Source organism: Pan paniscus, chromosome 7, assembly GCF_029289425.2.
Source record: "Pan paniscus chromosome 7, NHGRI_mPanPan1-v2.0_pri, whole genome shotgun sequence".
Taxonomy (NCBI): Eukaryota; Metazoa; Chordata; class Mammalia; order Primates; family Hominidae; genus Pan; species Pan paniscus.
The window spans coordinates 45,735,526-45,807,614 of record NC_073256.2 but is presented as its reverse complement, the minus strand read 5'-3'; the positions used below and the strand labels follow the sequence as shown (position 1 = coordinate 45,807,614).

The window sequence follows — 72,089 nt, the reverse complement described above, 5'->3', positions numbered from 1 at the left end:
CAGCCTGGGTGACAGTGAGACTCTGTCTCTTAACATAAATAAAATAAAAACAACATGGGGGCATGACAAAATACCACAGAGCAAAGGGGAGGAATTATCCTGAAGATTCTGTGGAAGAAAATAATCTCTTTAAAAGGCCATCTGCAGTACCTGGAAGGAAGCTTTGGCATCCTTAATAAGGAGTCGTCTCTTTAAGCAGGAACAGAGGGAGGAAGAGGACAGGAGGCTGAGTATGAGAAGGGAGTGAGTGAGATAGAGCAAAACTGCAAGGAAACTGAGAAGAACACAGTGGACTTGAAACTCATAGAAGAGAGAGTCAAGAACAGAGCTGTAACCAAGATTGAGAAAAATGGAGTAAGCAACATGGAAGACAAATTTGAGAAACATTGCCAGAAGACAGGGAGAGGGGAAAAAGAAAGAGGAGGGGAGGGAAGGGGAGGAGAGAGAGGGGAGGGGGAGGATTAAAGTCTAACAAAAATTATAAGAAAAAAATAACAAATGAAAACTGAAATGACTGATAGAATTGAAGATTGGAAGTGCTTGTCACATTCCAAACAAATTCATGGCAAATACTTTGAATTATAGGATACAAAATAAATTGTAATAACATCAGGACTACAAAGCAAAACAACACAATAAAAACCTAGCAATTACCAAGGAATAAAAATCAGTCTGCTTTGCCAAAAGACAAATAATGGGAAAATATGTACAGGATTTTGAGCAAAGATTGTGAATCATCTGGAATTTTATATCCAGACAAGTTGTGCAAAGGTAAAATAAATGACATTTTCAAAATGCAAGGATTCAGAAAATATGCCATAAATGAACCCCACTTGGAATAAGTTGATTGAATATGTGTTATATTGCAAATGTCAAAAGTTGTTCTTGGAAGAGATGATATATAATGTTAAATAGAATTTAATAACAGTGATCATGTTGTATAACTCCAGATTATAGTAACCAAACCCAGAAAATTTGGAGGCAAGGGAAGTAAAGTTTCTTAAATCCCCATATGGAGGAAAAGAGGTGGGAAGGAACAGAATTCTTTTTTAAAATACTGTTTTATTATGTATTTCTGATATTGAAACAAGTATATGTTGAAAGCTTGCTTTCAGGGATCACTAAAACACTAGGAGACTTTTAAAACAGCGTACATACATTTCTTCCAAAATGTGAAAAAATAGAGAAGGAAAAAAGTCTATGCAGAAAGAATGACAACAAATGAAATAGTCACAAAAGAAAATGTCATCATTGCTATCCAGCAGATACACATTATCTAAATATTCTTATTAAAAACTAAGATTCTCAAATTTTAAAAACCCGATAATCAGCTTCTGATAAAAAATATCTCAAAATAATGACCAACGGAATCACAGTACCAAGGAGTCTGGTTTCTAACAAAACAGATCCAAACAGAAAACAGGATGGTGATAATTTCAGGCAGGAATTCAAAGGAAAAGGGCAAAATGAGATATAAAGAGATTTTTTTTCCTGGAAAAAAAAAAAGCCATCAAATACATAAGGCAGTTCTTTGACATACACTGAAAGTTTGGTGGTATAATGATTACCTAAAAACTCAAAAGAATCAACTGATAAATAATAAAAGACTTGGTGAAGTGAATTCAAATGACATTAATTTATAAATAGGAACACTCTTGATATCAGTAATATCCAGGAAGAAAATATACTGGAAATAAGACTCCATTCATAATAGCAACTGAAATATAAAACTACCTTGAGTTAAAATTTAAAACAGAACTATGAAACTTTACTGAAATCTAAAAAACTAATTAGAATAAGCAGACAGTTATAACTCAAAATACCTAGAGGTCTGGTTTTGAAATTAGACAAAGTGATTTTTATTTAATTTGGAATAACAAGAAAAATGTTAAGCAAGGTATTTTTAGGAAAACAAAATGATAATTTCACTAAGATTTATCTTAAGGAAATGTTCAGATATTAGGACAAGAAAATATGTACAAAAGATCCATCGTTCATCATGGAATTATTTAAAATAGAAAATAGTTGAACATAATCTAAATATACAACAATAGGGGAAGAGGTCAGTACATTATTCCATATGCTGGAATGCTACGAAGCCGCTTAAAAAACAGACACATGCACACATATGTTTATTGCAGCACTATTCACAATAGCAAAGACTTGGAACCAACCCAAATGTCCAACAATGATAGACTGGATTAAGAAAATGTGGCACATATACACCATGGAATACTATGCAGCCATAAAAAATGATGAGTTCATGTCCTTTGTAGGGACATGGATGAAATTGGAAATCATCATTCTCAGTAAACTATCACAAGGACAAAAAACCAAACACCGCATGTTCTCACTCATAGATGGGAGTTGAACAACGAGAACACATGGACACAGGAAGGGGAACATCACACTCTGGGGACTGTTGTGGGGTGGGGGGATGGGGGAGGGATGGCATTAGGAGATATACCTAATGCTAAATGACGAGTTAATGGGTGCAGCACACCAGCATGGCACATGTATACATATGTAACCAACCGGCACATTGTGCACATGTACCCTAAAACTTAAAGTATAATAATAATTTAAAAACAAAATAAAATTTAAAAAAATTAAAAAAAAAACGAGAATATTTAAAGAGAGGAGGAAATGCTTACTTGACTAAAGCCAAACCTAAAACTATAGTCAGTGCGATGCCAAATTTGTAAATCTATCATATTTTAGATATTGTAAGCCATGGATATCTTTGGATGCTGTTTGCACGGTTGTTGACCCCTACCCCCAGACTCCGACTCCTCTGTTTTCTAGAATGAGAAGCGTGACATTTATAGTGAGAAAGGGTCGCGGTATGAAAACGCCAGTCTGTTAGGTTTGGTTTAGTAGGTGCTTCTTGGTGCCCTGGACACAGGGTTTTCTTTTAAGAGTTGCGAGGCTATGAGGAAGCCTCACCACAAGCGAGAGCGGGCGTAACCCCTGAGCAGAGTCCCAAGAGAGAAGAAGAGAAAAATATGGGGACAAAGGAAAGTCGCTGCCTTGACTCATTAGCAGGACGCAGTCACCTCCTGAGAAACAAGTGGCGAAGTTCCCCGGAGAGAAACTGGTGACGCCCCGGAAGAGAGGGGCTGGGGGAGGAACTAGAGTGGGAAGGGGCCCTCGCTAGGCACAGCCCAGAAGGTCCGGGTATGCAGGACGGGCGCCCGAGGAGCTCAGCCGGCTGCGTACAGAACGGCAACTACTACGACCCAGCGGGTGCAGGAGGCTCATTAAGGCATCCGGGGCTTAAGAAACTTCAGCGGCAGGGGCGCTGCTATTGGCTCCCACGACTGGCATGATGTCACTGTCATCCAATCTGAACTCAGTTGCTCCTCCTAGTCTAATGCGTTAATTAGGAGTTAATTAACTCTTCCTAAACCATAGGGGCAACAAAAACAACCCTCCTCAACTCTTTCGCTATGCTTTGCCGGACAGAGGAGTAAGAAGGTGGAAATGGAAATAAACTGAGTAAGAGCAGACGGGCAGGTTTTATAGATATAGGTATATATATATATATATACACACACACACACACGTGTGTATATGTGCACATATATACATATATATACCTTAAATCTATATAAATGTATTTTTACATGGTGTACATAAATATATTTACATATATACATATATAAATTTATATATAATTTATATAAATATATATTTACGTATGCCATATATAAATTTACATATAATTTCTATAAATATATTTAACTATATGAGTATTGTTAAATATACATACTATATAAACCATATATAAAAAATATACCATATACCATACATACATCATAATATACCATATATAATATAGACCATATATTTATACATAATGTATGTTGATTCAGAAATATGTATAAGGAATCACCCAGAATTCCACCATCCAGAGTTGATACTAGTAAACATTTTTATGCAGTTTCTTTTTATATGTTTAAACTCAAAAGTGTGAGATTTGTACAGAAATTAGATCACACTACATTTTTGTAGCCCTTTTTATTCACTTACTGTTTTCTTTGCTATTAAATATCTTCAAATGTATAGGATTTAGCGGCTGTAAACCTTTTCAACTAAATAGACATTCCATAAGTGTACGATTTTCCTTTATGGAAATCTATGGCATCAGTTTTACTGGCTCCAATGATTTGTGCTGAGTATATCATAATTGACTTCTAAAATTTCCAGGACAAGTCTGGGTACAGTGGCTCACACCTGTAATCCCAGCACTTTGGGAGGCTGAGGCAGGTGGATCACTTGAGGGCAGGAGTTTGAGACCAGCCTGGCCAACATGGTGAAACCCCATCTCTACTAAAAATACAAAAATTAGCTGGGCATGGTGACATGTGCCTGTAATCCCAGCTCCTTGGGAAGCTGAGGCAGGAGAATCGCTTGAACCTGGGAGGTGGAGGTGGCAGGGAGCTGAGATTGCGCTACTGCACTCCAGCCTGGGTGACAAAGCAACATCCCATCTCAAAAAAAGAAAAAAAAAATCCCCAGGTCACTATTATAAGCAATACTGCAATGGACACACTTACACACTTGTATATACATTGTATTTTAGGAGTCCTGTTCAATTACGATAAATTCCTAGAAAGAAAACTCCTGTGTTAAAGATGAAAATAAATGTTAGGCCCTTCTGTCCAAGATGGTAGACTGCACCCAGGTTTCCCTCCTCTTTCTGAGACACCATAACAATGTTAGTAAAGTTATAAACCCACAACAACAAAGTCAGTGGACCATGATGGGAAAGAAATTTGACAATGCCTTTTTCTGATTCTGGTCAATTTTCATAATCTCCCTAAGAAACAGAGACCCAACATGAAATAGGTCCTCAGCACTGTAGGCTCCTCCTCTACAGAATCCTGTATAACCTCCCTCAGAGTCCATGAAGGTGGATCTTAAATTACAGTGGTCTGGGTTCTAACAGTTCATCTGGGGGATAAGTGTTCAAAACTTGAAATGCATTACCCAGGAAATAGTAAGTTTGATTCTATATTACTGCAGAATAACTCCACCTACAGCTTTTGTCCCCAAGAGTACTCTTCTTTGTTTCCTTCTTCCTGGGATGTTTCCTACATTCTGGGCTCAGAATCTGCTGGGTGAATCCCCGATACCTGCACTGCACATGGGTTTCTGTTGAAATGCTCCACCCAGTCCAAGGAAAAAACTGAAGCAGACAGAGACAATGCACTGTCTTCCTTCTTCTCTTTGGACTTTTGAAGAGCTATGGTGATCGTCCTTGAAAGGGGCCTTTGATATGATCAGCCCCGTCATCTTACAGTCTGGGAGCATGAAACCCACTTCCTTTCTCCATCCCAGACAACACCTAGGACATCAAGTTCTGCACCCAAATCCTCAGGCCCAGGTTGGGATAGCCAAGGGCAGTCTGTTTCCTGTTTATTTATCTGTTTGTTTGTGTTTTTTTCTTTTTTCATGACTTCTCACATTTCACTGTGTTTGAGCCTCTGCAAGGCACTGAGATACATGCAGAGGATAAGAGGATAACAGGACATGGTCCTCGAACTTGAGAAGCTCATCGTCTAATGGGAGTAAAATATATTGTGCAAGTGCAAGGACAACATTCAGTTCAAGAACTGAAAGGAGCAATGGGGTGGGGTGGGGAAGTCGGGGCTTCCTGTGAGGAGGAAGGCAGGATGAGTAGAAGAGAAGGAGCATGGGGTAACGTCTGCCCCATCTAGACTGTACACTCCTTGAAGGCTGAACAAAACCGTGGATTTTACTTTCATGATATCAACCGACGTAAAGTATTTGCTCCTGGGTCCAGCGCAACATAGAGTCTTGCAGTCAGAAAACTCCAGTTCATCATTCGCCCCCACCATATAGCCATGTGACCTTGGCCAAGTTAGTTAACCTCCCTGAGGCTCAGCTTCCTCATCTGTAAACTGGTAATAGTCATTCCCACCAGATAGGTTTATTGTGGAAAATCTTTGTCAAGAACTTACTAGAGGACCTGGCCTGTGCAAGAATCGGTGTCTAACAGCTATTGTTGTTATTGTTTCAGGCTAAGATTCTAAGAAAACAGGACCCACCTCTCCTACAGTCTAAAGTGAGGAGTGGGAACCCAAAGCAGGGTATCCAAGGAAGCTGACAGCCTGTTTTGCAAACCTCAGTGGACTTTCCTCCTTCAGCCTATAAGAAGTTGGAAAATCAAAGGCAGAGTTGAGGTTAGAGGGCAGATTTCTTTTCTTTTCTGTTTTTTTGAGATGGAGTCTCACTCTGTCTCCCAGGCTGGAGTGCAATGGTGTGATCTTGGCTCACTGCAACCTCTGCCTACAGTGTTCAAGCAATTCTCCTACTTCAGCCTCCTGAGTAGCTGGGATTATAGGCACATACCACCAAGCCCAGCTAATTTTTGTATTTTTAGTAGAGATGGGGTTTCATCATGTTGGCCAGGCTGGTCTTGAACTCCTGACCTCAGGTGATCTGCCTGCTTCGGTCTTCCAAAGTGCTGGGATTATAGGCGTGAGCCACTGTGCCCGGCAAGGGTGTTGTTGGTATGCTGTGATCCCACCCTTCTTCCCAATCTCACCATTCCAATTCCTTCCCACCCCAAGCCCAAGTTTCCACAGCCATGGAGAATGAAGGACATGTCTTTCTCTTCCTCCAACATGAATGAACTACCAGAATACTTGCTAAGTGACCCCTGGAGCTGGGAGGTCACAGTGGGCCACCATCTGACCATTGCTTGAGGAATTCAACAGAGAGCGTCCACACTTGGCTGACTGCTCTGATGGCAGAGGAAAGGGAGGCTGCTGCATCAGGGACAGTCTGCCAGTCTGCCACAAAGGGCATGTGACAATGCCCTGAGGACCAGATGTGGCTTGTGTGTAATCCCAGCACTTTGGGAGGTTGAGGTGGGAGGATCACTTGAGCCCAGGAGTTCGACGCTACAGTGAGTGGTGATCACACCACTGCACTCTAGCCTGCATGATAGTGCGAGACCCTGTCTCTAAAAAAATTTTTTTTAAGTAAATAAAAATAAGAAATGGGTGGCAGGTGGAGGGAGGCTCTTTGAAGAACTCTCCAAAGTGCTACAAGGGGAAAAGTAAGCTCTAAACACCTACAAGGCCCAGAGAACGCCAAGGGGTCATCATCATGACCATCACAGCCTTAGACGACCTTTCTTTCCCTCACTTTCCTCCCTTTCTCCTGTATCCCCATTCTGGCAGATTGGGCAGGAGGGGCAGAAAAAAGGAGCTGACCCCAGCCCCAAACATACCCAGGCTGGAGGGGGGCCAGAGTGGTAATATCAAAGTGGAAAATTTCCATGGGGACATATCAATCATTGAACTGAAGCTGTCTGGGGGACTGAAAAAAGGATATTCTATTATCTGAGTGAAACAAGAAGAGTCAGGCAGGCCAGGCATGGTGGCTCACCCCTATAGTCCCAACATTCTGGGAGGCCAAGGCAGGAGGATTGCTTTAACCCAGGAGTTGAAGACTAGCCTAGGCAACTAAGTGGGACCCTGTCTCTACAAAAAATACAAAAATTGGCCGGGCGCGGTGGCTCACGCCTGTAATCCCAGCGCTTTGCGAGGCCGAGGCGGGCGGATCAAGAGGTCAGGAGATCAAGATCATCCTGGCTAACAGGATGAAACCCCGTCTCTACTAAAAATACAAAAAATTAGCCGGGCGTGGTGGCGGGCACCTGTAGTACCAGCTACTCAGGAGGCTGAGGCAGGAGAATGGCGTGAACCTGGGAGGCCAAGCTTGCAGTGAGCCGAGATTGCGCCACTGCACTCTAGCCTGGGAGACAGAGCGAGACTCTGTCTAAAAAAAAAAATACAAAAATTAGCTGGGCATGGTGGTGTGCACTTGTAGTCCCAGCTACTTGAGAGACCGAGGCAGGAGGTTTGCCTGAGCCCAGGAGGTCGAGACTGCAATGAGTGTGATCCTGCCACTGCACTTCAGCCTGGGCAACAGAGCAAGAGACTCTGTCTCAAAAAAAAAAAAAAAAAAAAGTTGCTGTGCTTGAATTTGGTGTATGTATGTCTGAAATTGGTTTTGAACCCATCGAGTAGAATGAGGCCGACCCTAAACTACAAAGGAAGAGGCATGGGAGTCACAGCAGCGTTTTCTTAGCAGCCACAGAGGACTGTATGCATTTCTTCCTATTCCACCCCTTTTTAAAACCTACTTTATGATTTTCCAAGTCCCTACTGTCCTTAAATCGAAATTCTAGGGGGCTGGGGAAGGTGGGCCAGTCCGGCCCCTTCCTCATCAATCTCTGTGTGCTCCTGAGTGCAGCAGGGAGGGAATGTGCAGGGTGACTCCAGAGCTGATTCCAGCTCCCTGTTTCCAGCACCTTCGGCACACAAAAGCATGCAGCAGATAGAACTGGACAGCTGGGGAAGAGGTGGCCCCCTTTCCTTCCCTCCCAGTCTCTGGCCCTTTTGACAACCCATGTTAAAAGACTCATTTGTTCACACCCTGCTCTGACATCTCTAGGGATGTTCAGCCCCTGGGGATTCTGCAGTAGGGAGAGGCAGCTGTAGTGCTAGAGGTCAGGATACTCATAAGGCAAATCGTTTTCCCATCCCCAGCTTGCCTAACCCAATTAAAATGTTCCACCACTGGCAATGAACTTAGGTTCAGGCATTTTTGTAATGAACACAATATTATTTTTTGCTTGTTACTTGCTGACCCTGATGGAGCACACATGTGGGGTGTCTGCTGGGCTCTCCATTAACCTCCCCCCAGAAGAGGACCCCTACCCCATACAGATTTGCACAATGCAGTCCACCCTCTGGTCAAAATCCTTGGCACCAGACACACACACCTGACCTGAAGTGAGCCAGACGGATTCTCTTGCCTGGATATTCTGAAATCAGGATGGACAGAAGGCTAGTCTGTCTCTCTGTCACCCCAAGAATCGTGGGCTGGCCACTGCTTGGAAGCAGAGAGGGGGTCTGTCTTGGAGATGGGAGATGCAGATGCAGAATAAGGTGGGGGCGAGAGAAAGAGAGAGAGAGAGACAGACTTCCCAGGTGCTGCTGCTGCTGATTCCTGGTTCCAGCCAGCTGTCTTTTTGTGTTGGTTTCTTTGTGATATCTTTCTAAACTTGAATGAATTTCCTGTTTTTGCTTATGGTAATCTGGAGTAGATTCCTGTTAATTTGCAGCCAAATGAACTCTAAATAAGATGCAACCTGGTACTAGGAAATGAAGCCACACATAACCACACAACTCACCCGTTTCAGGGCATGGAGACAATGGGATCCCATCATTCTGGGATTGGGGAAGCTGGCTGCCTGTCAGTGATATACAAACAGAAACAGCTGGTGAAATCAGTGTTGCTGGTTTTTGGAACTTGGACAATTTTTCTACTGAGACTGAGGCTTTAGGGGATTGTAAGGCCATCTTGAAGGATGTCAGGCCATGCTGTTGACTCTCTGGGATTTCAGTAAAGTGCATGGGGTCAAGTCTGAGGCTGTTGGGCTTAAAGTGGATGGGAAAAACAGGAAAACTAGGTCAGTTATGCAAACCCTGCTCCTGAAGTCCTTTCTGCTCATAGTATAGGATCTGAGACCACTTAGAGTCAATTCTTGAAGTTAATCACAGGACTTACAGAGCTGCAGCAGTTACACTCTGCAGCAACCTACATCGAGAACTAAATTTGGTGCACCAATTATGAAACAGCGAGGTTCTGGCACTTGGAATAAGGACATTCAGGAAAGGCCAGGGGAGCTGGGAAACCCTGAATCTTCCAAACTTCTTCCGGTCCATTTTTCTGCACCCTCTTGCTGGACAAGATGGGGGGTGCCTCCCACTGTGAAGCACCCTTTGGAACCAGGTTTGGGATGATCTACAAATTAACAAGGTGAAGGTGGACTTTCTCAACTGCCCTGCGCACCCTAAGGCGAAATCCGTTAAGCAGAGAACTGGAGCCCTCGGGCTTCCTTCTAAGAAACTGCAGCCCCACAGGCAGGGCCCAGCTCAGCTGCTCAGCTTCACAAGCTGTCTAGAAACAGCTTTCAACAAATGCAGTCTCCCTAAATTAAATCGACAGGCTGCCAGTTAAGGTTTTATAGGTGCTGTGCTGCCAAAAAAAACCTCAAGCCTGGAGAACAGGGTCTTTAGATCAACACAAACCAACCACACAAAGGGCATCTTCATCCCTCAGGCAAGCTGTGGGCCAAGCCAGAAGACTGCCAGCTGCCTTCAGAAGACGTCACATGACCACAGTCAGTTTCTTCTCAGGCTCCTTCCGAGGTGGGCCGGGAGGACCCTGGACAAGGGCAATATCCCTGTGGGCAGAGCCTAAAGTGGTTTACTGGCTCACCAAGGAACTCTCTTGGGTGTCAGCTGGAGTCACCATGCAGGGGGCCACAAGCTTCGTCGTGTGTCCCATGGGAGGCAGTCCACACTTTACACTGTAACCGCCTGATGAGTTCTTCCTTCCCAATGCACAGACAAAACCAATTGATGGAGACCGTGGAGTTTAATTGACATGAGGCCTGTCATGCCATGGGGGAGACAGAGTTATTACTCAGATCAATCTTCCTGAGCATTTAGAGGCTAGGGTTTATCAAAGACAGTTTGAAGGAAGGGGTGGAGGTAGCGAGGCAATGGGTGGTTGCTGCTGATTGGTTGGGGGCGCAATCATGGGGCATGGGAAGTGTTCCTCCTGCACACTGAGTTGCTTCTGGGTGGGGCCACAGGAGCAGTTGGAGGGCCCAGATGGAGCCACTGGTCATCAAACATGCAAAAAACCTGAAGAGATACCTCAAATGGCCAATCTTAGGTTCTTCAATAGTGATGTTACTTGCAGGAGTGACTGGGGACATTGCATATCGTGTGACCTCCAAAATAATGGCTGGCAGTTGTTTATGTCTGCACCTTAGCCGAATTCAGCCTCCTCTCCTCCTCCTAGCCTGGCGAGCTCTCATTAACTTTACAAAGGCTAAAGCTTTGGGGAAGGGCTATTATTAAACTTTATTTATTATTTATTGATTATTATTTAAACTATAAATTAAATCTCTCCTAAAGTTAGCTTGTCCTAAACCCAGAAATAATTAAGGGCAGCTTGAAGGCCAAAGGCAAGATGGGGTTTGGCTAGATCAGATCTCTCCCACTGCCATCATTTTCTCAGTGTGTAATTTTTGGAAAGGTGGTTTCAACACCAGTAGCCTGCCCAGGGGCTGCTGTCTTGAGGGTCCTTCCTTCTTTGTGTTTAAGTGGGAAAGCTTTATGGCTACTGGCCAGCCTTTCTCCCAGTGTTCTATATCAGGTGGGCTATAGATGGTGGGTTTTTGTCATCTGCTTTATAGACCCATCCATCTGGGACTGACCTGGAGGAGAAAGGGGCATTTCCTGGGATCAGGACCTCACCTCTGTGTAGAAAGGAGGAAGTGTCCATATTCCCGGAGGCAGTTACATCTGTACTGTGCGACCCCACTGCCATGGGAAGAGGCATGGACTCCAGGTTCAGGCAGGGTTAGTGGATTTTGTTTTCCTGAGAGCTTTAAACTGAATCTAAGAGAGGGCTAATGGGTTTCTCTGTGTGGCCCAACTACAATGAACACTAGCACCACCAAAAAGCACTGGCATCCTTCATGGCTGTGAGGCAGCCACATGCATGAGCAGCACAGAAGGTGGTCTGCAAAGATGAATGACGCAGCTTTGCAGAGAGAGGAGAGAGACACAGAGAAATAAAGAGGGAGAGAGAGAGAAGGAGAAAGAGAAAGAAATGGAGAGAGAGAGAAAGAGGGAGAGAGAGAAAGAGGGAGAGAGAGAGGGAAAGAGAGAAAGAGGGAGAGAGAAAGAGGGAGAGAGAAAGAGGGAGAGAGAGAAATGGAGAGAGAGAAAAAAAGAGGGAGAGAGAGAAAGAGAGGGAGAGAGAAAGAGGGAGAGAGAGAAAGAGGGAGAGAGAAAGAGGGAGAGAGAGAAAGAGAGGGAGAGATAGGCAGAGAGAGAAAGAGGGAGAGAGAAAGAGAGGAAGAGAGAAAGAGGGAGAGAGAGAAAGAGAGGGAGAGAGAAAAAGGGAGAGAGAGAAAGGGAGAGAGAAAGGGAGAGAGAAAGAGAGAGAGAGAAAGGGAGAGAGAAAGAGGGAGAGAGAGAAAGAGGGAGAGAAAGAGAAAGAGAAAGAGGGAGAGAGAGAAAGAAAGAGAAAGAGGGAGAGAGAAAGAGGGAGAGAGAGAAAGAGGGAGAGAAAGAGAAAGAGGGAGAGAAAGAAAGAAAGAGGGAGAGAGAAAGAGGGAGAGAAAGAGAAAGAGCAAGAGAGAAAGTGGGAGAGAGAGAAAGAAAGGGAGAGAGAGAAAGAAAGAGGGAAAGAGAAAGGGAGAGGGAGAAAGAGGGTGAGAAAGAAAGGGAGGGAGAGAGAAAGAGTGAGAGAGAACAAAAGAGGGAGAGAGAAAGAAAGAACTGACTCGTGATTGCTTTCCTGACTCTTCTTTTTTGGGAGGAACCCTCCATTTTGGGTTAAATAAAGAATTCCCAACTCCTCTTTTCTCCCTTTTTCTTTTCTAGTAACTGTTTATTTTGAAATAATTACAGATTCAGAAGTTGCAAAGATAGTATAATAGAGAGGTCCCACCTACCCTCTACTCAGTTCCTCCCATGGTTACACTTTACATAACTGTGGTACTATATCAAACCAGGAAATGGGTGCAATGTGTGTCTATAGTTCTATGTCATTTTATCCCATGTGTAGACTGGTGTAACTACCACCACAATCAAGACACACAACTGTTCCATCCCACAAAGATTTTCTTTTTGCTACCCCTTTTAGAGTCATCCTTCCTTCTTTCCACCACTCTTAGCTCCTGGCAACTACCAGTCTGTTCTCATCTCTATAGTCTTGTCCTTTTGTGAATATTCTATCAATGGAATCATACACTTTGTGACCTTTTGAGACTGGCTTTTTTTTTTTTTTCTCAGCGTGATTCCCTTGAGATCCACTCAAGTTGCTGTGTGTATCAGCAGTTCATCCTTTTTTATTACCAAATAGCATTCCATGGTACGGATGAACCACAGTTTGTTTATCCATTCACCTATTGAGGGACATGTTGGTTATTTCCAGTTTGGGGTTATTATGAATAAAACTGTGATGAATATTTGTGTACAGATTTTTGTGTGAATACATTTTCATTTCTCTTGGAATCATGCCCAGGAATGCAATTGCTTGGTGATCTGGCAAGTATATGTTTAGTTAAGAAACCCCCAAATGACTTTCCAGAATGGTTGTACCATTTTCCATTGCCACCAGCAATGCAGGAGCTATCTAGTTTCTGTGCATTCTCACCAGCATTTGGTATTTTCACTATTGTTTTTTCTTTTAATGAATAGAGACAGGGGTCTCACTATGTTGCCCAGGCTGGTCTTGAACTCCTGAGATCAAATGATCCGCCTGCCTAGGCCTCCCAAAGTGCTGGGATGACAGGATGACAGGTGTGAACCACCGCACTTGGCCTACTGTTTTTTTGTTTGTTTGTTTGTTTGGTTTTTTTTTGTTTTCTTTGAGACTGAGTCTTGTCTGTCTCTCAGGCTGGAGTGCAGTGGCATGATGTTGGCTCACTGCAACCTCTGACTCCTAGTTTCAAGCGATTCTCCTGCCTCAGCCTCCCAATCAGCTGAGGTTATAGGCACGTGCCACCACACCTGGTTACTTTTTTATTTTTAGTAGAGATGGGGTTTTGCCATGTTGGCCAGGCTGGTCTCATACTCCTGACCTCAAGTCATCCAGCCCACCTTGACCTCCCAAAGTGCTGGGATTACAGGTGTGAGTTCACTGCGCCTGGCCTACTGTTTTTTAGTTTAGCTTTTTTCACAGGTGTGTGCTAAGGCCTCATCATGGTCTTAAATTGCACTTGCCTTATCATAGTAATGTTGAATATTTTGTCATGCATATGTTTGCTATCTGTATATCCTCATTGGTGAAACATCTCTTCATATCTTTTGTCCCTTTTCTAATTGGATTGAATAGGTTTTGTTTGTTTGTTTGTTTTTGTGAACCAAATTTAAAAAAATTTTTTTTTTGTCGAATATTTTTGTTGTTGTTGAGATGGGGTCCTTGCTATGTTGCCCAGGCTGGTCTTGAACTCCTGGGCTCAGCAGTCCTCCCGCTTTGGCCTCCCAAAGTGCTTGGATTATAGGTGAGAGCCTAGTGAGTATTTAAAATTTGTTTTACTCTTAGATTTTAATATAAATTGTCTTTTTTTTTTTAAATAAACAACCTTGGAATGTGCTTCTGTTACTTGCAAACCTAAGACTCATTCACAGTCTGCTCTTGTATTTAATGACATCATAATAATAGCTAACATTTACTGAGCCCATACTTTGTGCCAGGCAATGTTCTAAGTGATTTACAGGTTTTAGCTCACTTGATAAATATTGCTTTTATAAACATCATATGTTGTGGTTATAAATATTAACCACCATTACAATTTAGTTAACAAATCTAATCAGGGGCATAAACAAACAGCTCTAGCAATCCGGCTTTGCTTGGATTCAAATCGATTGAATTGATTTGTGTTTTAATTGGTTGAAGGAAAATCTAAGCCACTAGTGACTCCAGAGCATGTGAGTCAGGACAGCCACTCTTCAGGTGAAATAACAGAGTTCACATTTTTAAAATGACATAGTGCAAACATGTTTTTACTTGTTTCAAGTCAATAACTGATAATGTTCAATTCAACAAATTCTACAGAAGAAAATCCCACAAACTGCAATTTCCCATTGATAAATTCCCATTGATGTTCTATAGTTTTTACAAACCACATTGGTGTGAGTGGAAGAGACACACATGTATGGATTAGATATTCTGAATTCCCATGTGAGACTAGGTCCACTTTTTCCGAGGGTTGGGAAGAGATCCCAGGCTCCATGAGGGTCCCCAGGGTGACTTCCCAGCCGGTCCTATGATAGAACTACCTCTGAGAAGGGCAGGGGCCCCTTCCTTTGTGCCTGAGAGGCTGTGAGTGTGAGTTATTGTATGGTGAGTCAAGTCACCAAGCAGTGGCTGCCCTGGGATTCCTGGGCAGAGATATAGGAATCGGGTCCGCATGGTGCAGCCAGGCAATGCATGGGGATTCAGGGAATGGCCACACACACTCCATCCTAGTATTGTTGCTGTAGTGCAACTTGGGCTGTGAGAGGTGGTGTCTGCAGAGGGGCGTTGTGGGCCCCATGCCCCTTTGGCTAAAGTCCAGCATTTGGGTAGATTGATCACAAGCAACAGGTCTAACCCAAAGTTGACTTGGCAGGTCCAGGGCCAGCCCATATTTCTCAACAAGGCTCACAGGGACTTTCCATATTGCGGTGTGAGGAACAGAGCGCCCACCTTGCCTTCCCCTCCACCTGCTCCCTGATCGCCATCCTGTCCTTCTGAGCCTCCTAGTTTTGACCTTGCTGATTTCTTTTCTGATTTTGGTCTCTCCTCGCCCTTTGTTCTATGGACTTGGTGTTTGGTACATTTTCTTACCATCACTGTGTTTCTTGTTTTATCAACATATTGCTTTATGCCATCTCAGGGAAGTCCCAGGGACTCTCCCACCCAGTAGGTCTTTGGGGCCGTGGCTCTACCCTGCTTACCTTACTCACTCTCTCGCCAGTGTCTCCCGCATCCCGTTCCCCAGAGTTCAAATCCAGGCCTCGCTGCATAACAGGTAGGCTGTTTGAGGTTACCTTTCCTATTGGAGTCTGTTTCTTTTATAAATGGGGTGGGTAATCCCTTTCTCACAGGGCAATTGTGAGATGTACTGAATGTGTGTGTGTGTGTGTGTGTGTGTAACCATCACAACCTAGTACCAAATGGAAACTAGGTAATCCTAGAAATAGAGCCACCCTCCCCATGACCCTTCTCCCCGACCTTGGTCTCTGCTGTCAGGCAGTGATGTCCTGTCTCTTTCTCCCCCTGTTCCAGCTCCACCCTCCTTCACAGTCAGTGAGGGGGACTCAGACCGAACTTGCTCCTCCCCTAGCAGCAGAGGATCTCTGATTGGCTGCCATCACCATGGCAACCCCCTGCCTTCTCTCCCCATCCCTCACTTTCCAGAGCCAGCAGATTTGTGGAGTTCCAGACTTCTCAGGGCTGGGAGGGAAGATACTAGGGGAGGACAGAGAGGCCCCCTTCACAGCTAGGATAGCCATGCATTTGGGGTTTGCTTGGACTCCAAATTCCAGCCTGGTATGCAGTGTGGCCTCTCCTGTCTCCACATGTTGAGGGAATGACTTTCTGATATCCTTAGTTGTCCTGATTCCCTCTGAAAAGGCTCAGCTTGATGGCTGAGGGTCCTGGGTTGGTGGCATGTGGCATGAATGATAAGTATGTTGTTCAATGATACTCACTGAATGTCAAACAGCACAGTGTTCGTCCTGCCGTCCTTGCAGCCCTGCTGAAGGGATTACACCATAGATTCAGCCCTGGTGTGCTTTGAAAACCCCAAAGGCTGTCAGGGCTCATTCCTCATCCTGGCCACCCCTTGGCCAGGGGCTGGCAGCCTAACTGGAGCCCTCCCCTCCTGATGTGAAGTGGGGGCTTGGAGATGTGTGTCTACATGGGGCCTCCTGGAGAACGACACGGGGTGCTGTGGTGAGATGCCAGCTTGCAGGTCCTGGCAGTGGGGTGCAGGTCAGGGGTTCATGCCAGGGCTTGAGAATCTACTTAATCCCCAGCACAGTCTGCAGGGTGAGCACGTGACATCCATGCATTAACTATGATTTTCAAATGCTCATTGATGCTACTGTAGTTTAAAAATAATAACTTCAAAGCATGGGCTGAATTCAAGGCAACTTTTGTCATTATTCGTGTTCTCAGTCAATAGGGGCGTGGTGGTAGAGGGTGAACAAACCCTCCTAAAATAGGGTGAGGTGCCAGGCGTGGTGGTTCATGCCTATAATCCCAGCACTTTGGGAGGCCAAGGCAGGTGGGAGCCCAGGAGTTTGAGACCAGCCTGGGCAACATGGTGAAAACCTGATTCTACAAAAAAATTAGCTGGGTGTAGTCAGCCTGTAAAAAATTAGCACATGCCTGTAGTCCCAGCTACTGGGGAGGCTGAGGTGGGAGTATCACTTGAGTCTGGGAGGCAGAGGTTGCAGTAAGCCATGATCACATCACTGCACTCCAGCCTCAATGACAAAGCAAGACTTTGTAAAAAAAAAAAAAAAAAAAAGGAGGGGGGAGCAAGGTGATGGAATTATCACACATGCTACAACATGGATGCTCCTTGAAGACATGCCAAGAGAATGAAGCCAGATACAAAAGGACAATACTATTTGATTTCACTGATACGAGGTGCCTAGAATAGGCAAATTCATAGAGACAGAAAGTAGTTTGGGGTTAGCTGGAAAGGAGTGTTATTGCTTACTGGTTACATGTGAATATTGGGGAAGATGCCAAAGTTCTGGAGATGGAAAGCTGTGATGGTTACACAGCAATGTGTGTGCACATGAGGCCAGTGAGCTGTACACTTCAAAATAGTGAAAATGGTGAGCATTATGTTGGACATGTTCAGCCACAATAAAATTACCCCTCCCCTGCTGGGCGTGGTGGCTCATGCCTATAATCCCAGCACTTTGGGAGGCTGAGGCAGGCAGATCACGAGGTCAGGAGTTCAAGTCCAGACTGACCAATATGGTGAAACCCCATCTCTACTAAAAATACAAAAATTAGCCAGGTGTGGTCGTGCGTGCCTGTAGTTCCAGTGACTCAGGAGGCTGAGGCGGGAGAATCTCTTGAATTCGGGAGGTGGAGGTTGCAGTGAGCCGAGATCACGCCATTGCACTCCACCCTGGGTGACAGAGCAAGACTCTGTCTCAAAAAAAAAAAGAAAAAAAAATTACCCCTCCCCACCAAGAAGAACACATGAGGCAAGGCTGGACGGTGGAATGTGGGGATGATGGGCACATCTTGGGGGGATTTAATCTGGAGAGGTGTTCTGGAGGAGGGGGTCTCACTCCACAGCTGCCTGGCTCCTCTCCTGCCTCACCCTGCCCTCTCCAGCTCACTGGCTGAGGGCAGCAGCCTGTGAAGGTTATGTTAGTGGCTCCCTCATTCCCTGAGGGAACTACAGAAGCCACCATCGCTGACCCGTCACCCCCCCTCAAGATTCCACCATATGGAAATGTAAACTAGTACAGTCACTATGGAAAACAGTGTGAAAAATTTTTAAAGAACTAAAAGTAAATCTACCATTTGATCCACCAATCCTACTCCTGGGTATCTACCCAGAGAAAAAGAAGTTATTGTACAAAAAAGATACTTGCACATGCATGCTTATAGCGGCATGATTCGCAATTGCAAAAATATAGAACCAGCCCAAATGCCCACCAATTAACAAGTGGATAAAGAAAATGTAATACACACACACACACACACACACACACACACACACACACACACACACCATGGAATACTACTCAGCCATAAAAAGCAATGAAATAATGGCATTTGCAGCAACCTGGGTGGAATTGGAGACCATTATTCTAAGTGAAGTAACTCAGGAATGGAAAACCAAACATCACATGTTCTCACTCATAAGTGAGAGCTAAGCTATGAGGGCACGAAGGCATAAGAATGATACAAGGGACTTAGGAGACTTGGGGGAAAGAGTGGGAGGAGAGTGAGGGATAAAAGACTACTCACTGGGGACAGTGTACACTGCTCGGGTGATGGTGCACCAAAATCTCAGAAATCACCACTAAAGAACTTATTCATGTAACCAAACACCACCTGTTTCCCAAAAACTTATTGAAAATTTTAAAAAATCCACCATATTTGGGAATCACCAGTGTAATGACCAGTCCATCTTCCTACCTGTGGCTCCCTCTGGAAGGCCCAGGAGGGCTGGGTGGGAGGGGCAGTGAGGACCCACTAGTGTCAGCAGAGATGTGGCTGATACCTTTGCAAAGGTGGCCAGAGGGAAGCCTTATTCTCCAGAGACTCCAGTGCAGGGCCCTCATCAGCTCCCAATCCTGGGGTTTTTGCAGTCCCCGCAACCCCCCGCCTTCTGAGTCATCATTCAAACCCACCAGCCCTTCTGACAGAGCTGGAAACAGGCACCAAGCCCTCCAGGAAGCTATTTTTAGGGTTCATCTGTTCTTTTTTATTTCTTCTCTGGATTCCATATTCTCTCACCCCCAGATTTAAAGGACCTAAAGATCCTGGAAATCATTCATTATACCCCCAGCTCACAAACTGTGGCTTCTCCCCAACCTTCCCTGTACCACTCCCTCTTTCTTTCTTCCTCTCCGCCCTCACCCCTCTGGTTCTCCAGCTCCACAGGCAGCGGAGAAAGCAGGCTCTTTGTCTGACATCATCTTTCACTCCCTGGCCTGCTAAGAGTTACTCACTCAGGCAATCCCTGCTCCACCAGAGGAGACTGTCCAATTGCCAAGCAACCCACTGCTGGCCAATCACAGAGCTTGGAGGTGATGTCATGGCGAGAGCGAGCAGTGGTGCTGATGTTGAGAGAAGCCCAGGGTACCACTAATTGAGGGAGTGAGGAAGAGAGCAGCTCGCTTCTAACTGGACTGCACGTAAGTAGAAATAAAATGCAACTAATTTGAGGCTTTTCAGGCAAAAGAAAAAACAAGACAGCAGCTACAGTGGGGAGAAGCGAGGGGCCTAGCACCTATTGTGTCACCTTTGGTTTTACTCAATCATTTAAACTTTGTCAGATCTTGGGGGAAAGGGGGTGAGGCAGAAAGAATGGCGCTCGGCCAAGGGGTGAGGGTGGGCTCCGGGTGCCACTTTTATTCCAGAGCTCAGGAGAGGCAGGATGGGTGGGAATTGTCAGATGCTATGGTGAGCTATTTCTGCATAAAAATGTTTTGTTGCTTAAGGAGAAAGGTTTTGTGCCGAGTCTGGCTGCCCGTGCAGCTGGCTGTGACCTGAAGATCCCTTTCAAGTGGGAAGCTCTCCTGTGTTTTTACCTTTTCTTCCTCAGACACAGCTTTTCTTGTCTCCCATTCCCATTTTGATCACCCATCTTTTCCTTCGGCTCTATGCACGGGTTACTTTTTTCTTTTGGTTCTAAGGATGCAATGAGATCATCACCTCCTCTTGGCCCCACCCCACCCTGAGGTCAGCCTAATGCTACCTGGCCAGAGGTGGCTGGCTCCAAAGCTGAAAACTGCAGACACCCAGAACTGCCACGCCCTGGTCCTTGACTGGGGCCCTGGCCAGCCCCCCTCCTTATTCAGCCCACCACGCTCGCCAGGAGTTTAGGCATCATTCATTTCTCATCCTGGGACCCAGGGTTTTGATGTCCAGCAGTCAGCTGTCCCCACGTGGCGGTGCTGTCTTTGTTTTATTTCTCCCAGGAAGACACAATCAGGTGTGGTGGAGTCTTGTTGTCCTGAACATGAACAGGTCTCCAGAATGCTCTGTGTGTGTGTGTGTGTGTGTGTGTGTGTGTGTGTGTGTGTGTGTTTGTATGGGGGTGGGAGGGAGAGGTCAGGAATGTTCAGGCACCCTTATCTGAATACCCTGGGAAGGGATACCCCCTGTCTTAAGACCAAGAGAATACAAGGTGGGATGGCCAGAGGTGGCCTGCTGAGGCTCGAGGGATGGGTGGGAGGTTGAGAGGGAATATGAGGGAATCTGTCTCCACCTGAGGCTGAGCCCCCGCCTCCCAGGGGGAGGAAACCTCTCCCACAGGCGGGTGCTAGGGGAATGAGATCATCCTTCAGATGAGGAAATAATCATAGTGCTGGAGCAGTGAGAAGGCAGAGGGGAAAAGGTCTGATCTGCAGCTCCACAGAAGGAAGCCAGAGTCTCCCAGCAATGCTGCTCTAGTCTCTGGCTCACCCCAACGCTCCTCTTTGCTGCTAGGAGCTGTGCTTTCACCCCTCTTGGAAACCACCGAGCACCTGTCAGCTGGTCCCAGCCCTCCTGGCATTCTCAGCTCCACCCAGGCCACTCCTGGAACAGCTCTGGAGTAAGCAGGATCTGCAAGTGCTAGATGGGTCTACCATAGAGCACGCTGCCCTGTAGGGAGTGAGTTCCCTATCACTGAAGGCATTCAAGCAGAAGTTGGATGGCCACCCAGCAGGGAGGCTTTGGAGGAGATTTTTGCATTATGTTAGGGATTGGTCTAGGTTAGTGTTTTAACTGAAGGCTGAGACCCATTAGTACATTGTGAAATCAACTTATGGATTGTAAATGGTATTTTGTTTTAATAAAATGAAATAAGAGTAGAAAATAATTAGAGCACATCTCATGTAATGGGATAATTAATGCTTCCTATGCTGTCTTTAGTTACATATCAGTTATGTGTATATTTGTGTGTACAAATATACACATATGTCTGTATCCGTAATCATATATGTGTGTATATGTCCATATCATGACAAATACATACTGGATCATAATATAAAATGTAGCACCTTTTGTGAGCTTCAGTCAAAAAAGTTTGAGAAACATTAGGCTAAGTGACTTCTAATTACCTCTCCTAACCCTAAGACTACAAGCCTATGAAAAAGTCCCAATAGATAGTCAACCTTTTTTTTTAAATTTTTAACTGCGGTAAATACACATAACATAAAATTTGCCATTCTATTTTTACGTGTACAAATCAGTAGTATTAAGATTTACATTGCTGTGCATGCAATCTTCAGAACTCTTTTCATTTGGCAAAACTGAAACTCCATACCCATTAAACACTAACTTCCCATTCTCCTGTGCCCCAGCCCCTGGAAAATCCCATCCTACATTCTTTCTCTATAAATGTAACTCCTCTAGGTACCTCAGATAAGTGGAATCATACAGTACTTGTCTTTTTATGATTGGCTTATTTCGCTGAGTGTAATGTCCTCAAGGCTTATCCATGTTGTACACTGTGTGTCCCTATTCCCAAGTAAAAAATAAGTGCCTTTAAGTTGTAATTAAATCTAAATATTTTTTTTTATGGGAAGCTGTCCTTCTTTAGTGAGTTACTTCATTCTAAAGGACCTATCAAAGACGGAGAAGTTTGGTCTCATATTGTCCATAGTGACCAGGTTGTCGACTAGAGGTGGAGGGATGGTGAAAGTGTCCTGCATTTTTGCTTGGATGGCTGCTTAATAGCTAGATTTCACTTTGGTTCGATAAAAGAAACCCAAATTCCAAGTGGCTATCTTCTTTTACTGGACTAGGCCATTTTAACCACATTTTTCCTGTAGGGGGATGTGGGCTGATTGATAACTTTTAAAATAGAGCAACAAAGATTGACAAACTGAGGTTCAGAGAATAGGGTATTTGAGCAGGAAAAAGGAACATGGGGCAAATAAATTAGGAAGGTAAGAGAGAGATAAAGAAAGGAGGAGAATTGTGTCTATATTAAACCAACTGTATAGAAGGATTGGAAAAATTCAGATATTTTGTGTTCTTGCTTTTAAATAATAGGATATTTAAGTATCAAGATCATAATCAAAGAAAGGCTTAATTTTTCAAGAACGCTTCAGACTGTCTCCCCTGCCCCCTCTGATATCTTTATATTATTTCATACTTACCTGGAGATTCTCATTTGGAAACATAGAGTTCCCGGAGATTTTGAAGACACAGATGGGGAGAAATGAAACTGCTTTTGTGGGAGGAGAGATAGAAATTTTGGGGAATTATACAACATGTAAAGTGTAATTTTTGTAACGCCACTCAGGGAACAAATCCGTTTCTTTTAAGCTTGAGAAATAAACATACATCATGTATAATTCGATTTGCTTATTAAATTAGCATTTGCTATATTTAGAGATGTGACAGCCTGGGAAAGGTTGCTTTTTCTGTTTTTCTTTAGAGAGGGATGGATACCAAAAATTCTTCCCTGCCATTTAAAAATTGTTTTTTTTTTCAGAGTTTTACATCTCAAGTCCCTCTAGGAAGACAAATGAATACATGCACACCTGCGCCCTTCCCACCTACATATGCATGCACACACATGAACCCCCACATCTGAACACTCCCACTCCATCCCCTACACACACATGTGAGTGCTCCCACTCCATCCCCTACACACACATATATGAGTGCTCCCACTCCATCCCCTACACACACATGAACCCCCACATCTGAACACTCCCACCCCACCCCCTACACACGTGAGTGCTCCCACTCCATCCCCTACACACACATAGGCATACCTATCCCTCCCCACCGAAGCCCAAAGCTTGCTGGCCTTTCCATCAATTAAAACTGAGAGCTGCATGTCCACTCCCCTAGGGTCCTGCTGTCAGAGGCGGGTGGTGGGAGGCAGGAGAACAGAACAGATCAGAAAAGGCGGGAGCCTGGGGCTGGTTGGCCTGATTCATGATGGGCTTTAGGCAACTCGAGAGTTTGGATAACAAACTGGAGAATATGAATCCAGAGAAAGGAGCTGAGCGCAGATCTAGGATGAAAGACCCAGAGTGGGAGGATGAGCAGAGTGTCAGTGGACCATGTGGGAGTCTGTGCCTAGACAGCCAGACTAGAGGGAGAAAAGTTCACACTGAGCATGCGGAAAGAGTTGGTCAGGGAGTAGCACCTTTCAGGCAGACTCTGTGGGCCCACAACACAAACACAATTCAACTATTGATCCTGGAGAGGGTTGTCTAGCATCTGCACCTGCCATCAAACCAGATGTGTAAGGACTTAAGAAACATACCATGGGCCGGGCACGATGGCTTACACCTGTAATCCCAACACTTTGTGAGGCTGAGGTGGGCAAATCGTTTGAGGTCAGGAATTCAAGACCAGCCTGGCCAATATGGTGAAATTTCATCTCTACTGCAAATGCAAAAGTTAGCTGAGCATGGTGGTGCACGCATGCAATTCCAGCTCCTCGGGAGGCTGAGGCAGGAGAATCGCTTGAACCCGGGAGGCGGAGGTTGCAGTGAGCCAAGATTGCACCACTGAACTCCACCCTGGGTGACAGAGCAAGACTCCGTCTTAAAAAAAAAAACAATTCCTTTCTGAAAAACAATTACTCCAAGAAGTACTCTAGCTAATCAAAAAAAAAATCAAATTAAAGAAATCAAATACAAAAAAAAAACATGGTATCAATGATGGTCATAAGTAAAGAAAACACCAGAATTTAGAGCCATTGTCTAGTTATAATTGGCATATTTATAAAGCTAAATGCAAATGTCAAACATCTTGAGGCTAGGGGATGTGTTTGTAAGATCATCACTGGATCCCTAGTGCTTTGCATAATGCACATAGTAGATCCTCAATAAATATTTGTTGAATGAATAATGTAAGAAAGAACTCAATAACGATAATCCAGAACTGAAAATCCAGATCATTCTGACAAAACCAGGTTTGTACAGAGAGGTTTGTTGCTAAACCTCTCATCTCACACAAATAAAATCATTAGATACTCTTTTATTCTTAATGTTCTTAATGTAGTGAAATATAGACATAAAAGATTTTAACATAAAGCTAAAATTAAAAGTAATATGTAAAATTTACAAAGCATTGGAGAATGAAAGAATAAAGAAAACAAGAGCAATATTGCAAAAGATAAGGAATTTCTTTCAGCGTAGTTCAATGTGGGCCAGAAGCTTGGCTCTGTTCTCTCTGAGACCTCAGGCAAGGCACTTCTTGGGCTCCCTGTCTCCTCCTCTGAAAAGAGGTAGGAATGGAAACTCTAGAGAGCTCCATGGCTGCTACTAACTCTGGGACTGCAGAATGGGCAGAGAGCTTGACCTCTGGGAATTTCTACAAGGTTCATTGGTTGTCCTCTGCTGATATGAAAATGAGTTAATTTAGTACACTTGATAGGTCAGTTGTGTGCATTTTAACAGGGACTCTCTGAGGCAATGCCTGAGCTGAAGGATAGATATAATGGTGAGAATTTTAAGCATGGAATGCACCCATAGAAGGGAGGCTGATATGGGGTATTTGCCTGCCCTTCAATCACATGCCATCAGCAATCATCCATTGCACTTACATCTAGGGTAGTCTTGGATATAAGGACATAGCATGGAGCTTTATCAGAAATTGCATGGGCTTTGATATAAGAAGATTTCAATTCAAATCCCATGTTTACCACTTTCTACTTGTATGACTTTGGGCAAATCAAGTCACTTACCTAAATTGATGATCTATTAAGTGTGTATAAGATTTGGTGTGCGGAATAAAATGATAAAATATGTATGCCCTGGCCAGGCATGGTGGCTCATGCCTGTCATTCTAGCACTTTGGGAGACTGAGGCCAGAGGATCACTTAAGCACAGGAGCTTGAGGCTAACCTGGGCAACACAGTGAGACCCCATCTCTACCTTAAAAAATTTTTTTTGATGGGGTTGTTTGTTTTTTTCTTGTAAATTTGTTTGAGTTCATTGTAGATTCTGGATATTAGCCCTTTGTGGCGATTCCTCAGGGATCTATAACTGGAAATACCATTTGACCCAGCCATCCCATTACTGGGTATATACCCAAAGGACTATAAATCATGCTGCTATAAAGACACATGCACACGTATGTTTATTGCGGCACTATTCACGATAGCAAAGACTTGGAACCAACCCAAATGTCCAATAATGATAGACTGGATTAAGAAAATGTGGCACATATACACCATGGAATACTATGCAGCCATAAAAAATGATGAGTTCATGTCCTTTGTAGGGACATGGATGAAATTGGAAATTATCATTCTCAGTAAACTATCACAAGGACAAAAAACCAAACACTGCATATTCTCACTCATAGGTGGGAATTGACCAACGAGATCACATGGACGCAGGAAGGGGAATATCACACTCTGGGGACTGTTGTGGGGTGGGGGAAGTGGGGAGGGATAGCATTGGGAGATATACCTAATGCTAGATGACGAGTTAGTGGGTGCAGTGCACCAGCATGGCACATGTATACATATGTAACTAACCTGCACAATGTGCACATGTACCCTAAAACTTAAAGTATAATAATAAAAAAAAAAAAGAAAAAAAAAAGATGGCAAAAAAAAATTTTTTTTTAATGTGGATTCCCTTGCTTTTGTAAAAGCCCTGGTTCCTGGCTTATGTAAAAATAGTAGACAGAGGGGAAAAAACCTAGAAGAAAATGCCAATAGCATAAAGTAGCAAGACTACAAGGATTTATTTTCTTTTTTTCTGTTACATAGAATTTCCAAAATATAATGTGAATATGTTTGTAATTAAAGCATTATTTATAAGATGCACATATGCCTATAGATGTAATCATAAAGCAATATTCAATCACATTGTTGTTATTGGGAGTAAGATTAAAAGGGCTTGCCCTGTATATTGATGGCTTCATGTGCTTTTAACCAAGGCCCTCACAGAACTCCTGGGTCACATGCCTTGCACACTCTCCAGCAGCCCAGAATGGAAGTCCATGCCCCTGAACTTGACTTCTGTGATGCTGATTCTTCTGCATATGTATATATATTATATATATACGTATATACGTATATGTATTATATATATACGTATATATTATATATATACGTGTATATATATTATATATATATACGTATATACGTATATATATATTTATTTTTTGAGATGAAGTCTCACTCTTTCACCCAGGCTGAAGTGCAGTGGCATGATCTCAGCTCACTGCAACCTCCGCTTCCTGTGTTCAAGTGATTCTCCTGCCACAGCCTCCCGAGTAGCTGGGACTGGGACTACAGGCATGCACCACCACGCTGGGCTAATTTTTGTATTTTTAGTAGAGATGGGGTTTCACCATGTTGGCCAGGCTGGTCTCGAACTCCTGACCTCATGATTTGCCTGCCTCGGCCTCCCAAAGTGTTGGGATTACAGGCAGGAGCCATCGCACTCAGCCGCTTCTGCATATATTAAATTGGAAATAAAAATTGCCCAGAAAATCCCATCATTGTGGATTATTTGGGGCTGTCACTTTTCCAGTTTAATTTTCCTTCTCTGACTTGCCTCTCAACATAGCTGTTAGTGCTAAGAAGGACTCCTCAGATTCAGGCCTTCAGAGTTCTGCTTTTGTCATAGGTGCTTATTTCCTAGAAGCCTAAGCCTGTTGGGCACCCTCTGGGAGTTGCCCTTGTCCAGGTCCCCATCATCTCTTCCTCTAGATGCTGTTGGAAGCAAGAGCCTAAGAGGTGATTAAACAATGCCAGTTTCCCCAGACCCGGTGAATCACACACTGTTCTGTTTTGCCCAGTTTCCCTCTGTAGGTCTCGCTGGTTCCTTCTTGGTCTGCACTCTAATTCCCACTCCTTCTCCCTTTATGGCATGGTCCACATTATCGCGGAAGACCATGCTGAGGCCCGCAGAGCATCTGCAGAGCCTCCAAAGGCTCCAATGGCTCTAGATACCCATCCAGGGACCTGTTTTACTTTTCCACCAACAAAAACTCCCGTGGTTATTTTAGGATCTAGCAGAGGGCTTGGCACATAATTAAATACTCAGTAAATATTGTAGAAAGAATGAAAACCACATTTATGAAAAAATAATTTATCTCCTTTTGATTTTAAACCCAAAGAAGACACATGGCTGCCAATCAGAGCCTTTTGATCAGCATGAAATAACCAGGGCCACTGTTCTGAGCTGACATGATTCATCCCAAAGCAAAAAAAATAAATGTGGCATTTAGATAGCTTATGCAGCTAATTTTGGGTAAATATATGACCTCAACTGGATTTTGAAGAAGATTGGCAATAGGGCACAGACTTAAAGAACCACCTTCCTGTACTGCTTGTGGTTAAAGGACCTCAGTCAGAATTCATTGCCCCCACAACCATGAGGTATTCATCCTGATTCTTGGCCAGAGTTTCTAGATTTGTCTTCTGAAACCCTTGCCAGGTACAACTCTATTCAAGCCACTGGGACATGCATTATCTGCTCATCCCTCAAAAATAGTCCAGATGGAATTTGACACATCCTGCAAGCATTCTTGGGGCATTTCTTACAGTGACCAATAAAATGCTTGTTCACTCTGTCGTATGGGCAGTCAGAGGCACTAAGAGGTCAGGCATACACCCAGTAGGTGGCCACGTGTCATCTGAGAACTTGGTGCTTTTCTGTTTGCCCCCTGGACATCAGCTGAATTACGGAAAGCCTGGAAGTGTGGGTTGCATGAAAGTGTCCTGCTGGGGTCTCCCTTCTGTGTATCCATCTTCTCATTCAGAGCTGCTCTGGTGACCATGTGGGCTGCCCCCTCTCATCCAGGATGGTGTTTGGGGGCAGAGAAGGAGCAAGTATAAAGGAGAAGGGCATTGACACTGGAATCCATCCCATCTCTGCCAGGAGTTCTCTGCGTGACCTCAGAATCTTTGGTCCCCAAGTAGGAGGCTATTGGCATTTTGGAAGGGACAGTTGTTTATCGTGTGGAACTGATGTATACAATGCAAGACATTTAGACTCGCCAGCCTCTGCCCACTAAATGCCTGTAGCATCCTCAGTCTCATGACCATTGAAAAGTCCCATGTAGTTCCCGGGAGTGAGACTGCACTGAGTCGAGAACCATGGGCTTGTGATTGCCTGTTCTCTCCATCTCTGACATTCAAATGTTCTGGGTGAAATCGAGGGCTCTGATCTCTTCACTTTAACCACCTTTTTCTCCCCACTGTCCCACCATGAGATCCCTCCTCAGTCAACAGCCTACAACTTCACTCTCAGCCACGTCTGCCTCCAATCAAAACTTACTCATTCTGTGTTTCCTTACGGCTGGCTCTGTGCTTGGGGGGGTTATCACCCACTAATTTATTTCTTAACAATTATGCTAATGGTTCAAGCCATCAACAAAAAGCTCTGGTTCCTTGCTTTTCTGTACAGACTCTTAGATGCTGGTGCTGGGGGAAATGTATGGATGAGTTTGTAAATGGAAAAATAGTGCTGGGTGAGATGTGAAAACTTCAGAGTGGAACTCAATCCAGCAAGTCCAACCCACACTTTGTACCCAGATTGCTATTTGGCTTCCAGCCTATCCCTCCTAATTTTTCCCCAAACGAATGCTGCCAGATGAATCTTTTTACACTCGCAGCAGAACCTAAAGACAGAGAGGCTTTCCAATGAAACACATGAGGACTCAAATCCCAGCTCTGCCCCTACCTACCTGTGTGACGACGGTATAATTTACTTAACTGCTGAGATTCAATGTCCTCATTCTCAAAGAACCTAATAGAAAAATGAGATAACAGCTGTGCTTTTCCTGCCCAAGAATGGTAGTTGTTATTATTGCTATTATTATCAGCATTACTGTTCTCTTCTCCCCTCATTCAAAAGATGTCAGTGGCTTCCTACTGGGTGGGAGATAAAGCACAAAGTCCTTCACTGGTCCAGAGGTCTCTGCAATTTTCCAGTTCCTATTCTAGCATTCTGTCCCACTGCACCCTGCATGCAGCCCAGCGGGCCTCCTGTGTTCCTGAGTAAACCCAGTCCACATCCCCGGCACACAGTCAGGTTCAAAGTCATTGCAAGGTGATAGGCACTGCAGAACCTCAATTGCATAGTAACCTCATCACAGTCTGGGATGAGGCCACACTCGAACCTTTGCCATCTGAAGATCTAGCAGAGGGCTTGGCACAGAATTATATACTAAATAAATAAATAAATAAATAAATAAATAGAGTCCTCTCTGTACCTGCTCCACTGGATCAATCCCTGCCAGCACAGGGGCTCAGCTGCCCAGGGAGGCCTTGGCTCTTGACCAACCAGTTTGTGTCCATCAGAAGTGCTTGACAGTGACCACCAGGCAGGGGCTGGAGGGCCTGCCATCCTGAGCTCTAGCTCTGGTTCTGGATATTGGCTGAATGACTGCCACATTGACCTTCTGTCTGGGGCTCCTTTGATCTTTGTTGCTGCTGGGTGCAATGAATTTCCTGGTCTTCCTTAGGGGCAATCGAAGGGCTAGGATTGGCTCTCACCTAACAGAAAACACATAAGGAACCTCTGAGGGATGGGGATGGAGGTTTGCTTCTGCACTGGGTTTTGCCTTCCATTGCTCTGCTGGCTGACGTCTTGGATAGAATCTCCCATTGAGGATTTGCACTCCTTGCCTTATGCTTCCTGTGGCCTCTATTGTCTCTGCATCTTCATCATGCCACCTGAATCCCTGGCACTCTGTGTGCTCTGACCTTGGGCATAACACCTTTACTGTCCTTCTTTGACAGTTCCAGGAGAGGTTTGGTGGCCCTCGCTCTCTTGCAGGCTGTATATTGCTGTGGCATGATAACATGATCACGGCCATTTAACAAACCCCACAAGAAAACCTAGCATCACACAACCAGGCCACGTGCTGGGGAGGCACATGTGACCGGCCCCACCGGGCGCAGATGCCATAGGTTATTAGGGATGAAGTTGGGTTTCCTGACATGGCTGGCGCCACCCAGTGGCAAAGACTCCTTTCATCTCTGTGCCCTCTGCTTCCCACCTTTTTATCTTCTGTGTCCTTTCTCAGAATGTCCCCTGGGCATATCTTTTGGGTCTTGAGTGCAAAAGAAATGATGTGACTGTTGGCATGAGGATTTATAAGGGCCCTATGGACCCACAAGCACAAGTAAATAGATCATCTTTTTTTTTTTTTTTTTTGAGACAAAGTCTCGCTCTCTCACCCAGGCCGGAGTTCAGTGGCGCGATCTCGGCTCACTGCAACCTTCGCCTGCCAGGCTCAAGTGATTCTCCTACCTCAGCTTCCCTAGCAGCTGAGATTACAGGCATGTGCCACCATACCGGGCTAATTTTTGTATTTTTAGTAGAGATGGGGTTTCACCATGTTGGCCAGGCTGGTCTCAAACTCCTGACCTCAAAGTGATCTGCCCACCTCAGCCTCCCAAAGTGCTGGGATTACAGCATGAGGCACCACGCCTGGCCACATAGATCATCTTGAGGAATAAATCAGCCCATGTATGAATGCTGGTACCTGAGGTGGAAAAAACCATGGGTTTGAGCCCTGGCTTTGTCACTTCCTGAGGACATTAGTTTCCCCGGGGCTACTGCATCACTTTACCACTAACCGGGAGGCTGGAAGTTCAAAGCTGAGATGTCAATGGACTGAACTCTGCTGAAGACTCCAGGGGAGGATCTGTCCTTGTCTCTTGCAGGTTCTGGCGGCCCCAAAGGTTCCTTGGCTTGTGGCTGCCTTACCCCCATCTCTGCCTCCATCTGCACATGGGCTTTTCTCTCAGTCTCTCTTATAAGGACACTTGCCATTGGGTTTAAGGCTTTCTCAGGCAAGCAGGAATGATGTCTTCTTGAGATCCTTCATTAAGCCCTTCTTTCCAAATAAGCTCACATTTACAGGTTGTAGGGGTTAGGATGAGGATGTATGCATGTAGGGGACATTATTTAACCTACTGTACTGAATGGCCTTGAAAAGGCACTTAGCTTCCCTGAGCCTCGATTTCATTCTCTATAAAATGGGGATAGTAATTCCTACCTTACGAGGCTATTATGAAAATTAAAGCGAGTTTGTCACATAGCAGCTGCTCAGTAAGCACACATTTTTAACACTGAGAGGTCTCCATTGCAAATCCCTTGATCATGACCATGCATACCTCTGCCCACCTCTACAACATCTCGTTTCCTGCCCTGGTTTTCCTTTTCTGGCTTTCTGACCTTCTCTGTGTTCCTAAAACTCCTAGCCCATTTCCTTCCATGTAGAAAGCACTTACCACATATTTTAAAGTTAACTCATATCCCCAGGCCAGGCTGGCTTTCTGTGATTCCTCAGGACCATAGAGGAAGCATTAGTGAGTATCTAGTTCTTCCACTGGTTACAATGGAAGAGCTTACAAGTCGAGAGACCTGGAGACTAGACCCAGCTCTGCACCCTTAGAGCTGTGTGACCTCAAGCAAGCGTCTGAACTTCTCCAAACTCCAGGTTCTTCATCTGAAAGCAAAGCTGATGATGCCTGTCTTGTCAGCCTAAGCCAGCTTCATGCAAAGTTAGACTAGGATAATGTGGTGGGTGTTGAGTGCCCCCTGAGCACAGGGTCCTATCATCATTTCTAGCTCGGGCTGGAGGCACATTCCATAACTCCAACTGCCTGCTCCTACTCCATCTGCCTTCTTTCTCAGGCATCCCTCTCTGCCTCCTCTCCACCTATTTGGGCTTCCACTTCTGATCCTTTCCCCAGGTAGAAGTCCAAGGCCACTGCCACTCTGGCAAGGGCTTACTCACTCTGCCAGTGACTTGTCAGTCAGCCTGGCCATGAGCAGAGACTGTGGGATGGGGTGTCATGACCAGGGAAGTCGCATGCAGGCACCAGGCCTGCCTCTCTGTTCAGGGACTCACTGGTGCCGTCAGGACCAGCTTAGTTCTGCAGAGAGAAGACCCATTGTGCTGCAATGACAGGGGCCTCTGGCTCCAAAGCACAACAACAAGAACAAGGAGAACAAAGCAGTTTAAGTCCAGCTGGACCTTGGTTCAAATGGGCACTCTAACTTGCTAGCTGCATTGCCCTGAGCAGGCACATAAACCCTCTGAGCCTCAGTTTCCCCATCTGCACATGGCAACAACAGTCCTTACTTGTGGATACAGAGGTAATGGCTCTGAAGCAGGCATGTGGCACCTGATAGCTGTCCTGATGCAAAAGACAGGGCAAAGAGACTAACATTTATTCAGCGCTTCCTGTCTGCTGGATGCTATGCATGGGTTTTTCTCATTTAATTTGTACAGCTCTGTGCAGGATTAAGATGGAGAAAGAGACTAGCGAGAGCTGGTAAGAGAGGTGATGCTTATATTTGACCCCACACTGGTCTAGCCCTAAAGCCAGAGCTGAGTTCACTGCCCCATTGCCTCCTCCTGCCAGTCTCCAGCCAGCACAGAAAGGCAAGGGGTTTGAAGTGGGTCTCAGAGTCTCTTTGGCTGGCAAGGATGCAGGCAGTGAGCCTGCTGGCTCTCGCCACCCTCCCCTGGCACAGTGACCACAGAGGGTGACCGAGGATCAAATGGTCCTGAGGATGGCCACTCACTGCTGGCTGCTCCTCAATCTCTTTGTAGTAGCCTTCATGGGCTCCCATCACCTCCACCCCTCTGATCCTCCCAGATCTGCTCCTTCCCTGACTCTCCTGTTTTGTCTCCTGCCCCGCCCCCTCCTCTTCCCACTTTCTGATCTAGCGTCAACTAGCTTGACCTGATCCCACGGACACTGAGTGGCGTTCTCACCCCGACCCTTGGCCGTGATGTTCCCTTGCACAATGCCCTCCTGCCAGCTCCTGTCTGATTCTAACTCATCCTTCAAGGCACTGCTCAGGTGCTACCAACACCAGGGACACCTCCCAGGCTCCCTGGCAAATGCTGGGGGTGTGGAGCCCTATCTCTGTGTCCCACAGCAATTCCTCATGCTGATTTCTGGGGGTGTGCTGGCTGGCCCTGTGATGACGACATGATTCCTTAATGTTTTTCTTTCCTGTGTCCTGGATTGTCTTAAATAGGGTCAAACACAGCTTAGGTCAGTCGTCTTGGGAAAGGGAAGGTGAGAGGCATCTGAAGAGGCCTGTTAACATCCTATGTCCAATTCCCTCTCTTCCCATATCAGAATTGGCCCAGAGACTTCTGGGGCGTGTGCGGGGAGAAGTCCAGGACACACAGTTATTTTATGAATGCCTCCCAGCTGATTCTGCAGGAGGATTTGCTTCTCACCCTAACCCTTGAATTGGGCCAGGTTCTTGAGCTATGGAGGGAGAAAGATGAGCACCCCTTGATCCATACGTTTTTGGGAAACCCACGCTTGCATGTGCTAGGGGGCTTGAGACTGGAAAGCCAATTATGAAGTATCATTAGTTCATCGAATCTGAGCTTGTTTAGCATCATGTGGGAGGGAGGTCGGGGTAGGGGACCCCCAGGGAGAGTTGGTGGGGAGAGGGCCTGGAGGAAGAGCAAATGAGGTACCCCTGAGATTCCCTCCCCAGTGTGTAAAGACCTTTCTTATGAGAATAACCTGTCTAATCCATCGATGGTAAAATCCTGTCCTCCCCTTTTCTCAGGTTGGTGACAGTGTCCCAAGCTGGTGACAGACCCACTCTGTAACTTTCAGCTAGATTCAGCCACCAGATCCCAGAAACATGACCCTTGCTGGTAGGTACAAAAACTATGTGTGATGGGGCGTAGGTTATTCCCCCTGCCCTCACCCAACATGGACTCACAGAAGCAGGGAAGAACACAGCTGGCAGGAAGCACACGGGGTGTGTGGGGGGATGCAGGTAGTGATGGGAGGCTTGGGGGCATGCAGGCAGTGGCGGGAGGCACACCACTGCCTGTCACCACAGGCGACAAGTTGAACAAGTGGTGGGGGGTGTGTCAAAGCTGAGATTTTCTTCCTTTTGCTCATCTGTATATGTGTGTTTTTTTAAAGTTTTTATGATGCCTATATATTATTTTTGCAGTTACACGTATTTTCAAATCTGTAAAAGGAAGCCAGGTATAGTGGCATATGCCTATAGTCCCCAGTATCAGGAGTCTGAGGCACAAGGATCGCTTGAGCCCAGGAGTTTGAGTCCAGCCTGGGCAACATATTGAGACCCTCATCTCAACAAAAAATTGTACAAGCAAATGAGGATGGGGGCAACACCTGTGCTGTGCTAGGGGTCAGCTAAGGGCTGCAACCTGAGCAGCCAGACACACGGGCCCCAAGGCGGTGAGGAGAGGGACTTTCAGGAGCCAGGGCAGCTCTGGCCCCTGACATCCCAAACACAGATAGACTAGAGGGTGGCGGGGATATGCTCCAGCTTTTGGGGACACCAGCGACCCCCAGGCTCTGTGCACTGTGTTGGAAAGGTCAGAGAAGGCTTATAGCCTGACCTTGAGAGGGGCAGACCAGAGGGATGGTGGGGAGGACGGTCCCCTCCTATCCAGCTCCTTAACCCTGCAGGCCAGCGCTGCCAGGTATTTGGAGTAGAATGGAGTGTGGGTCTCCTGTGTCCTGGAGAAAAAGAATTGGAATGTCCTGGGGCAGATGTTGGGGGATGGAGAGCTGAGGCACTGGTGCTTGGGACCTTTCCATGAGGGCATTTTGCTTTCTGGTCTGGAAGGGGAGGAGACATACTGTGGAGAAGGATCTGATGCTCTGGAAGGCTTAGGTTTCCACAGGAGACAGGAGTGGGTTCGAATCCCACACAGGGATCCTGAACAGCACGGCTCAGGGCAAAAGGCCTGGATCCCCAGCCTTGGCGTGTGTCTGCGTGGTTTGAGTGCCTTTATGGAACCCTGGGCTGCTCAGAGCCCCAGACCCGTGAGGACGCTGACTTCTGAGGCTAGGAGAGGCGCCATCCTCACCTGACTGGGTGTTTCCGCAGCCTACAAAGAGAAGATGAAGGAGCTCCCGCTGGTGTCCTTGTTCTGCTCCTGCTTCCTGGCCGATCCCCTGAATAAGTCGTCCTACAAATATGAAGGTTAGTGAAGGCTCAGCCAGGAAAGTGAGGGGCGGGGGGGCCCTGTGTCCTGTCCTCATGGGTCCTGCACCCCGACCCCAGTTCAGTGAATCTCTCCTCCCGAGACAGTTTCCTTCCCAGTGCCGATGAAATCACAGCGGGTGAGCCCGAGGGTCTGAGCTGCAGTGGTCCAGCCTGGGCACTAGGGGGAGGCCATGAAGGTCTGCATCAGGCGCCCCCCAGAGTGCACTCGATCTTGTCACCTCTGTGCATGCATCCAGCAAATCGAGACTGGGGGGTATGCAAAGGTGAGCCAGACAGAGATTCTGCCTGTGGGGAACATCTAGACCAGAAGAGAAGATGAGACGATGTGAGTCAGTTTCCAGGTCAACAGGTCTCCTCTGGGAAGGGTAGAGAATGCTCTGGGAGAGTCCAGAGGTGGGAAGAGGAGGTTCTGTGGCAGCCATGCTGTGTGGGGCCTGTAGCGGGACAGCCCCAAGACACCAGCAGGGAGCACTGGGTGGCCACGTCCTCACCAGGGGTGCTCGGGGACCAGGTCACCTCCTAATGTCCTGGTTAGAAGCAGGGATGGGTTTGGTTTGGTCTGGCACCAAGGAACAGGCATGCTCGGATGACCTGAGGTTGTTTTTTCTGTCTAGGCTGGTGTGGGAGACAGTGTAGGAGGAAGGATGAAAGCCAGCGGAAAGACAGTGCTGACTGGAGAGAAAGAAGAGCGCAGGGTAGGAGGGAGGCAGCGGAGGGATTCCGCAGGCCGAGCGTCAGATGGGCTGTGGCCGGGGGTGGGCGGGGGCTGAAACGCACCCCTGCCTGTCACCACGGACGATAAATTGAGCAGCTCAGCAGTCAGAGGAGGCTGGTGGGGGAAGCAAAGGCAAAAGCAGCCAGTGTCGTAGGAAATCACATTGCCTGGGGACCCCTATTCTTGCAGGCTGAAGCCTCACTGTTGCTACAAACTCCTTCAGCCCCGTCAGAGGCCATTGCCCTTAGGTACTAGGGTGTAGGACTAAGCCAGACCCCAGTCTCCAGCTTGCTTGGGGCCCCAGTTCTCCCACTCCCGTGTGCATGCGCCGCATGCTTGCTGGGTGCCTGTGCATTCTTCAGGACGTGAGCAGCCCCTTCCCTGCCCTCTGTAGCAGACACGGTGGACCTGAATTGGTGCGTCATTTCCGACATGGAAGTCATCGAGCTGAACAAATGCACCTCGGGCCAGTCCTTTGAAGTCATCCTGAAGCCACCCTCCTTTGATGGGGTTCCCGAGTTCAACGCCTCCCTGCCCAGGCGGCGAGACCCATCCCTGGAAGAGATCCAGAAGAAACTAGAAGCGGCTGAGGAGCGAAGGAAGGTAAATGCTGCCCCTTCCTTCTTTCCTCCCTCTCAGCATAAAGGGGAGGGAGGTGGAGAAGACAGGTAGTGGACCTGAGCTGGGATAAGCTCATCACCAATCTGCAATATTTAGGGAGCATCTCCCGAGTGTGCGGTGGAGAATGAGACACCATTGAGGGAAACAAAGAACTAAACACCCTTGGCCTCTTGCAGCTCACAGTTTGGTTAGGGGGATAGGACATTGCTACGTTCCTCCAAGAGGTGGCCCTATATGCATGGTGGCAAAAATAAGACTGACAAATACTAAGGATTTAGGGAAAGGCTAGGGAATTAAGGAAAGAGCTTCTTCGTTGGAGGAGGGAGAGAAGATCATGGTGTAGTGCATCTCGAGGCCCGGGATGCCTTCTGTGGATTCTCATGGCTTGATTCTGATACCGTCTTCTACGTGTAACTTTTCTTTATCTTTCAAAAAGAAAATAATCCCCTATCATGAATTCCTTCAGTGCATCCTGTCTACACCTTAGGGCATATGTCTACACTAGTCTGGATTTTAGTGATTTATATATGTCTTATCTCTGTGAGACTTTTTTTTACCCCAAGCTGTTAGACCAGTGCCTGGCACATAGTATAAGATCATTTAGTGTTTGTGAATGAATGAATGAATGATGGCAATGAGCAAAAGGGCCATGAAGGTATTTAGGAAAAGGCTGGGAAAAAAATCAAAGAATGTGGAAGGCTCTGAAAGTGGTGGGGAGAATTTAGGAAGTGTCCTTGTTTCCTGCTAATGGGCTGGGGACCAGGCCCAGGGAGGTGAGTGTTCTGAGTGTGCAGCTTTTCAGCCACGATGGTGAAAATAAACCCTGGCACACTCACTGTGAAGGGCCTCCTTCTGCCTTTATGCTTCCCCAGTACCAGGAAGCGGAGCTCCTGAAACACCTAGCAGAGAAACGGGAACATGAGAGAGAGGTGATCCAAAAGGCCATTGAGGAAAACAACAACTTCATCAAGATGGCTAAGGAAAAACTGGCCCAGAAGATGGAATCCAACAAGGAGAACAGGGAGGCCCACCTCGCCGCCATGTTGGAACGGCTGCAAGAGAAGGTGAGGGGTCCCTGGCTAGAGAGGAGGTTCCTGGGACACGCTGTTTTCCTTCTGCAGCAAGTATGCGGGGACCTGCTGATCATCTCAGGGAGGAAGCAGCCTCGGGCAAAAATCAGGATCTTTTTCTTAGGCAGGATCCTTAGAGAGTTCCGAAGGATGATCAGGGAAGTCAGAGGCAAGAAATAGGAACCAGACTCAGGGTTTCCTTGGGGGATATTCTGCACAGTTACACAATTAAAATCCTTCATTGCCTTAGGGAGCATATATGTCTGATTTTCTAGAAGAAGCCTGTCTAATACAAAGGAGTAGAGATAGACAAGCAGGTATGCATTCCTAGCTTCATCCCTGAATGGACTGATTTGATGGAAGGAAAGATGCTTTCTTGAACTCTTGGCTCTAAGTCACGGGTATGATGAGCTGAGATTCCCACTGAGCAGGAAACATGATTCTCTCTAAACCTCTTGACACAGACCCAGGGAGTCACAGGTCTTTCCAATATGTTGCCTTTTGTCAATAAATGGAACGGTGTCACCTAAATATGAGAAACATGAGGCCGGGGTTGGTTCTGTGTGTCAGCAGAATACCGGCCCGTTCTGCTGAGAACACGCTGGCCTCATTTCCTGAGTCTCAAGGCCGCCCCAGTTTCTCCTGCAGCTCCTGGGAGAGCTCCAGCTCTGTGTTTTATTTCCAGGAACCGCCTGCTGCGCGGTGACTCCCGGGACCTGATCGGTGGCCTCGTCCCATGGTGAGCAGCGTGGTCCCCGCTCCTTCCTGCCCATCCACCTAGAGTCTCAGGCCCTTGGCAACAGGTCCTAGAAGGATCTGGTTTCTTCACGAGGTGTCTGAATGTTGCATAGGCCCTGGAGCTGGCCAGCACGAGGCAGCCCCTGTGCTCTGATGCACCAGCCTGCAAAGCTTGGCAGGGCCTCCACCAAGTGTCACATGGGAGGGAGGTGATCTGGGTCGGCCCTCAGGCTTCTCCAGTTATGGAGGGATGACTCGGAGCAAACTCTTAACAAAAACCTGGGGTTGGGCTAAGATGGGCATGGCCCTGAGGCCAGACCCAAAACAAATCACTGAGGCTCCACCCAGGATATAGCACTTGAGAGACTCTTTGCAAAATACTTTCATTTCCTCTCGCCACTATCCTCACAACAAGTCCCTGAGGCAAGCTGGACAGGTGTTATCCTTATTTTGCAGATAAGAAAAACATGTCAACAAAGGTCAAATGACTTGCCCAGGGTCACGAAACTAATAAGCAGTGGAGCTAGGACTAGCACCCAGATCTTTGGCTCCAAGTTCAAGTGGTTCAGGGAGACCAGCCTGTGATTGTCCTACCAGCCTTTTGTTATCAAGAGAGACTTTGGAGGCCAAGGAAAGGGAGTGCAGAACTTAGGGCTCTGCCCAGTGAGCTTACCCAAGAATGGAGGTAGATTCAGAGGCAGAGAGATTGGTAGATTCAGAGGCAGAGAGACTGGAAAGGTCCATATTGTAGAGTGATGGCTGTGGAGGTCGGGTAGACTTAAAGAGGTGTGAGGTCAGAGCAGACATTTGAGGGGGCAGCATCCCTTTGGGACCTCGGCCCCTGCTCCCCTTTACCCACTGGTGGAGGCGGGAGGTTGGGTGAGAGTTGGGTGTATGTTTTCTGCCCTGTCCACCTGTGCACCAGGCCAGGGACACCTTCAACAATGCCTGCTGTGCCAGTGTTTGTGTGGGTCACTGACCCTGTGTACCAGACTCACTTGGTATAAAATTCAAAAATACAGATACTTGGAACCTTCCCCAGAACACTAATCCTGGCTGTCTAGGGATGGTGCTTCCTAGGTCATGCTGATACATACCAAAGTTTGGGAACCCCTGCCTTGTGCACACCACTCCTCACTCCTAGGCCACAGAAAGTTCTAGGTTGTCTGCAGGGACAGATTCGTAGTGTATAGTTTATCATGAAAACCTGGGTGCCTCCGTGGGTCTACTTCAGGCCGATTCTGTCATCTGGATGTGACAATGCCAGGCTCTGGGAGGGACAACATTGGTTGAGTGCTTGCCATGTGTAAGGCACCATAGTAGAAGAGAAGATGTGGTCCCTGCCCACAGGAAAGTCACCGTCTAATAGAGAACCGTCTAATAGAGAATCTGCACAGTGAGCAGGTGAACACTAAACATCACAACTTGAGGGGTGAAAGACCACCTGTCTATGCCCTTCTCTTTAAAGATCAGAGAACTGAGGCCTGGTTGGGGAAGTGAGCCAGCCAAGATCCTCCTGCAGACGGGCCTTGGAAGGCAGATGCTATCTTTTGGCTGCACTACCCTGTGAAATAAAAGAAGGTTCCTTATGATAGGTGTAAGAAAGTCCACTTTTTGGAGTTGGGCAACATTTTCAAAATTCTTCTGTCGATTTGCACTTTAAGAGTCCACACCTGGGCACGGTGGCTCACATCTGTAATCCCAGCACGTTGGGAGACAGAGGTGGGAGGGTCATTTGAGGCCAGGAGTTAGAGGACAGCCTGGGCAACATAGCAAGATCCCATCTCTATTTTTGTTTAAATAATAACAAAGGAAAATCAAAGAATCCTCATCTTTCACCAAGAGGGTTAAGGCAATTCTCACAAAGGAGATGGATGAGAACTAGAAGCAGCAGGCAGGTGCATGTGATTTGTAGGGGATGCTTGCAGTGAGGCCTGTCTGTTCTGCCTGCTCCTCTGGCACAAATTACCCCCAGCAGCTCCTTATATTAAGTCAAGCCATATGATCTAATCCAAACCACAGAATGGCCAGGTGAGGGAGGGGGAGGCTGGGTGGCCCATGGTCACTGTAAGGTGGGCCCCTGCTGCAGTTTGACACCCACAGGGCCCTGAGCTCCCTGGGGCAGCACCAGTAGGCTTGCCCCCTGCCTCCTGCCAGCCTCACCTGCCACCTTCTGCCCCTCTCGGGATGCCTTCACAGACACAGCTCTTCGCTGCCTGTGGTGGCCACTCTTTGCCTTTGGTTCTCTTGCCCCTTGGCCTCCCTTTTTGTCCCCGGGCAGCCTTGTGTGACCTGCCCTTTTCCCTCCCTTCCTTTCCAGGACAAGCACGCCGAGGAGGTGCGGAAAAACAAGGAGCTGAAGGAAGAGGCCTCCAGGTAAAGCCTAGAGGCCAAAGAACTTTCCAGGTCAGCCGGACAGCTCCAGCAGCTCCACGTTCCAGGCAGCCTCGCCCGCCGGCTGCGCTCCCAGCACTGGGGTTTGGGGGGAGGGGGGTGGCCAAGGGGCGTTTCCTCTGCTTTTGGTGTTTGTACATGTTAAGAATTGACCAGTGAAGCCATCCTATTTGTTTCCGGGGAACAATGACGGGGTGGGAGAGGGGAGAGGAGAGAGTTTGGGAAAGGGAGATGGAGAAGAACTCAAGGACGTTGCAACCCTGCCCGGCGCAGATCTGATTTTCACATCTCTACCTGGACATTGAGCCTCCAGGCACCATGTTGAGGAGAGATGAAAACCAGGGCGGTAGAACTTCAGGGTGAAGGACAGAGTCCTGGGTGGGGCAGCGGCTGCAGGGCGCACCAGAGAACCCAGCCAGAGGGGGTGTGAGTACCAGTGGTGTTGCTTCCGCCCTGCAGCAGGTGGGATGAGGTCTGTGTGTGTGTGTGAACCATCATTTTTTGATCATCATGACCAATGAAACATTGACTCCAAGTGTCCAGTTCTTTATTTCCCAAATGTGTCCTTTGGGTAATTGTTAAAAAGTTCTCGAAACCTGGCTTTCATCCATCTGATGGCAGATGCCCCTTTGCTTCCTTAATTCTGCCATTCAAGCATCTGGAGCCTGGGTGAGGTGGGTTGAATCAGGCCAGCCTTTGGCATAATTGAAAGGTTTTCTCTTCTGTTTTTTAAAATCCCCTCTGTGGGCTAATCTTTATTGGATAGCATGCACTAAATTGATGAGAAAAGAAACTCAATCTTCCTTTCAATGAACTGACATCCTAATATGGTCCCCAAGATGCACTGTAAGAAGGAATTTGTCTTAGTCACAACCGTTCAGACTGCTGTAACAAAATACCTTAGACTAAGTAATTGATAACAGAAATTGATTGCTCACAGTTTTGGAGGCTGGGAAGTCCAATATCAAGGTGCCAGCAGATTCAGTGTCTGGTGAGGGCTTGCCATCTGCTTCAAAGATGATGCCTTTTTGCTGCATCCTCACATGGCAGGAGGGAAGGGCAAAAGGGCTTCCTTGAGCCTTTTCTTTAAGGCACTAATCCCATTCATGAAGGTGGAGTCCTCATGATCTCACCTCTTAAGGCCCTATCTCTTAATTCTGTAGTGTCGGGATTAGGATTCAACCTGTATATTGGGGGAGACAGCAACATTCACACCATAGCAGAAGTCCTCCATGCTTTGGGGGTTTGAGATTCTAAGTAGATTAGAAAATACGAGCAAGGAAATAAAGTGTTTGCTAGTAGAAGGCAAAGGAGGCATCCAGACCCAGCAGTCTTGGTCTCTAGGACACTGAACCATGGCTGGAAAAGAAGCTCTCCTCCTCCCTTCCCCTGCAAACATGAGTGCAGGGGCTGCCTGTGTTAACTGGGTCCCAGAACCTCTTCCCACTCTGCTCTGCACACTGTGTAGTTTTTTACAGCTTTGCAAATAAACCCTTTTGTATAGCCTTTTTTTCTTTCTTCTCACTAGTGGTACTGTAATTTGGCTTTATTTTAAAATAAGATAACAGGAGGATCAAAGATGATGTTGATGATGATGATGATGATGATGATGATGATGATGATGGCAGCAGCTAACTTAGGCAGCACTTACTAGATGTCCTACACTTTTCTGTACTTTTACATCTATATTATCTCACTTATCTTCACACCACCTGTAGGAGGTAGGTACTCTTATCATCCCATTTTGTAGACAAAAAAATTGAGGTCTAGAAAGGGTAAGTAACTTGGCAAGGTCACACAGGAAGTAAATGGGAGAACAGGGACTTGAATTGGGCGGTTTGCTCCCAGAGTCCATATTCTTAGCCACTGGAGTGTGCTGCTTCTTGACACCTCCAAACTAGCATCTGAGTCCCAGAATAGGGTTTCTCAAGCTGTGAGTGGTGACTCACTGGATCTTGAGATCAACGTAGTGGATCCCACCCAACCTTTCTTTTCTTTTTTAAGTGGATTAGAATAGAAAAACAAAACATCAAAATGGATGACAGGTGATAATGGAGGCATTATTTCATGGAAATTGTGTTTCAATTTTATATTTTGTGTATGTATGTGTTGATCGCAGCATAAAGTGCATTTCTTATGGGGGATGGCCGTCAAAACCCTTTGAAAGTTGCTGCCTTAGAATCAACATGGAGACAGAGCCAGGACATCCAGGCTGCAGCCCAGGAGGCTTTAGGAAGCTGCTGTGGTTGAGAAAGCAAGAGAGGCTGTGGCCTTTCCATCAAGAATCAACTTTTTCTGAGCAAACAGAGACAAGCATATGGATGGCCTCAAGAGTCTATTTTCACAAATTTACCCATAGCATCTGCATTTCCCCACTGGAATACCCAGAGCCAAGAGGAAGCCTTGTTCCCAGCACTCTCTCTCATCCATCTCCTGCCCATAAACCACATTGACTGACACTCCCATCCTTTGCCCATGCAGTTCCCTTGCTAGGCTTGCTCTTCACTGCCTGGTTGAATTAATTACTATTCATTCTTTTTAAACTCAGCCCAGATATTAAGTTTCCCGACTCTGCCAGTGTTTCTATATTTCTTATATGCTTAGATTATGGTGTAATTGTTTATGTACCTATCCCTCTCATCTCTTAGACTTGATGTCCCTTGAAAACAGAAATCAGGTTTATTAATCTCCATGTCCAGGCAGTGACTACTCCAGAATTACCATATAGGATGGGATTAGGAGCAGCATTTCTGTTGAAAGAGAGGTCGGGGGTCTTACCTGGAAGCTTCATTTGTGAGGACTTTACTGCAGCACTGAATGTAAGACTGAGAATGGAGATGGCTGATGAAGATTATACAGGAGACTAAAACCCACATCCAAGACAGCCCCAGAACTGGAATAATCCCCAGCTCCTGACACTAAAAACTGAAAACTCTAATTATGTGCTCAGCATGGGGCTAGCTTCCAAGCATTAAAAAGCGATTCTTGCACTGAAAGAGTTTACAAATCAGTTGAGACACACGTGAAAGTACCAAAGCCATGGCTCTTAAAATTTCAGTTTACATCAGAATCCCTCTGAGGGCTTGTTAAAGTGTAGATTTCTTTGCTTTGGGTGTTTGGGAATGGAAATAATCACCCAGAGTTACAGTATCCTTTGAGGGTGTTGCCCTGGACACTACATTTTAGCAAGTCATTCCCTGGGTTTTTTTTCTTTTTTTCTTTTTTTTTTTTTTAAAGATTTAATAAGCTTTAACCTCATTTTCAATTATTTTTGGTCATTGGCAGAATTTATGTCAAGTTGGTATGTGCCAGGGTCGGCAAACTAGTGGTTTACAGCTATTGTGGGTCTTGAGTCATCCAATGTCCCTTCTGCTTGGCTGGTGACCTTGCCATTCCAGCTGTGCAGCTCCTCCCCTGGGAGTCTCTGTGCCTCCCCACAATCCAGAAAGACTACAGGATTCAAGCTTGGTGCTACAGGGCCCCCCAAACCCTCACTTCATGGTTGCCATAGTACAGTGGGTTCTTCTTGCCTGCTGCACAGATAAAGCCAATACACTGAGACAGCAGGCGTGTTGCAGCAGAGAAAAGATTTAATTATCATAAGGCAGCCCAGAAGCAGGATGGGAGATAGTTCTCAAATTCACCTCCCCAGGAGCTTGGAGGCTAGGGTTTTTTGGTGGGCAGGTGGCTAGGGAAGGGATGCTGCAAACTGGATGGGGGATGAAATCATAGGAGTGTTGGAATTGTCTTCACGCATTGAGTCAGCTTCTGGGTGGGGGGTCACAGGCCCTGTTGAGTCAGCTGTTTGGTACGAGTCTCAGGTTCAGGTCGGGGTGGTGTCTGTTGGTCTGCCTGAATGCAAAAGTCTGGAAAATGTTTCAAAGACCAGTCTTAGGTTTTACAATAGTGATGTTATCTACAGGGGCAAGTGGGGAAGTCACAAATCCTGTGACCTCCAGCTACTTGACTTCTGAGCAGTCAGCAAGCCAGGGAACAATGGCTGGTTATAACTTAACTATGCAGAGTTCAGGCTCCTATCATGATTCTAACGTTGTGGCCCTTCATTAGTTTCACAAAGGCAGTTTTGGTCCTGAACAAGGAGGGGGTTAGTTTCAGGAAGGAACTATTATCATTCTTGCTTTAAAAGTTAAACTCTAAACTGAATCCCTCCCATAGTTTGGCCTACACCCAGGGCAGTTAGCTTATGAAGTTAAAAGCAAAATGGAGTTAGCGATGGTAGATTTCTCTCACTGCCGTAATCTTTGCGAAGGCAGTTTCACTATGGCTGTCATCCATTCCAATTGGTTGTTAAACATCTTATTTATATATGAACATTGGCAGATAAAATTATACATATGTATTGTGTATGACATGATGCTTTCACATAGATATACATTGTGGAATTACTAAATCTAATCACAGGTTTTTGGAGGCCCATCATGACCACAGTTTGATGAGTTCTGTACAATTAAGAACTAAGCCTTAGGCAGTGTCTCCAGGGGCAAGAGGAGGGACAGGTCAATGTCAGCTGAAATCCTTGGAGGAGGCTTAGCGGAGTAGGCAGAATCGGAACTGGGCCTTGGAGGATGAGCAGATTTTGAATAGGCACAAAGGGAGAGGCAGGGCTGGAGACGAAGGAGTGGACGTCGGAATGGGCATTAAGGCAGTGGCTGCAGCCACAGGAGTGAGTGAACTCATCATCCAGGAAGAATGTATACAGAAAAGGGCCCTTGGATTTCCCTGATGATGCAGCAGGATGAGGAATTAGGGACAATGAAGGGCAAAATAAGAGAGGCATATTTTAAATCCTTTGTTCCTACACCAGTGGCTTTCAGTGGGGGTGTAATGCTTCCCACAGGGGGCACTTTGGAAATGTGTGGCAATAATTTTGGTGGACACAAGGAGCAGGCAGGCACAGTGCTTCCAGTGAGTGGGTGGAGGCCAAGAATGCTAGATGTGCACCAAGAGAATGTCTCATGTTACTCTTCACTTCTGAATGTAAATGAGAAACCTGTTTATGATGAGCTAATCCCAGAACCTAGCTCAGTTTTACATATAAACACAAAGTTTTTCTGCAGTTTAAATATACACTGGCTTTTCCAGGAATGCAAGTCTTCAGCTCTGCTAGTCTCCGATCTTTGCTCTGATTTGGTTTATTGCTCTGTGCCCTCTCCATGGCTTGAGACCTTTTTCTCTTGGTTCACTTTCTGTCCTTGGATTTAACTCTATTCTCCTACTCAGTGCCTTCCCCCAGCAAAAAGCTACTTTGGAGTCACCCCAACAAAGCTTAAAAGTGAGCCTCGAAAGAATCAAAGTCTGTGATGGTTGATTTGGGGTGTCAAGTTGACTGGATTAAGGGATGCCCAGAGAGCTGGTAAAATATCATTTATTCTCAGTTTTTGCACTAATTATTCTCAAAGCTTCAGTAGGCACTGAACCCATCCTCTTTCTGTTGAAAGAAAAACCCAGGTGGTTTTGCTTCTGATTAGAATGATTGGGCTGCTCTGGGTGTGTCTGTGAAGCTGTTTCTGAAGGAGATTGTGTGTGAATTGGTGGACTGGGTGGGAAAGATCCACCCTGAGCATGGGTGGGCACTATTCAATTGGCTGGGTGCCTGGATAGAACAAGAGGGTGTAGGAAGGACAAATGCTTGTTCTGTCTCTTTTGGAGCCTGGATACCTTTCTTCTCTTGCCCTGGGACATCAAAATTCTAGGTTTTCTGTTCTTTAGACTTCAGGATACATACCAGCGGGCACCTCTGCTTGCCCCACTGGCTCTCAGGCCTTTGCCATCGCACTAAGAGATACACCATCAGCTTCCTTGGTCCTAAGGCCTTTGAATTTAGACCAAGCCATGCTACAGGGATCCCTGGGTCTCCAGCTTGCAGATGGATTATCTTGGGACTTAGCCTCCATAATGGAGTGAGTCAATTCTCCTAATAAATCCCTTCTTATCTTTCTGCCTATATATGTAGCTCTGATGAATTTTGTCTCTCTGGAGGTCTGACTAGAACAAAGTCCAAATCAATGTAAAATAATCTAACAAAACCCAACACCCAACAATGTAAAAATCAAAATATCGGGCATCCAGTAAACATCTATTACATATACAAAGAAGCAGAACAATGTTACATACAATTAGGAGAAAAACCCATGGAAACAGATATAGAAATTACAGATAAAATGGAGTTTGCAGACAAAGATTCTAAAACAGCCCTTAAAAAGATGATACAACTGTTCACGGAAGTACTGGAAAACATAAAAGAAATGGAATACATGAAAAAGAGCCAACTGGAACTTCTAGAATAAGAAATACAGTATTTGGAAGAAAGTGCACTGGATGAGATTTACAACAGGTTAGCTACCACAAAAGAAAACTTGAAGACAAAACAATAGCAATGATCCAAACAAAGCGGACAGGGAAAAAGACTAAAGAAATGAAGAAGGCATAGTAGCTGCCCAGTGGGTTTACCTTACCTGCTGCACAGACAGAGCCAATTTATTGAGACAGGGGAACTGCAATAGAGAAAAAGTAATTCATGCATAGTCAACTGTGTGGGAGATGGGAGTTTTATTATTACTCAAATCAGTTTCCCCAGGCATTCGGGGATCAGAGTTTTTATGGACAATTTGGTGGGTGGGGGAAAAGTCAGAGAGCCAAGACTGCTGACTGGTTAGGTAGGAGATGAAGTCATGGGAAGTTGAAGCTGTCCTCTTGTGGTGGTCTGGGTGGTTTCAGCTGATCCATCAAGTGCAGGGTCTGCAAAATATCTCAAGTACTGATCTTAGGAGCAGTTTAGGGAGGGTCAGAATCTTGTAGCCTCCCGCTGCATGACCCCTAAACCAAGGTTTTTAATTTTGTGGCTAATTTGTTAATCCTACAAAGGCAGTCTAGTCCCCAGGCAAGAAGGAGGTTTGTTTTGGGAAAGGGCTGTTACTGTCTTTGTTTTAAACTATAAATTATAAACTAAGTTCCTCCCAAAGTTAGTTCAGCCTACACTCAGGAAGGAACAAGGACAGCTTGGAGGTTAAAAGCAAGATGGAATTGGTTAGGTTAGATCTCTTTCACTGTCTCAGTCACAATTTTGCAAAGGTGGTTTCAGCATTGGTGACCTGAGGAATAAGACAGAATGTTTTAATAGATGTGAAATTTGAGTTCCAGAGGTGAGAACCCTGGGGTGGGGGTCAGAAAAATATTTGAAGTAATGGCTTATTCAAATATTCAAAATTTACAAAAAGTATAAAGCATCAGATTTTAAAATTCTAACAAAAAGAATAAACACAGAAAAGAAAAACACAAAAAAAACCATACTAAAGAACATCCCAACCAAACTGTTGAAAAACAGTGATAAAAAGAATCCCAAAAGCAGCAAGAGAAAAAAGACATTACACAGAGGATTAAAGCTAAGAGTCACAGCACATTATTATCAGAAATAAATTGTTATAGGTTGGATGTATATCTCCAAAATGCATATGTTTAAGCCTTAACTCTCAGTACCTCAGAATGTGACTATATTTGGATGTAGGGTGTGTTAGTCCATTCTCATGCTGCTAATAAAGACATACCCGAGACTGGGTAATTTATAAAGAAAGAGGTTTGCGTGACTAAGGAGGTCATCAGGAAGGGCTAAAAAGTATCAGAACAAAGTCATCATACAAAGGGCTAAAAAGTATCAGAAATCATAAATATTCGGGCAGATATAAAAACATTTCTTCTTATTTTTTAAATGTTTAAAGTAAAGTTAATGACAATGCACAGTGGGGTTTAAAATGTACTATTATAAGGCATAAAAGGAGAAGAGGAACATATAATGTATAACTTGTGTACATATATAAATATAGCATATAACTTCCATATACTGTTGTAAAGTCTCTCACTATAGGTGAAGTGGTGCAATGTTAAAAGATAGACTGAAATAAGTTGAAGATGTATATTGCAAACGTTGGAGCAATAATGAAAACAACAATAACATCAATAAGGAAGATGAAAACAAAAACAAAAAGTTATAGTTGATAAGCCAAGACTGGAGATAAAGTGGAATACTAAAAAAATTACCCAAACCAAAACAAGGCAAGAGAAACAGTGAAATAAAAGGAAACAAAGAACAACTGGAACAAACAGAAAATTGCAAGATGGTATATTTAAATCTAACCATATTGATAATTACACTAAGTTTAAGTTGTCTAAACACTCCAATGAAAAAGGCATAGACTGTCACACTGGATACAAAGCAAGACTCAGCTATCTGCTGGACAAGAGTTATCCATGTTACATATAAATACAAAGATTGGTTAAAAGTAAAATGATGAATAAAGATATATTATACAAGCACTAATCAAAAAAATCTGCAGTGGCAATACCCATATAAGACAAAGTAGAGTTCAGAACATGGATTATTACCGGAGATAACAAGGGACAATTTATAATGATAAAGGAATTGATTCATAAAGATACGACAATTCTAAGACTATGTGCGTCCAGTAACAGAGTTTCCAAATACTGTACATGAGGCAAAACCCAATAGAACTGAAAGGAGAAATAATTGACCGACTTGATCCACTAGAACAACACACCCAACAGCAGCAGAATATACGTTCTTTTTTAAGTGCGCATGGAATATTCATCAGGAAAGATCACATTCAGGCTTATAAAATAGTATCAAAAAATTTAAGAAGGTGGAAATCACACACATTGAGTTCTTAGATCATAATGGAATTAAACTAGAATTCGTAACAGAAAGATACTTGGAAAATCCCAGATATTTGGGAATTAAGCAACACACTCTAAATAACTCATGGGTGAAAGCATATATCACAAGGAAAATTAGAAATATTCCAAACTAAATGGAAACAAAAATAAAATACATCAAAATTTATAGGATGCAGTTAAAGAAATGCTTAGAGGGTAATTCAGATCTTTAAATGCCAAATTAGAAGAGAAGAAGATTTTAAAGCAGTAATCTGAGTTTCCGCCTTAAGAATTTAGAAAAGGAACAGCAAAGCCGGGCGCAGTGGCTCAGGCCTGTAATCCCAGCGCTTTGGGAGGCCGAGGCAGGTGGATCACTTTAGGTCAGGAGTTCGAGACCAGCCTGACCAATATGGTGAAACCCCACCTCTCCTAAAAATACAAAAATTAGCTGGGTATGGTGGCATGTGCCTATAGTCTCAGTTACTCAGGAGGCTGAGACAGGAGAACTGATTGAACCCGGGAGGCAGAGGTTGCAGTGAGCCAAGATCATGCCACTGAACTCCAGCCTGGGCGACAGAGTGAAACTCCACCTCAAAAACAAACAAATAAACAAACAGAAAACAGAAAAGAAACAGCAAGTTAACCCCAAAGTAGAAGGAAGGAAATAATAAAGAGCAGAAATCTATGAAATTAAAAACAGAAAGACACAGAAAAAAAAATCAATGAAAACAAAAACTGTTTCATCGAGAAGATTAATAAAATTGAGAGAATTCTGGTAGCCTGATTATGTTAACAACAGTGAAGACACAAATACCGATATCAGAAATGAGAGAGGAAATATGACCACTGACATTATTAAAAAGACAATAAGGGAATATTACGATGAACTTGATGCCAATACATAATAGATGAAATAGACAAATTCCTTGGAAAGACACAAACTACAAAAACCCTTTCAAAAAAGCAAGTTCATATAGAAAAATGGAATCTACGTATTGAATTATTTTGGATTTTCAAAAAGGTCATCCTTAAATAGTATTATTATTTCTTCCTTTCCAAATTTTAATTCCTCACTTTTAATTTCTTTTAGTACAAAATAGCACTAATTTGGAGAAAAGAAGATGGGCAGATATGATATGCTTTAATTAAAAGCTGTAAAAGCCAACATGAAATCAGAATGTCAAGCTTTTTTCTTCTCATTGGAGAATCTGAAATCTGAAAAAATTTCCTTGGACTATAATTTTTAATAAGAATTCTGAGAACCTGAGAAACTTTTCAGTAGCATGTGTATTAATAAGGAAGAAATACAGCTTCAGCTTGACTGTGAGAATACTAGCCCCCAGGAATGATAGAGAATTAGGAATCTACCAAACTCGTGTACAAATGCATGCACGCACACACACTTGAGTGCACACACATACACTTGAGTGCACACACACATGCACAGTGTTCAGCAACAGGAAATCATCTCTCTTTAAATCAAAGTCTCACTCTAGTTTCAAACATAAAAGTAACTTGCTGATGGGAGGCTTGCTCCAAGCTGAAGTCATGCTGATGCCTGATCAAGTAGTTCCTGGGTATTCTTGTTTCTCATCTCGCTTTTAGCTGTAAGAGTCCATTAAAAATCTGAGGGACAATGTCCTTGACAGCCATAGCAAAGAATTATGGGTCAAGAGCTTATAGCTACACAATAAATTACCCTTAAAATCTACAAATCCAATATTAGGGTCACCAGGCAGTCTGCAGAAAGTAGGTAGAGGGCATTTGTCTTCTTACTTCCTATACAGATAGAATGTATTCTACTATCAATTATTTGATTTATCTTTGTTAGTTGCAAGCAAATGCCCACAAGCATTTTAACTATATAAACTTACATATCTGGAGACTCAAAACTATGCCATGCTAAGAATGCTAAATATCCAAAATGTAAGGAGAAATACAACATAAGTGGAAGTGCTAAAGCATAAACTATTTCATAGGGTGATTTCTCTCTTGGTCTCTTTTTAATACCATTAAGGCATAGGCCTTGAAAGATATTCATAGGACTCTGGGGTCTTCTGGAAAACCCCCCTGTCCTATTTTCTACTACTCTTTCCTTATGGAGTGTATACCCAGAAGTGGGGTTGCGGGATCCTATGGTAATTCTACTTTTAATATTTTGAGGAACTGTCACGTTGTTTTCCATAGCGACTGTAAAAATGCACATAGATTAAAAGCAAAATGAAGGCTTCTAGGAATTCCCTTGCTTATAGACAGCTAGCTTCATCTATACCTCACCTACCCTAAGGATCTGCTTTCACTATTTTTTACCGTTAAATTCACCTTGATGGGAAAGTTTCGGAAGTGCTGGTGTGGCGATTAAGACATGAGCTTTAGAGCCAGTGCAGCCTGGATTTACAAATAATACCAGATCTGCTACTAGTGACCTCTGTGACTAGGTAAAGTGACGAAAGCTTTTGAAGTCTTAGTTGTCTATCTGTGAAATGAAGATTCAAAAACTCGTAACACAATGCCTGGCACACAGCAAACACTCAGTACCTAGTAGTGACTTACTCTATCATTGTTCTCAAAATCTGCTTCCTCTTCCTAATGATGGTGTTTCAAATATTTGAAAAGATCTGTCAAGTTTCTCTCATTACTTCTCTTCTTTAGGTAAATTTTCCATGTACTTTTTTTGTTTTTTTTTTTTTTTGAGACAGAGTTCCGCTCTGTCACTCAGGCTGGAGTGCAGTGGCATGATCTTGGCTCACTGCAACCTCCGCCTTCTGGGTTCAAGCGATTCTCCTGCCTCAGCCTCCCAGGATACCAGCTGGATTACAGGCATCCAGCTCAACGCCTGGCTGATTTTTATGTTTTAAGTAGAGACGAGGTTTTACCACATTGGCCAGGATGGTCTTGAACTCCTGACCTCAAGTGATCCACACACCTCAGCCTCCCAAAGTGCCAGGATCGCAGGTGTGAACCACTGCACCCAGCCCCGTGTACCTTCAATGATTGTTTACATGTTACGCTTTACTGATTCCTCAAATTCTTTTCATTCTGTGATAGATGCTTTCTGGTTGGTCTACACCTCTTTTAAAATGAGATGCTTGCTCTTATATACTGCCTGTGTGAATCCAAATGGGTTTCGTCATTTTACTAGGTTGGTGCACAAATAATTAAGGTTTTTGCCATTACCACAATTACTTGTGCACCAACATAATAGTGAACCACTTGGCAATATATTAGGTTGGTGCAAAAGTAATTGCAGTTTTTGCTATTACTTTTGCACCAGCCTAATAAAACATAAGCCTCAAAAAGGTCCATATCCATTGACTTACTTTTTCTCTTTCTAGAAATTCTGCTTCCTAACAATCTATTCTAAATAAAATATTCTGAAACACAAATCTTTATGAACAATAAAGTTCATCAAAGTATTAAATACAATATCAAAAAATGCAACAAATGCAAATGTCCTTCAATAGCGAAAATATTCTAAAAGTATAGGACAGTGATATAATATATGTTGATAAAAAATTTTAAGACTATAAGGAGAGGTTAACTCACTTGGCTGTATAAAAATTTAAAAAGATTATTATATAATTTTAATTGGAAAAAACAGAATATCAAACTATACATTCAGTTATCCTCAGCCATATAAAATTATGCACACCAGAATGATAATTTGTTTGTTTTTTCATTCTGTTGAGATCTTATGTGTTAGGAATTGTGCAAGAGGCCTGGCACTGTGGCTCATACCTCCAATCCTAGCACTTTGGGAGGACATGGCAGGAAGATTGCTTGAGGCCAAGAGTTTGAGACCAGCCTGGGCAACATAGCAAGATAATCTCTCTACAAAAAAATTTTTAAAAACCAGCTGAGCATCGTGGTATGTGCCTGTATCCCCAGCTACTCTGGAGGCTGAGGTAGGAGGATCTCTTGAGCCCAGGAGTTTGAGGCTGCTGTGAGCCAGGATTGCGCCACTGCACTTCAGCCTGGGCAGCAGAGCAAGACCCTATCTTAAAAAAAAAAAAGGAATTGTGCAAGGATCTGAGGAGGCAAATATAAACAAGGAAAAATTCTTGTTTTCAAATATCTTGCAATCAATAAGATAATTAAATAGAGTTTTAAAATAATGTGATAAGTCATATAATAAAAGCATATGTTTTATGTGAGTGGAGTGGAGGAAAGGCCTTGTTTTACAGTGGGGTGGGAGGAGGGGAGGCAGAGGAAGTTTCACAGAGGAATGATGTCTGACTGAACTGACTTTTGAAGGATAACTAGGGGAGATCAGGCAGGCAAAGAAAGACAAGGAAGGAATTAGGGGAAGGGAGTGAAGAGTCTTCCAGATGGAGAGGGATCAGCACTTGCAAAGTGAAAGTGACAATGGCTGCTTAAAAGACAGTTTAGGGCACCAAGGGGATGTGCCGGGAACTGGAGCTGAAAGGATTGGCAGGATCCAGGATTTTCACTTGGCCAGGAGAGGTGGGAGTTAGGAGCATGAGCATGGAATTAGTCAGAGTTCTCTAGAGGAACAAAACTAATAGGATAGATGTATATATAAAGAGGAGTTTAGTAAGGATTCTTGACTCACACGATCAAAAGGTTAAGTCCCACAGTAGTCTGTCTGCAAGCTGAGGAGAAAGGAAGCCACTTCCAGTCCCAAAACCTCAAAAGTAGGGAAGCCAACAGTGCAGCCTTCAGTCTGTGGTCGAAGGTCCAAGAGTCCAAAAGCTGAAGAACTTGGAGTCCAATATTTGAGGGCAGGAACCATTGAGCATGGGAGAAAGATGAAGGCTGGAAGACTAAGCCAGTCTAGTCCTTCTGTGTTCTTTTGCCTGCTTTTATCCTAGCCATGCTGGCAGCTGATTAGATAGATGGTGCCCACCCAGATGGAGGGTGTGTCTGCCTTTCCCAGTCCACTGACTCAAATGTTAATCTCCTTTGTCAACACCCTCACGGTCACACCCAGGAACAATACTTTGCGTCCTTCAATCCAATATTAACCATCACAGGCATGATCCTGTGAGTGTTAGAGAGGATTGAAAGCAGGGGAGCAGAACACTTGTAACTGGTGGGCATTCTGACAGCAGTGAGGAGGGGCTGTGACCAGAAGCAGGAAGCCTAGTCAGGGAAGGTGTAGCAGACCAGGTAGGTGAGGACCTGAACAAACACTCTGATAATGATGGAGCAACCGAAAGGATTGGAACAGGAAGAATCAACAGAATTTGGTGATTGAATGGAGAGATTTCCAGGTTTCTGACTTGACCTGCTAGGCAGATGATGACGCTACCCTCAGGATGAGAATATGGGAGGAGGGGAAAGTTCTGGAGGAAAGTATTCAGTTGAGGGTATGATGAATTTAAGATGTGATTTCCTTAGGTAATATAACTAGGTCGAGTTCTCGATTACAATTAAGTTATATAACTCACTCATGAGTTGTTTTTCATTAACACCATCAGGGGAGTAATGGAGCTCTATGTTTAACAACCAAAGCTGGGGAGAACAATCTGCTAAAAGTAGACATATGCAATCTCAGAAGCCGTGACTGCAATAATATCCTAACACATGATCCAGTTAAATTTATGTCCTAGCTATAAATATGTATGAAAGTGTATGCTTGAAGATGAAGTAACTAATGAATGCTAAACGTATTGCACCTTAACTTGCCTTCAGCATAACGTCAAATGATTGCAAGTCATGGTGGCTGGAGGAAGTCTGGTTCAAGAGCCTGTGTTTAATTTGCATAATGAAACTGTAACGATTAAAGACTCTACATTTCCCAGCCTCCACTACTGTGAGGTATTGTCACTTTACCAATTGCTGAGCTGGAAGTGGAAACGGTATATACAACTTCCAGAAGTGTTTTTAATGTAACCTTCCCTCTTCCCTCTCATCTGCTGGATTGAATGTTGATGTGATGGAGTCATAGTCTTGGATCCAGAGGTGAAGATGGGAGGAGAGGCATGCATGGAGGTATGAGGTGGAGGAAGCTTGGATATCTAACCCCAAGGAATCCAAATTCACTTCAGACTTGCAACCTCAGCTTTTATAAAAGGGAAAGAAACTTTTTGGAGAATTTTTTTTCTGTCAGTTACAATTTGATTTAATAGTATTGGCTATAGTTTTTTTTTCTTCTCATTAGCAAAAATCACGTAAAATTCTTGCCCTTCTCACGTCCTGAGATTGTAACAATGCATCAAAAACTCTGGGATTCTGGGTATGGGAAAAAAAAGACCCTGCCATCATGAAGCGTATACGGGCATGCCTTGTTTTATTGTGCTTCCCAGACACTGCATTTTTTATAGATTGAAGGTTTGTGGCAACTCCGTGTTGAGCAAGTCTATTGGCACCATTTTTTTCCAACAGCATGTGCTCACTTTGTGCCTCTGTGTCACATTTCGGTAATTCTCTCAATATTGCAAACATTTTCATTATTATTATATCTGTTATGGTAATCTGTGATCAGTGATTTTTTAATGTCACTATTGTAATTGTTTAGGAGTGCCACAAACTTTGTCCATATGGGATGGTGAACTTATGGATGAACATTATGTGTTCTGACTGCTCCACCAATTGGCCTTTCCCCTGTCTGTTTCCCTCTCCTTGGAACTCCCTATTCCCTGAGACATAACAATTTGAAATTAGGCCAATTAATAACCCTACAATGGCCTCTAAGTGTTCAAGGGGAAGAAATAATTGCATGTCTCTCACTTTAAATCAAAAGCTAGAAATAATTAAGCTTAGTGAAGAAGGTATGTTGAAAGCTGAGACAGGCCAAAAGCTGGGTCTCTTTTGCCAGTTAGCCAAGTTGTAAATGCAAATAAAAGTTCTTGAATGAAATGAAAAGTGCTACTCCAGTGAACAGAAAAATGATAAGAATGTGAAACAGCCTTATTGTTAGTATTCACCATAGAAGGATCCACCATTCTAGATGCCATGAAGAACATTTGTGCTTCATACGAGGTCAAAATATGTATTTTTAAAATTTTAATATTTTTTTTTGCCAATTGGGCAGCCTCCTGAACCAGATAGGTTCAGAGAGACTCCCTAAGGAGGTCAAGATATTAACATTAACAGGAGTTTGGAAGAAGTTGATTCCAACCCTCAGGAATGACTTTGAGGGTTTCAAGACTTCAGGGAACGAAGGAACTGCAGATGTGGTAGAAATAGCAAGAGAATTAGAATTGGAAGTGAAGCCTGAAGATGTGACTGAATCGCTGCAACCTCATGATAAAACTTGAACGAATGAGTAGTTGCTTCTTATGAATGAGCGAAGAAAGTGGTTTCTTGAGATGGAATGTACTCCTGGTGAAGGTGCTGTGAGCATTGTTGAAATGACAGCAAAAGATTGAGGATATTCCATAAACTTAGTTGATAAAGCATCACCAGGGTTTGAGAGGATTGACTCCAATTTTGAAAGAAGTCAAACATTTTTCTGTGGGTAAAATGCCATAAAAAAGCGTCACATGCTACAAAGAAATCTTTCATGGAAGAGTCGATCAGTGTGTGAAACTTCATTTTTGTCCTATTTTAAGAAATTGGCCACAGCAATTTCCTAAATGCCCCAACCTTCAGCAACCAGCGTTCTGATCAGTCAGCAGCCATCCACATCAAGGCAAGACCCTTTACCATCAAAAAGATTCTCACTGAAGGCTCAGATATTCATTAGCATTTTTTAGCAATAAAGTATTTTTCAGTTAAGATATGTACATTGCTTTTTCAGACATAATGCTACTGCACACTTACTAGACTCAGTGTAGTGCAAACATAACTCTTATATGCACTGGGAAACCAAAACATTTGTGTGACTCATTTTATTGTGACATTTGTTTTATTGTGGTCGTCGAGAGCTAAACCTGCAATATCTCTGAGGTCTGCCTGTGTTCTACTGGGGAAGACTCATATTTCGCCAACCAAAACAATGGGTGATAGGATCCATTACTTGTTGTTTTCAAGGGGCACAAAAGAGGGAATGATTAGCCTTGCCTGTGTGAGGGTGACATTCAAAATGAATCCTTAGCATTTTTATGCTATCATCGAGTAGAGAAGTGGGGTGGGTGAAGGCATCTCAAGGAGCTTATGTATGGGTAAATGCAATGGTATGCACAATTTCCAGGCAGCATTCCCTGAAAGGCTGTTGTGTTCAGGGAACAGTACATTATCCAGAGTGGCCAGAAGACCACGTACAATGGGGTTGGTAGAAGATGGGCATGGAATGAGTGGACAATTGGGAAGGACACTGAACGTCAGACTGAGAAATCTGGACTTAATCTACAGGTAATTAAAATGATTTGCAAATGATTTGCAAAGACAAGAAATCTGTTCACAGCCTGTCATTGAAATGATCACACATTTTCATATTCAGAACTTCACAGTGTGTTGCCAGCAAAGTAGTGAAGGGCATCTTTATAGAAATACAGTATAATTACAGTTTTTTTTTTCAAAGGACTATAAGTATTTTATGGGCAGGATGCAGGGGGAAGGGAGAGAGAGACAAAAACAGAAAGAAACAGAGACAGAAGGACAGAGAGACAGAGAGAATGTGTGTGCATGTTTAATAGAAGTTCCAGATGGCAGATAAGGGAGAGAAGAAAGCCTGAAGACTAATATCAGATAAGATTTCAAAGGAATAGAAGGGAAAATCAAAACAAATTTTGAAAAGTTTAATTAAGGCTGTGGAACATTTTTGCCTTAGGGAAGGAGAAAACTGTCTCTAAATTTATTTGTAATGAGACCTTCACACTTTCTCCCTTGGTCTGTACATGGCTTCTCTGTGGGTTACATTAAATGTCTTTTTGGTTGAATTCCTAATAGTATTATTTGAGTGCAATCAATTTAATTTGAGATTCATTCTTTATAAATACCACAGGAAAATTTTATAACCTTAATATTGTATTTCATACTGGAAACTGGAGAAAAAAGCAAACATAAAGTTTCCACTATGTGCCTATTCTATGGCTGGCATGAAGCCTATATTACCTCATTCAGTTTAATCACCATGAAACCCTAGGAAGTTGGCATTATTGAACCCATTTTAAAGAGCAGCTGAAGATCTCAGAGACTGAGTATAGTCATCAGATTTTTCTAAGTGGCAGAACCAGGATTTAAATTCTAATCAGCTTGACTCTAGAACCCAAGATCTTTCCAAAACACCAAGAACTTTCTGGCTGTGCCTCCTATAGGCTGAGAGAACTTGGATATGTTGTGCATACTCAATGAGGTAAACTAAGATGTGCTTCGAATACCCAAAGGAGATGCTTCTAGGAACTTTAAGATTAAGTATATGAGTCATTGCAGGCTAAGTTTCTCATGGGAAGGAAGTATAGCCTTCATATGTCTCTTCTTCTTGGTAATTTTATTTGGATTCCTTGAATCTGTAAAGAAGGGAGTCTTCTGAAGCCACTTGAAAAGCTCTGCCCTCAATGATACAGAAAGAATAACTGAGCAATGCTAAGCCCCTTTAAAAGTCACTATATCTCTTCACATATAAACCACAAGCTTCAGTGAAAGGGCAGGAGTAAAAGACCCTTACCCATATGGAAAGCTTTAAGAACATAGGAACACCATGCTATCAGGCTACTTTTAGTTAGTTTCAGAAATCTTGAATATCTCAAATAAAACAGGATATTAATCTTTTTAAATTTCTAATATTCAAGAAAAGTATTTGAACACTCATGGTAATGTGCACTTAATTTTCTTACCTTCTTTCTTCCTTGGTTATTTCAGGGAATTGTTATGTACTTGGAGGTAGAAATATAGTACTATGAGCATAAACCCTTGTTGTCAGGTTATGGGACTCTAGAGAATAGAGATAGAGATGGATTGGAATAGAAAATGATTGGAAAATGGAATATCCTGCATTGCCCTACAGTCTGGATTCAAGAGTTCACACATTCCTGCATTTATCTCACCAATCCTAACTTTCAATATTCCCTTTTGCAAAGCTCTTTTTCCTACAGCATAATCTACTTACAATCTGTCTCTTGTGAAATACGTATTCCCAATTTTTTGTCTGTCCTCATGCTTGGGGTGTGCTCCTCTTTCATCTACCTGCCTATTCCCTGCTTTTCTTTCATAGAACAGCTCAGATCTCATCTCCACTGTGAAGCCTTTGTAGTTTTAAAGTCTGCCTTTCCCTTGGAATTTACAATTCTGCTACTTTGTGTTGTTTTTAATCTCTTAATTTATTTGCCTCTAATTAAATTATTTGAGAACAATATTTGTGGTTTCTTCTTTTTATTCTTAGCATCCAGTGTTTATTGGGTGCTGAATAAATGATTATTGATGAATGACAGGTCCTGGGACAGCTTAGATAATGCCCCTGGGAAAGATTCTTTTTTCAGCTGCATAGAAGGTAAAAGGAAGTGCAGTAGAACCACTCAAGAAGAGTAGAACCTCTTCTGTGTAATGATCTCCTTCTAACCCAGATCTCTTCTGAATTTTCTTATTTTTGATCTCTCCTATCTTAATTCCTGGCAGTCATCCATTCCATTTGCTCACACATTGCCAACCATCGTCTTTCTCCTGATGCTGATCTTTCAGATCCCAGTGACTCTTGACACTGTATCCTTGCCTTCCAACGTGGTATGTCATGGATTTAATCTTTGAAATACCTGCACATGCAGCTTCTCTGGTTCTCAAAAAGGTGAACAATTTTAATGCCTGCATCTTTTCTGTAAAATGGAGATACTAATACTTCAGAGGGGCATGAGAAGTTACTGATGCCCCCTGGAATGCTTTATTATAGTACAAGAAACATAGTAAACACTTAAGATGTTAGTGTTAGATATTATTATTAGCTTCCTTTATATTCCTATGTTTCCTCACACCTGGGATTACTTATGCTAAACCTCATAGTTTATTTCTGGCCTCTTTTTTCTTTACTCAGTCTGGATCTAAAGAAGGAAGTATTGTGGTACTTTAAAAATCTCTCTCCATTGTCTTCTCATCTGCATATTTTCTAATGAGAAGTCTGCTGTTAGTCTTACTCTGTTTCTTTGTATGCGATGTGTCTTTCTTCTCTGGCTGCCTTCGAAAGTTTTCCTTTATGTTTGGTTTTTGGCAGTTGTGTCAAAGTGTGTGACGACTTTTTGGAGAGAGGAATTATTTTTCAGTTTTGGGTTCTCTGAGCTTCCTGAATCTGCAATTTGAGGTTTTCCATTATATTTTAAAAAACTTCAGTTATTGTCTCTTCACTATGTATACTGCCTACAATAAACACTTTTTAAATATAAAGACACAAAAAGGTTTAAAGTAAAAGGGTGAAAAAGACATATCATGTTAGTGCAAATCTAAATAAAGCTGGACTGGCTTTCTTATAGGTAGCATGTAGCTGAGTCTGACATTTTTTACCCAATCTGATTATCTCTGTCTTTTAATTGGGAGTGTTTAGATGATTTTATATTTTAAATAACAGATTTTTTGAGTATAATTGGCCCACAATAAAACTGCACATATCTAAAGTGTATAATTTGATAAGTTTTGACACATATGTACATGTATAAATTTATATCCACAACTTTCCAAAGTTTCCTGTGGCCCTTTATACTCCTTTCTTCCCACCAATTTCCTCCTCCTCATGCCCAGGTAAGCACTGATCTTCTTTCTATAACTACAGATTAGCTTGAATTTTCTAAACTTAATAGGAATCATATAGTATGTACTCTTTATTTGGTCTGGCTTCTTTCATTAAGCATAATTATTTTGTTTCATATATGTTGTTCCATATGTCAATAGTTCATTGCTTTATTTTATTTCATTTGTTTGTCTATTTGTTACTAAGTAATATTTAATTGAATGGATTTACCAAAGTTTACCTGTTTACTGGTTAATGAATATGTGGGTTGTTTCCAGTTTTGGGAAATAAAAATAAGCTGTTATGAGCATTCATGGACAAGTCTTTGTGTGGACATATGCTTCCTTATCTCTTGGTTTTATACCCAGGAATAGCATAGCTAGGCCATATGGTTAGGCATATGTTTGACTTCTTAAGAAACTGTTCAACTGTTTTCCAAAGTTGTTATAACATTTTACATCACTATTAGCAATGTATGAGAATTCCAGTTCATCCACATCCTCACTGGCACTTGGTATGGTTAGTCCTTTTAATTGCAGCCACCCTAATAGGTATGCAATGGTATCTCATTGTTGCTTTTAATTTGCATTCTCCTCATCATTAATAATGTTGAGCATCTTTCCCCATGCTTACTTCTCAATTGTATGTCTTCTTTGGTGAAGTCTCTGTTTACATCTTTTGCCCTTTTTTAAACTGGATTTCTTGTTTTCTTATTGTTGAATTTTTAGCATTCTCACTATATTCTGGATACAAGTCAATTAGCACATTTTTTCACATATTTTCTCTCAGTCTGTGGCTTGTTTTTCTATTTTCTTAATGGTTTCTTTCAAAGTTTTTAATGTCAGTGAAGTCCGTTTGATCAGTTTATTTTTTCTCTCATAGATTGTGCTTTTAGTGTCACAGCTAAGAAATTTTCACCTAATTGGAGGTCACAAATATTTTTCTCCAATGTCTTCTAGACATTTTATAGCTTTAGGTTTAAATTAAGTCTACGGTCCATTTTGAGTTAAATTTTTTTATATATCCTCTGAGTATACATTGATGCTCATTTTTTGCATATATATATTCCATTGTTCCAACACCTTTTGGTGAAAAGACTATCATTTCTCCACTTATATTTATACTTTTTGTAATTGTCTCACAGTTCTTGGATATTCTAGTCTGTGTTTTTAATATATATTTTTAATCTTAGCATTCAGTTTTAGAAGTTTCTATTGAACTTTCTTCAAACTCACTGATGTTTTCCCTTTGCAGTGTTCAGTCAATTTATGAGCCCATCAAAGGAATTATTAATTTATGTTACAGCGTTTTTTTTATCTCTAGCATTTCCTTGTGATTATTTGTCAGATTTTTCCATTTCTCTGATTACATTGCCCACCTTTTCTTTTATCTTTCCCAATTTCTCCATTAGAATACTTAGTATATTAGCCATAGTTGTTTTAAATTCTTGGTCTAACAATTCCAATATATTTGCCACATTTGAATCTGGTTATGATGATTGCTCTGTCTTCAGAATGTGTTTTTGGTATTGTAGCATACTTTGTCATGATACTTTGTCATGACTGTAGTATACTTTGCTTGATATGATTTATTGGGTAAAAGAAACTGTGGTAAACAGGCTTTTAATGTGAGACTTTATCTGTCTAGGAGTTACACTGTGTTTACTGTTTGCTGTAGTTGTAGGTCTCACAGGCTAAATTTCTTCTCGCATCCTTGTTTTCTCTCCCCTGCTGTCTTTAGGTTTCCCTAGAGTCTTCTCCTTAAATAAGGTCTGAGATATGCATTTCTTCCAGTTGTATCCCCCTGTTATTAAACAGGAGCTCTATTGATATATTAGTGAGGTGTGGAGGAAAGGGGAGTGCTTGTAGTCTTATTATTATAATTCAGTCATTTAGTGAGCCTGTACCCTGGGCTGTGACCTATACAAGTGCTTCTCAGTCCTCTCCTCCTTAGGTGAGACAGGAAGGATAGAGATGTCTGAACTTTGGTATTTCCCTTTCCCCAGATTGGTTAGGCCTTAGTAAAACCCCAGTCAGTTAGGATCTGGTAAAATAGTTTATTTTGAGAGTAGGACTCGTTATGAAGAACAGAATTCTCTGGGCATACTTCAAAATTGCTATTTTACCTTTCCCTGCTGGAAGCAAGAGAGGATTTTTCTCTGACCTTCACTATGAGAAGCTGGTAGAGATCCTGGAGGAAAAATTCACAAAACATGGGGGCTCCACTAAGACTGGCCTCTCCTGGAGTTTTAAACCCTAAGACTTGTTCTTGCTGAGCCCCCAGCAATCTTTCAGCTACAGTTTAGATTTTACTGCTCCAATACTGGTTCCTACAGAGGTTTCTGCTCTGGTAAGTTGTGATTCTCTGTATCAGTCTGTTTCTTTAATTTTGGGGACAGTGATTTGCCCCATGACCTCAATTCTCTGATGGATCTATGAAGAGTTGCTGATTTTCAGTTTGTTCAGTGTTTTTTTTTGTTATGAGCATAGCCAACAACTTTCAATTCTTTATATGCTGAACCAGAAACTGGGAGTCTGTCCTGACTAGCTATTTGGCAGTTGCATTGTTGCTTAATATAATCAACATTTCAGTTTGTTTGAGTCCAATAGGCTCTGGCTATAAAAATATCCTGCTTGGGTTTCATAACAAAGAGAGCCAGGCTATTTTAATTTCCATACTTTATGGAATTGTATGTGGGCATCAGATAAATAATTTGTTTAAAAGTATTTTCTAAGATTTTTTTCTAAGTATTTTCTAACTATTTTTCTAAGATATTTTCTAAGTATTTTCTAATATTTTTGTTTAAAAGTATTTTCTAGAATTACTTTTTTCCTTTTTCCTTCCTTTCCCTCTCTCCCTCCCTCCCTCCCTCCCTTCCTTCCTGTTTTCTTCACTACATCAATCTGACACTAAAGTTACTTCTTTGTGATAAGAATAATGGATGTTATTGCCAAAATTTTATGAATACGTGAATCTAGATTTCAAATGACTTGCCTCAGGCCATCTCACTGGTCCCTGGCTGAGAGAAGAGTGGAAAAGTTAACTTCCTTCTTCAGTTGTCTTTAAGCTTTTTTCAGGATGAACACAGAACCTATTGTGGGGAGAAAGAGCTAAGAGATATTTTAAAGGACACATCACTCTTTCATATTTTTATCCCATGCCCTCACCATGTCTCCAAAGTAGGTGCTAAATATAATATTGTAAGTAATAATAGCTATGATTTATAACAGAATAGGTATTTCTTTTTTTTTGCTTTATATAAATTATTTTTATTCCCCCCATTCTAGGAATGTTGGGTTCAAAATACACATTCAATTAACTTTAAATATCCATATAATCATCACAAGGCTAATAATAATCAATAAACTATCAGTTTTAAGATATTTTTATTTTTCAAAACTAAATACTTTCAGATGATTGGTTATTTAAAGATAATGCCTTATTTAATACCAAATACCAAATAAAACAAGAAGATGGTCCAGAATTCTTGGTGTGAAAAGTAAATATTTTCAAAAGTTAACCTTATGAAATACAAAATAGATACTGAACTAGGATTTTAAATTAATGTCTTTTTACCTAAAACAATGATTTTTCAAATTTAAAAATTGCATAGAACACAATTCAAAATGTCATTTTCCCCAGTTTAAACATAATAGAAAAAGAAAAGAGTTAATTTTGTCTACTAATTTTATATAATACATAATGTAAAACACATATATAATGTTTGTTTTTTATTTATTTATTTCTTTATTTTATTTTACTTTCAGTTCTGGGATACATGTGCAGAATGTGCAGGTTTGTTACATAGGTATATATGTGCCATGGTGGTTTGCTGCACTCATCAACCCATCATCTAGGTTTTAAGCCCTGCATACATTAGCTATTTGTCCTAATGTGCTCCCTCCCCTTGCTTCCCAACCCCGACAGGTCCCAGTGTGTGATGTTCCCCTCCCTGTGTCCATGTGCAGAACGGGTATTTCAAATATACAATTTGTATTGATCCTCCTAAAAATAAAAGGAGGTAGACATATTTCCACTTTATTACTAGTGAGAAAACTAGAGGTAACTTGCTCAGGGGTGTGCGGAAGTATACAGGATGGCCGTTCATTAAGTGCTCATCAGATTCTAATGTTGTTCTTCTTTTAGCTGTACAAAACTGCCAAGCTCTGGGGTCACTGCCATACTTATTTACCTGCTCACTGAGGGGAAAATACAAAATTAAAACTCAGATTCCCATGTAGAAACAAGAAGCATACATGCAGTCTACTTGGGAGGGAGCCCCAAACCCTGAATTCTATGACTGCTGCAACTGGATGTTTGAGAGAAATGTTTCTCAATGCTCTCTGGTTACAAGCAAGTATCCAGTATAAGCAATTTTTTCTTCAGGCAAATCTGATATATGAAAATCCCCGTTTGCAGAAAAGATAAATTAGAGGATATTTGCTTTGCCCAAGAATTTCTTTGAATCACAGATCCCGTTGCCTTAAAATGTAACACAATGGAAACAAATCATTCCATAATTCATTTAGCAGCACCAGGACCCTTTTGCTTACAGCAATTCTCCAAAATATTTTACGCTCTGTTGATATGCCAACAAAAACATTCTGACTTCAGTGAGGATGAAGTAGCATTTTTACACTGAGTTTCCGTATTAAGGCACGGTACTGGGTATCAGCATGAACTCTCACAAGAAGTATGAGCGCGGTTGCAGTATGATAGTTCTCATTTTATAGGTGAACAAACCAGGACTCAGGGAATTTTAAGTAATTCACCCAAAATTATACCGTCAAGGGTATGAAGAACAGGCATCCCTCGGTGGTATCCATGGGGGATTGGCTCCAGGATCCCTGAAGATATCAAAACCCAAGGATGCTCAAGTCCCTGATAGAAAATGCTGTAGTATTTGCATGTAAACTGTGTAAGACCAGGCCCGGTGGCCCACGCTTGTAATTTCAGCACTTTGGGAGGTTGAGGCGAGCGGATCATCTGAGGTCAGGAGTTCAAGACCAGCCTGGCCAACATGGCAAAACTCCATCTCTATTAAAAATACAAAAATGAGCCAGGCCCGGTGGCACACACCTGTAATCCCAGCTACTTCGGAGGCTGAGGCAGGAGAATCACTTGAACCCGGGAGGCGAAGGTTGCAGTGAGCCGAGATCTTGCCGCTGCACTCCAGCCTAGGTGACAGAGGCTCTGTCTCAAAAAAAAAAAAGAAACATACAAAAACCCCAAAAAACCCCCCAAACAAAAAACTGCACAGTCTCCAATATATTTTACATCGTTTCTAGATTACTTATGATACCTAATACCACGTAAATGCTATGTAAGTAGTTGTTAGACTGTATTGTTTAGGGAATAATGACAAGAGAAAAATCTGCACATGTTCGGTATAGATGCAACCATCCTTTTTTAAAAATATGTATTTGATCTACAGTTGAATTTACGGATACAGAATCTGTGGATGCAGAGGGGTGGCTGTAATTGCTAGCTTTAAGGAGCAGCTACTCTAACCTAGGCATTGTCCTAAGCACATTATGTGTTAACTCACGAAAGCCTCAGAACAGCTCTTCTGGTAAATACCAGTAATAGCCTCCTTAGATCCCCAAATTAGTAAGTGGTGGATGTGAGTTTTAAATTTAGGTGATCTGATCAAAATCCATGCTCATAATCATATTGCTTCCTGAATGGATGTGTTAAATAAGAACACAGTGTAACCACTAATTTTAAAGCATATTTACTTTAATAGACCCCCAAATTTTGTTGGTCTGCACAACACTGAGAGGAAATCCAAACAACCAACAAAGGCCCTATGTATTTTGATAGCAAGAGGTAAACCAGCTGGAGTGAATGTACCCTATGCTAGAAAAGCGGGCTACAAGCATCTCGGATACAGAATTCCCAGTTGTTTTTGTTTTTTTCATTCTGAGGAAGGTAGTTCCAAGCTTGGTTTGAAGAGCTTAATAAGATCATTAAAAATCTGTATTAAACAAATTTTGTTCTGCCTTCCTTACCACATTGGCTTCCATTTGGGTTGGTTACCTCGTGGTCACAAAGTGGCTGCTGTTGTTGCTTTGGGAATTATATCCTCGCACAACTGCATCCACAAGCAGGAAGAAGTTTCTCCTGCCCACCTCTTCTTCTTTGGGAAGAAAACCCAAATCTGTTCACTTCTCTTCAGGTCTTTTGGACTCATGTGGTCATGTTCTGTGTTCAGGTTGCCAGGCTGGTAGAGGGTAGGGAAGACTTCCTCCAAAAAGGCCAGGCTGCAGTGGTAGGCTGCAGGTGTGTCACATCTGTTCTAACACTGCTGCTCACCCCTTGTCATTCTGTGCTGATTACAACACATGGCAGAGGCAGAGCTTAAACCGGAAAAGGACTTTGCAATGTCTCCAAAGAGCTGTTGTCACCAGATAGAAGATCTCTTAGATTTGTGGCATTCCAGATCAAAGGTTTGGGTAGGTGGCTAAAAGAGAAGACCAAAGAGGTGTTTAGCGGATTGGGGAAAAGAAGGAGGAGATGGGTTGAGAAAAATAGGTGGTGGATTTTTATCTGACATGGGTTAGGCTGGAGATGGCAAAATATTTTCATTTCTTATGCCAGCTTCAATCTCTGGAGCTATCTGTAGGCTCTGGGACCCTGTTTTGGGAAGAATTCTCCTGGTAGAGGGAACATTGACACTTCTAGTCTCTATATTGAGAATGAAGTAGGAGGTCAGGCTGTCAGTAAGGAAGATGCATGGAACAGCTATTGGGTAGGAAGGCAATATAATGCCTCCCCCACCAAGAAAGCTTCCAGGTCTCATATTCAGGACTAGACTGTGACTGAACCTATCCCTGCTAATTGGCAATTCTGAAGCAGTTATTATTCCAGATATTGCTGATTAAATGGGGAGCCCAGAATGTTCATCATTCTCCAGTCAAAACTATAGTAGGCCAGGCATGGTGGCTCATGCCTGTAATCCCAGGACTTTGAGATCTGTCTGAGGCGGGTGTATCACCTGAGGTCAGGAGTTCGAGACCAGCCTGGCCAACCCCATCTTTACTAAAATACAAAAATTAGTTGGGCATGGTGGTGCATGCCTGTAGTCCCAGCTACTCCAGAGGCTGAGGCAGGAGTATTGCTTGAACCCAGGAGGTGGAGGTTGCAGTTAGCCAAGATCGTGCCACTGCACTCCAGCCTGGGTGACAGAGTGAGACTCCATCACAAACAAACAAACAAAAAAACTATAGTGGCATAATATCCTGACATGTTCTTGACAAATCTATTGACTTAATGTTTCCTTCATTTAATCACAGACTTTTGGGCTGGACAATCCCTTAGAGACCATTAGTCCATATCCTTCATTTGCCAGACGAGGAAATTCATGCTTAGAGAGAGAACATGACTCTTCCAAGATCATACAGATCACACAGTGGTAAGGGCAACATTTCAGTTCAAATCTCTTAATTCAAAAGTTATTTCAGATTGCCCAGGCTGCATCTTCAAACAGCAAAGCAGGCAACTTAAACCATGAAGAAATACATTAGAGATGGTAAATCAACAGGATTGAAGGAGCAAGGTGTCTGGTAACTGTAGGCTCTGACATCCTCCTCTCTTCAACAGAGCCACTCAGGTACAGCCTCTGCAACTTGTTCTTCCACTGCTCCCCCTCCCATAATTGGTGCTATGTAACCTCTAATAATTCAGGTGTCTGACTGATGACGTATTAATGAAAAGCCAAAGACATCCAGCAAAGCCTAGATCCTTCTGTGCTTATGCAAATGGTATTACTGAATGCCACGAGCTCACTAGGGAAAAATTGCATGGTGGGTGGGAAGAGTATCTCAGTATACAGGGAAACCAAACAATGTTTTGAGTGCCTGTTCTAGACATTGTGCTAGGTGCTGAGAGACAACGCTGGGTAAATACAGTTGTGGCCTTTGTTCATGGAGCAAAGAGACTGGAGGGGAAGACAGAAAAAATACCTGAAAATTAGGCTGGAATAAAAATGATAAGTTCTCTGTAGGGAAGGACATGATGCTAAGAGGATGTGCACCTGGGAGACCCGACCTAGTCTGGGAGGGTAGGAAAAGCTTCCTCCAAAAAGGCCAGACTGCAGTGGTAGGCTGATGTGTCACATCTGTTCTAACCCTGCTGCTCACCCCTTGTCGTTCTGTGCTGAATACAACACATGGGAGAGGCAGAGCTTAAACCGGCAAAGGACTTTGATATGTCTCCAAAGGGCTGTTGTCGCTGGATAGAAGATCTTTTAGATTTGTGGCATTCCAGGTCAAAGGTTTGGGTAAGTGGTTAAAAAAGAAGACCAAAGAGGTGTTTAGCGAATTGGGGAAGGAAAGGAGGAGATGGGTAGAGAAAAACAGGTGGTGGATTTTTATCTGACGTGGATTAGTCTGGAGATGGGAAAATATTTTCATTTCTTATGCCAGCTTCAATCACTGGAGCTAACTGTAGGCTTTGGGACCCTGTTTTGGGAAGGATTCTGAGACCCCATCTGGACTCATTGCAAAAGAGCCCTGTGATTGATGGGAGCCGTCTGATGTGAGTACAGGAGGAGAAGAAAGTGGTGAAACACCTGCCATGTACTTGACATTTCTGACATGGGCAACTTAGCACTGTTGAAAAAAGATGGGTTTTGAACTTGCATTAAATCTTAGCTCTAAAAATGTGTAGCTGTGTGATATCATGCAAATTAATATCTCCGAGCTTTACTCTTCTGTAACATGGAAATACTATCTTAATGCATTTTTGCTACATCTCATGCTGATAGAACCAGATTGAAGGCAGGCACTGAGGGTTGACTTGAAGCTTCCTTCCCAAGAAAAGCTGCACAATCTCAACTCAAGAGAGCAGAGGGGATTCTAGAAGTAGCCCACGAATACATCCTGTATTCATTTTCTCTTGCCGCTGTAACTCAGCAGCTTAAATCTCTACCCATTTATCAGCTGTGGTTCTGTGGGTAAGGATTCTAGCCTGGGCTCTGTTGATCTCTCAGGGTCTCATGACATTGAAACCAAGGGGTTGGCTGGGCTAGACTCCTATCTGGAAATTATGGGAAAGGTCTAGTTCCAAGCTCATTCATGTTGGCAGATTCCAGTTCCTCCTGGTCATAGGTCTGAGGTCCTCGGTTCCTTGCAGGCTGCAGCTGGGACCTGCTCTGTGCAGCTGGAGGTCAGTAACATTCCTGCTCATGTGGAATCTGCATTTTCAAGCCAGCAAGGACCCATCTAATCCTTATGCTTCAAATCCTCTGCCTCTCTTTTCTGCTTTAAAGGGCTCCTGTCCTTAAATTAGCTCCACCTGGATAATCTCTGTGGCACTGCTCTAAGGACACGGCTTATCTCTGATAGCTTTGGGTCAATTGATTTGGGAGTTCAATGACACCTGCAAAATCTCTTCACAGCAGCAGCCAGACTGGTGTTTGGTTGAAGAACCCCATTTCCATAGAATGGGCATCTTGGGGGGCCATCTTTGAGGTTCTGTGCACCACACACCCTAACTTGATGAGTCAGGGGAGAAAGATGGTGGCAGGTTCAGGAACACAAGGAAACACATGCTTCTTGAAATTCCTCCTGCCAGTGAGGAGCAATCTAATCTGAAAGCAATGGGAGGAACTGGAGGCTGGGGTCCCGCAGGGCTCTTTCAGGCAGAAAGCCAGAGCAGCTCCCCGTCCACTGCCCTAGGAGAACAGTGGCTCCAGAAACAAAGCCAGGAAAAAAGCCAGGCACAGCCATCTGGGAACCTTGTAGTGAAGTCAAACCAAAGACGAGATTTGATAGGGAAAACTTATGTAAAATATGCAAAAGAGACTGCACAGGGGTAGATTTTCCCTCCTGGGGCTCCTCAAGGATTTTTCTTTTCAGTCACCTCCAGCTGCTGTGTCACTGAATGGTAATGTAGATGATTACCAGCCAGTCCTTTAGCTTATGCTCTGGAATAAGGACTCTACAGAAAATAGAGAGACATAAAATGGGCGGAAAGAGACTCACCAATGCCAGGGTCATGTAGAATTGTCCTTGTTCAAGGATGTGTCAACAGGGAAAATGCAATCAGACTGAAAAGAGACAAAAGCACAAAACAAGGCTTTCATAGCACTAAGTTGCATAGGAATGGTTGGTATTGCTTTGAGAAATATTTATTAGCATAGAAATATTTTAAATAGCATTTGCTTTGTCTCTATAAAATTCCAGAAGATATGGACCAAAGTAATGATGAAAGATGAGAAAATAGACTTATGTGAAATGGGCTGAGAAGAGAAAGAAAAAAATAAAATGAGATCCCTATGATATTGGGAAGTATTTCAGGAAAATAAAATGTGTACCAGAATTGAGACATGCATTAGAATTGGTTATATATATATATATATATATTTTTTTTTTAATTTATAAGTAAGTGAGTAAATAAATAAATAAATAAATAAACTCACCATGAATAAAGTATTCAAGCCAAGGTGGAAAATTCTCTTAGAATCCAGAGGAAAAAGACAAATGAAAACTTTAAAAATGAACAAGACATGAACAAAATGTATGATGTATTAATAAGTACTCTTCTGGTATAGATGCTAGAAACTCATCTATCAAATCAAATGAATTTAAATATTAAAGGGACTTTATGGGGTCACATAACCAGGAGGGCTCAGGGTGCTTTGACTTCAAGGGTATTGCTAGACTGCTGTTTCATAATTGGCCATCTTAAACTATTTTAATGTTTATATTGATCAACTTTTATCCCTTGTGGCATGGGGCAAAACATTCATTTTAAAGGGTATGTTTATCTACTTATTTCCTCACTATTCATTGTGTACTAAAGTAGATAAAGTGGATCTCATTAAACAGTCCATGAGGGATATTTATTTTCCAGATCAAATGCATTTCTTTTTTAAAAAATTTGGTTTTATTTTAAGTTCTGGGATACATGTACAGGACGTGCAGATTTGTTATATAGATATAAATGTGTGCCATGGTGACTTGCACCTCTTAACCCATCACCTAGGTATGAAGCCCCACATACATTAG

General features: G+C 43.4%; 1 protein-coding gene across 7 annotated transcripts; it reads left to right on the top strand.

The window, feature by feature from the left end:
• Nucleotides 1-19,368: 19,368 nt before the first annotated feature.
• STMN4 (stathmin 4) lies at nucleotides 19,369-41,361 on the top strand. Of its 7 annotated transcripts, XM_003830808.7 has the most exons (8): nucleotides 19,369-19,520; nucleotides 33,867-33,957; nucleotides 35,175-35,270; nucleotides 35,909-35,989; nucleotides 36,404-36,612; nucleotides 37,503-37,694; nucleotides 38,386-38,439; nucleotides 40,759-41,361. In XM_003830808.7, the coding sequence occupies exons 2-7, from the start codon at nucleotides 33,945-33,947 to the stop codon at nucleotides 38,404-38,406; spliced, it is 612 nt and encodes a 203-aa protein (XP_003830856.4). In that variant the 5' UTR covers nucleotides 19,369-19,520; nucleotides 33,867-33,944; the 3' UTR covers nucleotides 38,407-38,439; nucleotides 40,759-41,361. The 7 variants fall into 7 exon arrangements, with proteins under 7 accessions (XP_003830856.4, XP_008954489.4, XP_008954490.1 ...); XM_008956242.5 differs by lacking the exon at nucleotides 35,909-35,989 and having other exon boundaries at nucleotides 19,370-19,520; XM_003830807.7 differs by lacking the exon at nucleotides 38,386-38,439 and having other exon boundaries at nucleotides 19,370-19,520.
• Nucleotides 41,362-72,089: the final 30,728 nt, after the last annotated feature.

Coding starts and splice junctions, on each gene's coding strand:
- STMN4 (XM_008956241.6), top strand. Junction 35,271..35,908: donor GTCGTCCTACAAATATGAAG/GTTAGTGAAGGC, acceptor TTTTCTGTCTAG/GCTGGTGTGGGAGACAGTGT. Junction 36,613..37,502: donor CGGCTGAGGAGCGAAGGAAG/GTAAATGCTGCC, acceptor ATGCTTCCCCAG/TACCAGGAAGCGGAGCTCCT.